Source organism: Phragmites australis, chromosome 6 (genome assembly GCF_958298935.1).
Source record: "Phragmites australis chromosome 6, lpPhrAust1.1, whole genome shotgun sequence".
In the NCBI taxonomy this organism is placed as follows: Eukaryota; Viridiplantae; Streptophyta; class Magnoliopsida; order Poales; family Poaceae; genus Phragmites; species Phragmites australis.
Window position 1 is genome coordinate 16680910 of NC_084926.1, and position 71434 is coordinate 16752343.

General features: G+C 43.1%; 4 protein-coding genes and 2 pseudogenes across 5 annotated transcripts; 5 read left to right on the forward strand and 1 right to left on the reverse strand.

Annotated features, from left to right (window-relative positions):
* The first annotated feature begins 7554 nt into the window (after positions 1 to 7554).
* LOC133923027 (monooxygenase 1-like) lies at positions 7555 to 10425 on the forward strand (annotated as a pseudogene).
* Positions 10426 to 12048: 1623 nt separating this feature from the next.
* LOC133921951 (monooxygenase 1-like) lies at positions 12049 to 14441 on the forward strand. The gene is made up of 6 exons (XM_062367071.1): positions 12049 to 12208; positions 12524 to 12670; positions 13011 to 13061; positions 13161 to 13326; positions 13432 to 13660; positions 13786 to 14441. The coding sequence occupies exons 1-6, from the start codon at positions 12132 to 12134 to the stop codon at positions 14292 to 14294; spliced, it is 1179 nt and encodes a 392-aa protein (XP_062223055.1). The 5' UTR covers positions 12049 to 12131; the 3' UTR covers positions 14295 to 14441.
* A 6164-nt stretch (positions 14442 to 20605) lies between these two features.
* LOC133923028 (monooxygenase 1-like) lies at positions 20606 to 21196 on the forward strand (annotated as a pseudogene).
* A 750-nt stretch (positions 21197 to 21946) lies between these two features.
* On the forward strand, positions 21947 to 23572 carry LOC133921953 (uncharacterized). 2 transcript variants are annotated; one of them, XM_062367074.1, is made up of 4 exons: positions 21947 to 22921; positions 23002 to 23073; positions 23188 to 23292; positions 23391 to 23572. In XM_062367074.1, exons 2-4 carry the CDS (start codon positions 23029 to 23031, stop codon positions 23487 to 23489), a joined length of 249 nt encoding a protein of 82 aa, XP_062223058.1. In that variant the 5' UTR covers positions 21947 to 22921; positions 23002 to 23028; the 3' UTR covers positions 23490 to 23572. The 2 variants fall into 2 exon arrangements, with proteins under 2 accessions (XP_062223058.1, XP_062223057.1); XM_062367073.1 differs by having other exon boundaries at positions 21947 to 22175.
* A 9026-nt stretch (positions 23573 to 32598) lies between these two features.
* Positions 32599 to 35852, forward strand: LOC133921955 (putative 12-oxophytodienoate reductase 8). The gene is made up of 5 exons (XM_062367075.1): positions 32599 to 32951; positions 33301 to 33572; positions 34168 to 34341; positions 34538 to 35093; positions 35654 to 35852. Exons 1-5 carry the CDS (start codon positions 32893 to 32895, stop codon positions 35835 to 35837), a joined length of 1245 nt encoding a protein of 414 aa, XP_062223059.1. The 5' UTR covers positions 32599 to 32892; the 3' UTR covers positions 35838 to 35852.
* Positions 35853 to 36132: 280 nt separating this feature from the next.
* LOC133921956 (probable serine/threonine-protein kinase At1g54610) lies at positions 36133 to 39576 on the reverse strand. Its single transcript, XM_062367076.1, has 7 exons — positions 38648 to 39576; positions 37970 to 38572; positions 37636 to 37863; positions 37427 to 37527; positions 37224 to 37326; positions 36741 to 37121; positions 36133 to 36635 (listed from the first exon to the last, which is right to left on the reverse strand). The coding sequence occupies exons 1-7, from the start codon at positions 39134 to 39136 to the stop codon at positions 36477 to 36479; spliced, it is 2064 nt and encodes a 687-aa protein (XP_062223060.1). The 5' UTR covers positions 39137 to 39576; the 3' UTR covers positions 36133 to 36476.
* Positions 39577 to 71434: the final 31858 nt, after the last annotated feature.

The window sequence follows — 71434 nt, forward strand, 5'->3', positions numbered from 1 at the left end:
CTTCTGCATCCACTCATCCCTCCATACCTTGGGGCCAGCGGATGAGAGGGTACTGTTCGGGGGAAATACCTAGCCTATAAACATTACTAAAGGGTCGTCATCAAGGGATCCCTTAAGCTCCGAATCCTCAGCTGGAAGTCCGGCTTTCAAAGACCGTAAACCCCTCCAGCCACTACCTCTCGAGATAGGAAAAGTTGTTGGTCTTCGGAAGGGATTATTGGGGGCCGTCTTTAAGGACCCCTGACGTCCTTGGCCCCATCGGCCTATGCCTATAAATCTTGGGTCCTTGAGGGCCTTTCGGGTCTCCGGGCTCCAAAGCCCCAGTCTCTCGGAGCCCCAATCCTCCGGAACCTGGGCAAGCTCTCCGAAGCCCGGGGAGTGGGTCATCAAGCCTTGGAGAAAAATCAGCCATAGGAGGCTCACGAGTCATCCTCTGCCTACAAGGAAGTGACTGATATTTCATGCCGGTGCAAGTGATGGCCATCCTGACATACCCAGTGCAAGTGGAGGTCATCCTAATATTCAGGACAGTGTGGCACCGTTTCGCAATTGATGATCGGCCGAGTATCGCACCCTCTGGGTCACCTACACCACTGTATTTGCCATAGTAGATAATATCTTCTAGTTAGGGGTAAATGTATTCTGCATGAACCTAGGTTACGTAATTCAACTAGCTCTAAGTCACTGTAGCATGAAGGTAACTTGGATCACTATCTCTTTAAGGGTATATTTGTATACTTACACTCCGAATGGCACTATAATTGCAGACCCATGGCCATCAAGTTAGGGACGAATCTCTTGGAGATAAACAAATCAGTATTCCTTCCTCTCCACTTCTTCTCCAAACTTGAGTCTCCTCTCTAGAGGAGGCTCTCGCCGTACTTATTCGTGGAAGATATTTTCTCGCACCAACAGAGAATACGCAGGACGTAGGGCTCTTATCCCATAGTAGGCTAAACCTGGATAACATCGTGTGTTCTTGGATTCATCAAGAGACACATGATACTCTTTTTCTCTCTCTCCTCTCCTCAAGGCTATCGGTCATCCCTAAGCTTGGGCTTCCTCATTAGAGGGGGCCCTTGCTGTATTCTTTCCAAGGCACATTTTCGTGCCCCTGACAACTCTTTACTTTTTCTTTGATTTTTCTCGAAATGTTTAATCCCGTTATCTCAAACTCTTTGGTAATGTCCATGTTTGCATGATGACACCAATTTGTGAGTTTTGATCTATAATGTTCTTCTAGGCAAATTTTCCATTACACCTATGTATCTATGAGCTCCAAGCAAAATTATGATGGCGCTTGGCTGGCCGACCGGTGCCAAATGACATTTCCAATTTTCCATCCCCAAGCTGATTGATGAGACTGAAAGATATGTTGCAACAACGCATGCCATTAGATAGCCCAACCAACACAGCAACACTACATCTGTTTGCTAGTCTTTGGTGGGGCAGCCTACCTATTGGCAGTGTTCACGGAGTTGTCGAAGGGCGAGTGGCTATCATTGGAACTCGTACCAGCAAGATCCCACGTGGTAGTGCTGGAAGGAAAGGAATGTTGTAGCAAAAATGGCTTTATTAGGCTATGATTGTGATTTTAGTGATTAATAATAACATAATCATTGGAACTAATGTGTTTGTCAAGAATATATGTTAGTAGGTCTCATGGATGCAATACATGAAGAAGCCACCACAGCTGAGATAAAGTTTAGTTGAATTGGAAGAAGTCCTAGGAAAATTCACTACACCAAAAGGTCCGGTGCTTGGAGGACTATACACACTGGAGTATTCTTGTCAGAAGAAGCCAAAGAAGTTTCTGTACACCAGAAGGTCCGGCGCTCGGAGTTGAAGACACCAGATGCTTACACTGGAGAATTTGTTGCAGAGAGGGTGCAACAGTGGAAGACCGAAGATTAACACGCTAGAAGATTCGGCGATGAAAATATGCACATCGAGGGATTCACTAGAGAATTTAACAGAATGTGTGAAAAATCCTAAAAAGATAGTGTTGTACACACCGGAAGGTTCGACGATGAAGATTTTGAATGCCAAAGCTTTTTGCACAGAGAAGTGTCACGGTCAAGCCCAGGTCAACACACTAGATAGTCCGGTGATGAAGTGAAGGTTACACCGGAACATCCGGTGTTAAGAAGAGTTAGTGAGTGGAGTTCCAATGGCTAGTTTGTGATGGTGTATACACCGAATGGTTCGGTGAGTACAAAATGTCTACACCGAACCATCCAGTGTTCATATTAAAGTTGAGCCATTGGAGCAACATCTAGTTAACAGTTTTGAAGCTATAAATATCCACCCAATCAGTCATTTGAAGCTACCTGAGTCCAGAGAACCTCATACACACCTAAGAAAACATCCAAACCATCTAAGTGCTTAAAGTGTTTATCCAAGATGATTAAGCACACCATTAGAGAGTGATTAGTATTTATAGGCCTAGAGAGAAGTGTTACTAGGTGATGCAACCTAAAGAATGGATCAAGGAATGATCCAACCGTATACCGAGAGGTACGCTGATGCCTTAGAGTCTTGGTGAATCACCGGTAACTTGTTGATCCTCTGACTTGGTGTGGAGCGACGGCAAGAATATTGTGCGGGGACACGGAGGCCCTTGTCTTTGTGACTAAAGCTCTGAAGTGAAGACGGCGTACATGTGATCAGAAGAGAGGTTAGTGGTGAGACCTCGCCTTGGTGGCTCATCATACTTGAGGTCTTGTCTTGGTGACTTGGTAGCTCAAGATTTGTGAGCGAAAGAGACTTAGCAACCGGGAGCATATCCTTTGTGGAGATCCAACGTGGACTAGGGGTGTCTTGTGTGCCACCGATACCACGGGATAATAATCCCTTGTGCTGAGTTTGTCTCTCTACCTTATTTACATTTCTGCATTTACATACTTGCAATTTACCTTGCTAGAGTAGGTTGCAATCCTCTTGAGCGGTAAAGTCGATACACTAGATAAACCTAAAGCGCATTTAGATAGACATTGAGATAAGTTTATCTTGTGAAGTTTTTGGAGCCATTAGTTTCTAAGTGTCCTATTCATCCCCCTCGTAGGACGTCACCGTTCCTCACAAATGCACCACACGAGTCAAAACGAGCTGGCATACCTTTTTCATATATAGTCAGCTGATACAAAAATAGGAAGCTACAATTACTCTTTACAATAAATCCCTCAATCCAAGTGATGTAATCTGGGAGCTAATCCTGGTAAGTACAGCTATACATGGAAAGGCATGATTATATCTAATACCAGCCCACACTCATATCTAGAGGATTCTGGATGTAAAGACTGGACCAAAAATCATGAAATAACTAGAGAGGCTGGCATTTAGTCATGATGTCCATGAATTGGTGAGATGAGGGTACATGAAGTACTCAAACCAGCCCAAGAGAGACTTTCTCGCAGACAAAGTGGATGTCGATTTTGATATGCTTCGTGCTCCAATGTTGGACCGGATTGGTAGACATGTAGATAGCACTAACATTGCCGCAATAGACAACAGTCGCAGAGGCAATCATGATGTCCAGCTCCTGAAGAAGTTGGCATAGCGAACAACACTCGATGACTGAATGTGCAACGGCCCGATATTTGGCTTCGACACTGGATCAAGACATGGTAGTCTAGTGTTTAGATGACCAAGAGATGATATTATCAGTTATCACCCATGTAGACATAGTAGCCAGACGTCTAACACCTTGAATATGGGCAGCCCGCCCAATCGGCATCCGAGTATGCCATGATGGAGGTGATTGGAGCAGTCCCAATGTGGAGGTCGATGTCAAGAGTGCCTTTCACATATCTGATTTTGTTTGATCAACGCAAGGTGAGGCTCTTATGGGTCATGCATAAAGAGACAAACCTATTGTATTGCATAAGCCAAGTCTGATCGAATTAGGGTCAAGTACTAAAGGGTGCCAGCCAAACTCTTGTAGTTGGATGGATCAGCAACCGGGGAACCTTCCTTGGTAGAAAGATTTGGTCAGGTGTCCACAGGAGTCAATGTGGAGTGGTACTCGGCCATGCCAGCACGCTGAAGCAGGTCCACCTCATACTGGTGCTATGAGAGGAAGATACTGGTGGTGGAGCGCTTGACGGAGATGTCGAGGAAGAAGTGGAAGTCACAAAGGTCAGTCACCGCGAACTCAGAGGAGAGCTGATGAGTGAGGCAGCAAGGAGCTTGATGAAGTGGTGAGGATGATATCATCGATGTAGAGCAGTAAGTAGGCCATGTTGTCTCCATCTTTGAGAACAAAGAGAGATGTGTCTGATGTAGATGGGATGAAGCCAAGTCGATGTACGTGGGTGGAAAATCATTGATACCAGGCGTGTGGCGCCTGCTTAAGACCATAAAGGGACTTATGCAGAAGACATACAAGGTTATGTGAAGAGGGGTTGACGAAACCTGACGGGTGCTGGCAATAGACAACCTCATCAAGATGGCCATTGAGGAACACACTCTTGACATTGAACTGGTGGATGGGCCAGGAGTGAGATGTCGCAATGCTGAGGACAATCCAAATGGCTGATGGTTTGACCACTGGGCTGAATGTCTCATCATAGTCAATGTCATGCCATTGTGAGTAGTCGTGCACCACTCAGCGCGCTTTGTGACGGACGAGAGTGCCGTCAGAATAGAACTTGTGCTTGAAGATTCATTTACTTGTCATATTGTTTGTGCCGATAGGACGAGTTATGAGCTTCCAAGTGTTGTTGTCGATGAGAGCTTGAAATTCTTCCGCCGTTGCAGCACACCAGTTGGGGTCTATTAGTGCACCTCGATAGTTCGTTGAGATTGGAGAAACCGAGGAGTGCACTGCAGATAGGTTCAGACGCTGAATTGGCTTCACGATCCCGGATACCGCACGGGTTTGCATGTGGTGGGTGCGTGGAGGCAGTCCAAGAACGTGTGTTGCTAGGGGCACCACGACTGCATTCGGGGGCGACACACGCGCTGCCGAGGGCAGTGTGGTTGCAGGACTAGTCATCACGCCCAGGGGCAACACGGACGCGGTGTTGGAACGAAAGGAGTGCACCGCACGAGCCAAAAGGGGATGGCATACCTTTTCATATATAGTCAGCTGATACAAAAATAGGAAGCTACAATTACGCTTTATAATAAATCCCTCAATCTGAGGGAGCTATACATGGAAAGGCATGATTATGTCTAATAGGTAGGCAGACCTCTCTCTTGAAAACACCAACTCCCTGCGCAACCACGGACCACTGTTGTTGAGTTTTGCTTAGCAGAAATGATTTGTATGCTGATGTTGGGCCTATCTGTCAATTGCTCTCTCTCTCCTTTTGTTTTAGACAGAATTGCTCTCGATGACATCGAACGCTATATCTAATCGTTTAGGATTCCAACCCTTGGGCATTCCATAATTGAATGTGGTGGTATCCATATAGGAGTCTATTATAAATCTAGGCCACTTCTTTCTATTACTTGCATGGTCTCCTAATGAATCTAGACCGTTATAATATGGGCCATATATATTGATGGTACATATTTTATCTTTTTTATTACAATTAACGTGATAATTTCTCAGCCTTGAGAGTGAATGAGGTGATTACTTTTAATTGTGTTATACTAATACGGAACTAGAGAGGTGGCTCGCGCAAATTTCATGGTCTAGAGTTGATATAGCTTTGACGTAACTAAAATCATCTCAACAATCTTCATATAATACATGATGATCTTTGCCTTTGTTGGTATCACTTGCCACAATGACCTTCTCACTCCACAATCTTACACCACACAAAAAATAACCCATGTTTTGATTTCTGGATTTCCTTAATGAATTCAATCAAGCGTAGCTCCTCGCCAACTTGCTATCGCGGTGCGCGCTTGAAGCCTGGTTCGCATGTCCTACATCTTCTTCAATGTCTCTTGTCGCTACCGGAGGTCGTGGCTCTGCAAGCTATATAATATGACAAATTGTATCTATATGCAAAAAAGAGTATTTGTATGTTTATAGGTGAACTACTTGAGCATCCAAAGACGGCAAAGCAATTCCTGCACCATACAAACTTGGAGGAATTGTAAAAGGGACATCTAGAAAAATTAAGATAAAGGATTTCTTCATTAAGAAGTTCACTTACAATTCAAGAAGATTTACATCAAAAGACCTTTGTTGCCCTATGAGGGCACCCGAGTTCCAAACTCGAAAGCATCTAAGAAACATATGGAAAGGAGAATAGCACAACAAAAGGAGGAGGGGATGAGATCTATCTCCTCAAGGAAGTCTGTGTTTTTTCTCTCCCCAAGGAGGCTCTTATCGGAAGCCCCGATATCACTGGAAGCATCTTCATGCCCCAAACCCGACCTGTTGCCATTCCTATCTTCGTCACGTCGTCCTTGACAAGGTAGGTCGAGGGTGAAGGTGGCCCCAAAGATACATCATCACCATTGGCTCCTTGCCCTAGAGTAGGATTCTCGAAGATAAGCTCCTCGAGTTCTTCTTCTCCTTCAACGCCTCCATCAAGCCACAAGTCCCACTAGCCGCCATACACGTTGTCGCTATCCGACCCTTCCAACAAGAATTGGTTGAAGGAAGGAATATCACTATTCGAAGAGGAAGACGTCTCATCATTAGACGAGATGATGATGATTTTTGGGATCGGAATAGGATGTAACATCAATAATTGGGAAATAAAGGAGCCTATGATCAGTAGGGGAGTTTGAAGGAAGAAGAAAGGTTTCTTGACTTAAATGAAGTCTAAGGGTTTATGAGATAATGTATGTGTCTCTCCATTTATAAAGACTTGCGAGTCATAGAAGTGCACCTCCTATAGAAAGATGTAACTGTCAGGCAACTAACGGCAAGTGCGACCCTTTGTTTCTCGGTGTCGTACATCAAGGTTGGTGAGTCAAGATTCTTGATTTCCAAATACTTCTGTTAAGGGTCAAATCATATCAACTCCCCTCAGAAGCCACGTACGTCTGATCTAAACACAATGGATAAGGATGGAAAGTCTAAGATCTTATCGGGATTTCCAATGCTATAACTCATGTTGGTGGAAGACTATTCCCAGGGAACTCGATCCGTGCAGTCAAAGAATTTCCCAACTAGGAGGAATGGGTCCCTAGAGGAGTTCCCAGTCAACATGAAGAACCAGCAACCCTCTTCTGAGCAGAGGTAGGGGGCTAGATGATGGGGATATATAATTGATATTGTATATTCCATATATTCCGTATATCTATAAAAGGTATGTGAGGATCGAATACATCTTATTCGATATGGGGCTAGTCGTGGTCGCCACGGAGTAAGATATGGAAAGAATAAACTTAGAAGCTACTCACCCCAGATATGGAAGCTATCCCCTATTCGAGAAGGATTCTTAGATCTATGGGAGTTTGACAATCCAAGTAGGACGCGATCGAAATATCCGAATAAGACCACACCCTGGGTTCCCCCAAATATATAAGGCGGAGAGAGGGACACGTCCAAGGCAACGCAAGTCAAATTGATCAAGCAATCATACAATCACAAACTGTACCTTCAGATCTCCAAAGCCATGGAGCCCTCAAGATTAGACTCAACACCCATCGAAGATCCACGGCAGAAGCAACCCCTAGTTGGCTAGGTCTTAAACCTTAGGCACATCAAAATTCGCCTAGTTCTTAGGATTAGACTCATCCACATCCACATTGTACTCTATGATCCAAGACTAATTAAGGAAAGACGGGATGTAAGGCTATTACCCAACTCGAGGGACTAAACCTGTATAAACTTTGTGTCTCTATTCATGGTACACTTCATTGACTCCGCAGGTATTCTTATTTTTAATATTGTAACAATAGACAATCAAGTATCAAATCCTTGGCAATAGATAATCTGGCAAAAAGACTGAAACCACTGCAATGAGAAAGAATCAGTGCATCATTTGTTTTCTGATTGTGTTGTGGCTCAGAAAATGTGGTCGGCTGTTTCTGAAATTTTAGATACATAGGTTTGTGGAAATTGTGAAGAACTAGCAGGTTTTTGGTTGACTTCCAAGAAGTAATCAGGGGACATGCATAACCACAGAGACATGTAAATCCCTCTCAGTCTCATATAAGACTTATTTTCATTCATTTATTCATCAACTATTTTTCATATTTTTCTATAACATTTTACTTTTCCTTAATGACATGCCAATGCTAAAGAATTTCCTCTCTCTGTCTCTCTATTTATTTTTCTTTTGACAGATCGACAAAGAGCATCTGTACTCTTTGGGTCATAGCAGATAAAAGGTACAGTAAAGTATTGGTGCTAGGCGTAGACATGCATCATGGTGCTGGATCTTTTGAAATCTATTGAAGTGCAAACTCTAAGGTGTGCACACATGCACATTACTTAACAAACACCCAGTGATTATATTTGTTGGAGCTCATTGATTCTGGACTTCAAGGTCAAATGCACCAACACCTACCTACTTATGAAGATGCTTGTAGCATCTTCCCGACAGTAACAACTAACAAGAGAGTAAAGGAGGAGACATGGAGGAGGCCCATGGCATCGTCATCGTCGGCGGTGGCATCTGCGGCCTTGCCACCGCTCCTGCTCTTCACCGGTGACATCCCTCGGTCATTTCCCCTTTTATTTTCCTCTATAGAGTAGTATTTCAGTTTCTTTGTTAGTTTTACAACATCGTGTGCCTAGTTTAACATACAGTTATGTCCAATCTCTACCTGAAAATGTTATGGCTTGGGCACATCTTGTAATGAAAATATTGTGCCGCAAATGTCTTATGTGATTTTTTTTTTCTGTTTTAGACTAAACCTTATGCCGTGATCTTCATTTGCGGTTGATTTCTGAAGTGTCTGTGAACAACAAAATAATCTGCTGCTGACTTGCATCCAGGAAAGGGATTGCTAGTCTTGTGTTGGAGAAGTCTGAGACTTTACGAGCAGATGTCGGGTCCATTGGTGTCCAGGCCAACGGATGGCGAGTTCTGGAGCAACTTGGAATTGCTGCAGAGCTCCGGGAGACTACCAAACTTGTTACCGCGTAAGTTTCTAGTTTTAGAAACTTTCTTCAGTTTACATTTCTATTGGCACTAGTATAAGAATATTAGTATGACATGAAAAGTTCTCTCTCAATAATTGTGTTGATTCTGACAACTCACCTTGGAAAATTGTTCTGATAATTTTATAGATGTTTGGGATTAGTAAGATGAAAACTTTTGCCATAAGTGTTTGCTTTGTGACTGGCATTTCAGGTATCACAACGTGTGGCAGCAAGAAAACAAGAGCACCCTGGTACCTGTCAGGGACTAAGTGTCACAAGCAATCTCATATATAACCAGAGCCCTGGTAATCCTGTGCAAAAAAGGCACTAAATAGAACAATCTTCTCTCCATCACGTGGCTAGGAAAAAGCTCCGATGGTTGAAAAGAAAGGATCTCATCGAGACATTGGCCAAGAACATACCTGCAGGGGCAATCCGCTTCAGTTGCCACATTGCAGCGGTCCATGCGGCGGATCCAGGTAACCATGGCGCCCTTCTTACAACAGTGGATGGTGGTATCATCCGGGCCAAGGTAATGCAGCCAGCAGCATCGATCTTACCAAGATCTCGTACTGATTCATTTATATTTATTGTTTTGGTCTGAAAGTCCGTGTTGATCACATCGTGCAGGTCCTGATCGGATGTGGTGGCTCAAACTCAGTAGTAGCAAATTATTTAGGCCTATCTGCGCCTAAATCAATCCCGCGACGTTTTTACGTGGATTTACAGGGTATATGCGTGGGCATCCATTCGGAACCCATTTTCTGCGCCTGAGAGGCAAAGATTTCTGCGTTGGGCGCTCGCCCATCACCGACAATTTAGTCAGTTTCTTTGTAGCCTTGCCCAATCCTTCCGCAGGTATATCTGAAGAACTAACCTTAATTTGCCTAACTTACTGGCCATGCTCAGATGAGTTATCTTCTCCCTGACCATGTTGTAACTGAGGAACCTTGTGATAACGCCTCCCTGATGCAGATATCAAGAAAGACGTGAGCTCCATGAAGGATTTCGTGCTAGCAAAACTGCAAGATCAATGCCCCGCCGAGATCATCGAAGTGGTCCAGAATTCAGACCCTGAGTCGCTGAACGTGATGGGCAACGTCTGGTACCGGCCCCCGTGGCCGGTCGCGCTCCGCAGCTTTCAGAAGGGCACTGTGACTGTTGCCGGCAACGCGGTGCATGTCATGGGAGCGTGCATCGGCCAGGGAGGCTCGGCGGGGCTGGAGGACGCCCCCGTGCTCGCCCGGTCGCTGTCACGGGCCGCCGGAGGCCGCCGTGAGCTGTGCGAGAAGATGATCGGTGCCACGATAGGGGAGTACGTCAGGGAGAGGAGGCTGAGGGTGGCGAGGCTGTCGTTGGAGTTTGTCGCGGTGGGAAGGAAATTTTACGAGACTCTTCATAGAAAGGTCTCCGTGAGACTCTGATTCACGCTGTTCCTTCTCGATTCAACAGTATGATTGAACATATTTAAAAGTAGTAGAGGACACATATCACATAGAGATAGGAGTCTTTTCGTGAGAACCTGCCTCATATAATTTCCTGGGGGCGCTGCTGCGAGCGAAGTCTCTTGTCACCAAGCTTGCCTGGGTGTCCATCCTGGCTCTTCTGGGCAATGAGTCACTTGGGCATGCCGACTACGATTGTGGTTGCCTCTAGCTGCTCCGACCGGGTCATCTCATCTCTCTATTAGATTATGTCAACCACATCAAGGGTTGGATTTTGTCTCTTTAGAATTTTCCAGTTTGTTTACTTTTCCCTTAGAAGTGGTAAAACTCTAGCCATCAACTTTAATTATCTATAGTAATATAAAAAACATCGTTGGTTATTTTCAATATGATGCTGCTAGTAGTTTACTCACTAAACTTCCTACTCAAGGAAGACCAACTCTAACAAGCAGCATGGACTGGCTGAAAGATACCTGGCCCTCAAGGGGAACAAGGGAAAAATAAGACGTGTGCTCATAGCTATGTAAATTGCCATCTAATCCACTATATATATGTCTATCAATTATAAAATATCCATTATATGTCTACAAGTTTTCACTATATACTTGGAAGCATAATTCCTTTTAACTATTTTAAGAGCTGGGAACTTTTTTTTTACCTCATGCTTGGATGGTTCTTAAAGCTTTCATTTGTTGTTTGTAGTTTGTCTTTCTTTTATTGATTTTTTCAGAAACCTTTATACATTTCTGATTGTATTCTTCAATACGATTTTCCTCTCACTGTGATGGCTGCTTGTGGCACATAGGGTTTAATGAAAAGAAAATAAAACTTGATCATAGGAAGAAGACATCCTCTGGCTTCGTCTTAAAAAGAGAGGAGTACCGAACACTGGTTGGCCAGAAAATCGCTAAAACCACACACAACCTGCGAGCACCCAAGTTCGAGTTTGATTGCCTCTCAATTGAAAGCTCTACATTAGAGATATCACTCTGTTCTCATAGTTTAATGAAGAGAAAATCTTAACAAGTCACAAGGATACAAAACATAATAAAGTTTAAGGAACAAAGAAAAGGACAACAGCCAGAGTACTCGTGAATCCCCTTTACATAAGTTTACTCATTCATGAATTATTTGTCATGTTTTTTCGCATGCCAATGTTAAAGAACTAGCTCTATTTTGTTTGGACAATTTGGCAAAGAAGTTATGCTATTCTTTGCGTCTTTGCAGATAAAAGCAATAATAAAGCATTGATGCAAGGTGTAGACAGCAGCCTGGTGCTAGGAACAGATTATAGCTTTTTAAAATGTATTGAAGGACTATTAAGATGGAAAGCAAATTCTATATCTATTCTACGAAAAATCCTCTCCATTTGATGACACGTGTCCACTTCCTCTCTTTCTTCTTCAGACTAGCCATTGAATCACGAGATGAGCAGCGTGAATGCTCGTAAGCATCTTTCTAGACAGGGTAGTATAAAAATTTGCTTCTGTTAAGATGTGCGCATTCGCAGAAACGGTGATTTTTCTATGGGCGCATTGACTGACTGGGACTTCAAGGTTCCCTGCACCAACATCTAATTTATGGACATTTATACCTTCTTCCCAGACGTACAACTATCCAGATAGTTTCATTGTATACCTTCTTCTATACATGTCCACAGAAGGAGAGTAAGGAAGGAAGACGAAATGGAGGAGGAGACCCATGGCATCGTCATCATCGGCGGTGGCATCTGCGGCCTTGCCACTGCTCTTGCTCTTCACCGGTGAGCGTACTTGTCCATTTCCCATTTTATTGTTCCTCTCTAGAGTTGCATCGTCGAAACACAACACTGCATTGCTATTTGTAGATTTCAGTTTCCGTGTCAAGTTCAGCATACGGTTGCATTGCTATTTGTAGATTTCAGTTTCCGTGTCAAGTTCAGCATATGGTTGCATCTAATCTTGACCTGGAGATGTCTTGTGTCATGATCTTTTTTTATCTGAACCTTACGCCATGATCTTTTCTTACTTGCGGCAAAGTTTGGATTTCTAAAGTATCTCTGAACAACAACAAAAATCTTATGCTGATTTGCATCTAGGAAAGGGATTGCTAGTCTTGTGTTGGAGAAGTCTGAGACTTTACGAGCTGATGGCGCGACCATTGGTATTCATGCCAACGGATGGCGAGTTCTGGACCAGCTTGGAGTTGCTGCAGAGCTAAGGGAGACTGCCAACCTTATTACTGCGTAAGCTTTTACAAATTTTCTTCAGTTCATAGTTTACTTTTACTTGAACTAGTATAAGAAAACTAGTATAACATTCAAATGAAAAAAAAATTCTTTCAGCTATTGTGCTGATTCTGATATCTTTCCCTCGAAAACGAAGTCAGATATCTTCAGATATTTGGGACAAGTAAGATGGAAACTTTTAGTGTGAAAATTGACAATTCATTTTCATTGAATAATAACTGATCCTCGGTAAGAACTTGTGTGCCAGAAGGATGCCTCAAATGTATAACAGAGAAAAAAATGATGTTTCTCAAATGAAATACTGTCGAAGAATATGTTATGTGACTGCCATTTTCAGGTATCACGACGCGTGGCTGCAAGGAAACAAGAGCAACCTGATACCCATCAGGTAGTACATGCCTTTCTGATATGCCAAGTACTGATGCAAACAAACTTAATATGACAAAGGCACTAAACAGGGCAATCTCGCCTCCATAAATTTGGCTAGGAATGAGTTCCGACGCGTGAATAGGAAGGATCTCATTGAGACACTGGCAAAGAACCTGCCCGTAGGGTCAATCCGCTTTGGCTGCCACATCGCAGCGATCCATGAAGATCCTGGCATCCATGGCGCCGTTCTTACTACAATGGATGGTAGTACCATTAGGGCCAAGGTGATGTGGCCACGTTCATCATACCAAATCCAAGACCTGCAATGAACGGATTTCTCTTATTCTGTATTCCTCTGTCTGAAACTTTGCGTTGATCTCGATGTGCAGGTCCTGATTGGATGTGATGGCACGAACTCAGTGGCAGCGAAGTATCTAGGACTGTCCGTGCCGAAGCCAATCCCTCGCACTGTCCTGCGTGGATTCACAAGATATCCGCATGGACATCCATTTGGGACAGAATTTCTGCGCCTAAGAGGCGAAAATTTCTTTCTTGGGCGCTTGCCAGTCACCGACGATCTAGTCCATTTCTTTGTAACCTGCCCCAACCCTTCCACAGGCATGATTATGATTTACGAAGCAAAATAGAACAGCTAGCCTCTGGAATTCAGAATTCCAGATAAGTAGCACGCACTTGGCCGAACTGAAGAACTAAGGTTCATTTCCAATGATACCTGATTCCAGGAATCACCAAAGACGTGGGCGCCATGAAGGATTTCGTGCTAGAGAAGCTGCAAGAATGCCCTGCCGAGATCACCGAGATGGTCCGCGCCTCCGACCCGGAGTCCCTGAACGTCGTGGCCAAGCTCTGGTACCGCCCCCCGTGGCAGGTCATGTTCGGCACCTTCCAGAAGGGCGCCGTGACGGTCGCCGGCGACGCCATGCACGCCATGGGCCCGTTCATCGGCCAGGGCGGGTCGGCGGGGCTGGAGGACGCCGTGGTGCTCGCCCGGTCGCTGGCGCGAGCCACCGTCGGCCGTGAGCCGTGCGACAAGAAGACGATCGGCGTGGCGATAGGGAAGTACGTCCGGGAGAGGAGACCGCGGGTGGCCATGCTGTCTCTCGAGTCCTACGTCGTGGGGACGCTGCTGCGCGCCAAATGGCATGTCACGAAGCTCGCCTGCGTGGCCGTCCTGGCTCTCGTAGGCAGCAGGTCGCTTAGGCATACCGACTATGACTGCGGTCGCCTCTAGCAATCTAGCATTTCCTTCTCTGGATGATATATAGCATCTCTCAGTTGTCATGTCATGTGGATTTTGGAATTAGTGTACTACCAAGGAAATTGCGCGACAATTCGCTGTACTTCTTCAAAAGAAAAAAAATGGGATTCATGGCATAAAATGTAGTACCATATCAGATCTCTATTTTAGATTCAGTGAGTTTAATGAACTATATAGAGTTAGAGGACGGGAGCGAGAAATGAAATCTTGAGAATCCGACGAAGGACAAAAGAGGTACGGGTGCTCACAGCTCAAAAAATCACCATCTAATCCATTACAAGTCTTTACAAGCCACAATGATACAACGCAAAGTTTAAGCATATAAGAAATGAAGAAATGGGCAGTAATCTGGGACCTACATGAACACAGATTCGTGCAAGTCTCCCTCAGATCAGACTAATTCAAACTTATTTATTCATTTATTCACCAATTGTTGCTCATATTTCGTCCCTTCACTCTTGCTCAACATGTCAGTGTTGAAGAACTTGCTCTACTTTTCTTTGGAAAAAAATTGACAACGACGGTCATGTGTATCGTTTGCGTCTTTTGCAGATAAAAGCCATTGCAAACTATTGGTGCCAAGCGAACACAACTAGACATGCATACAGGTGCTGGACAGAGATGGTAGCTTTCAGAAATGTATGCACGTTACTTAACAAAGACGTTTGGAGCTAATTGACTGGGCAATTCAGGGTTGAATTCAACTTATATGAAGATGCATGTAGCATCTTTCCAGCAGTAGAACTAACAGGGAGGGTGAACAACAAAAAGGAAGGAGATATGGAGGAGGCAGTCCATGACATCGTCATCGTCGGTGGTGGCATCTGCGGCCTTGCCACTGCTCTTGCTCTTCACCAGTGACCGCGCTGCTTGCTCATTTCATTGTTATTTTCTTCTCTTGCGTACTATTTTCTTATAGGAAGGAAGTGCAATTTCTAGTCTCTATACTAACAGGACGTCAAGACGTTAAGAATATATATAGTTGTTTTATAAATATAAAGTTATTTTATAAATATGAGCATTCGTGTTGAATCTAAGAAAATGAACTCGAGTAGATATATTTCACCATGAGAACTCTAACCAATTGAAATATACTCAGTATACAACATCACTTTGATATTTGTGAATTTCGGTTTATGTGTACACAAAATCTAACTTTACCTGGAAATACAAGGGCTTGGACGCCTCTTGTCATGGAATAATTGCGTCGCAAATGTGTATGTCATGATCTTCACTAGCGTCAAAGTTTTGATTTCTGACGTAGCTGTTTTTTTCTTCTTTCTTTTCGATAACGCTTTTCTGAAGTGGCTGTGAAAATAAAAAGAAAATCTGCTGCTGACTTGCATCCAGGAAAGGGATTGCTAGTCTTGTGCTGGAGAAGTCTGAGACTTTGCGAGCAGAGGCGCGGCCATTGGTGTTCATGGCGATGGATGACGAGATCTGGAGCAGCTTGGAGTTATTGCAGAGCTCCAGAGCTCCGAGAGTGTAATACCTCACCTTCAAAATTTATTTATAGTTTAATCTATCTGTGGGGAAGTCAGCATATACATAACATATTTTTTATATTTTTGTCTTACTTCGTGTAAACAAATTATCTTAAAGATGTTATGTTAAAAATGCGAAAGCTTATAAGTTAGCTTTAATCGATCTAAACTATTAAAATGATACTAAAGAGTGTCAAGTAATGTTTTGCTACTCTTACAAATTTTCCCTAGTCATACTATCAGAGTCAGTAATGTTTTGCTTTCTGACTCGTTTTCAGGTATCACATCGTGTGGCAGCAAGGGAACATGTGTACCTTGGTACCCGTCAGGTTTGTAGTACGTATCCTTCTGATATGCCTAGTGTTATTGCTATCCCAAAGGTATCAAACAAAGCAATAGTATCTATATGTAGGATAAAAAATGATGACTAAACGATATAAATATACATCTTATCAATTTCTTTTAAAACGGATGTTCTTCTCTTTTTATCACTCAATACACCTTAAAAATCCATAGCGGAAATAAAACCGGACAGAATCAAATTGCTAAGAAAGTATCTAGAAAAATGCATGGCTCTCGTGGATATATATGAATCCTAGATTCTATTGAAACTCATCTTACGAGTTATCGTAAAAAAAGATAGCAACTTGAGCAAAGAAACCTTCGAAGCAACGAAATGATCACCGGTAGAAGAATTTCTTCAAGTTCATGATCTAAATGCAAGGGAATTCAAGACCCACTTGTATGTGTATAATATATATATATATATATATATATATATATATAAATATATATGAATTTTATGCCTCTAGTAACAAGAAGAATAATTTTTTAAAGTAAAAAAATTTAACCCAAAAACCAAAATAAAAATCTCATCCAAAAAGAAAAACTTACGACAAAGCAATAGAGCCAATAGAAGGAAACTAGAATGAGATGAGCACGAGTATAAGAGGAAACATGCACTTCATTTCTTCAAGAAGTCAGTCCTATTTTATACAGATTACAAAATATTTTCCTCATAAAAAGCTCTCACCTATTACAAAGACTAAACTCTCATCTCTCCCTCTCTAAAAACTCAACCACACAACTCTCTAATGGTTGGCTCATACTCTTATAACAGTCCTACCCCTCTATTTATAGGCCTAGAGAGATTGCTTAGCTCTTAAGTTTCCTTATTCCCAAAATACGGCGGCAAGTGACCAGAAGAGAGGCTAGTAATGAGACATTGCCTTGGTGATTTGATGGCTTATCATGTTTGAGATCTTATCTTGGTGACTTGGTAGCTCAAGAGCCGTAATCGGAAGAGACTTGACGACTGAGAGCATATCGTTTGTGGAGCTCCAACATGGACTAGGGGTGGAATTCATGCCATCGATACTATGGGATAAAAATCCCTTATACCGAGTTTGTCTGTCTATCCTATTGATATTTTCGTATTTATATACTTGCAATTTACCTTGCTAGAGTAGGTTGCAATCCTCTTGAGCGGTAGAGTAGACACACTAGATAAACCTAAAGCACATTTAGATAGAAATTTAGATAGGTTTATCTTGTGAAGTTTTTGGAGCCAATTTGGTTTAGGTTTCTAAGTGTCCTAATTCACCCCCCCCCCCTCTTAGGACATCATCGTTCCTCACAACGGTCTTTCCTCTTCTTGAGCTCGGGGTAGTTCACCTTGAAATGGGTAGTGTCACCACACTTAAAGCAGGCCCGAGAACCATCCCTTCTCCGATCTCAGTGATTGTTGTAGAAGCAGGTGAACTTCTTCACAATTAGTGCAAGATCATCATCATCAAGCACATCCACTGCTCCTTCATGATAGAGACCAAGGAAGACAAAGCAAATCCACTCGATAAAGTATTAGCAAACAAAATAGCTCCTGTTTGATTGCCACCACTAAGTCTGGAAACCAACTTCATGTTCTGAGACAAGGGGTTTTCAAGACTTATCCAAGCCGCCTTGGCTATCTTGATGGACTTTAGCTTGCTAAAAAGTTCATCACAAGTCAATGTGTCATAACTAGATGACTCTTCAATGCTCGAGATCTTAACTTCTCATATGCTACGATCAAGAGTATGGAGGTGCTAAACCCTGTCAAACTCATTCTGACTCAGGATTGCAAACAAAATATTTATGGCATTGTTGTTGGCCTCATATTGTTCGATTTGAACCTGAGTCTTGTGAGCAACAGGAATCTTATAATTGGAATCAACTATTTTCCATATTGCACTTCCATAGCTTAGAAGATAAGCATCCATACATATCTTCCAATACGAAAAATCACGACAATCAAACGCAGAATCTTCCCACTTCTCTCTATTATCGCCTATGAATCACAAAGCCAGTTAAGGTCAACAAGTTATCAAACTAGCTCTAATATCAATTGTAGTTCCAAGAATGATAAGTAGAGGAGAGTGAATAGACACCTTACCAATTTCTTTCGAAATGGATGTCCTTCTTCTTTTTATCACCCGATGCACTTAAAAAACCAATAGTTGAAGAAAAACTAGAGAGAATCAAGTTGCTAAGGTAATATCTAGAAAAATACATGACTCTTGTGGATGTATATGAACCCTAGGTTCCATTGAAACTCATATCACGGATTATCATTATAAAAAATAGTAACTTGAGGAAACAAACCTTCGAAGCAAAGAAATGATCACAAGTGGAAGAATTTCTCCTAGTTCATGATCTATAGGTAAGGGAATTCAAGACCCAATTATATACAAATATATGTGAATTTTATGCCTCTAGCAACAAGAAGAACAATTTCCCAAGGTAGAAAAAATTTATCCCAAAAACCAAAACTAAAATCTTATCAAAAAAAAACTTGCAACAAAGCAACAGAGCTAATAGAAGGAAACTAGAAGGAGATGAACACGAGCATATGAGGAAATATGTACTTTATTTCTTCAAGAGGTCAGCTATATTTTAGATATATTATAAAGTATTTTTCTCGCAAAAAACTCTCACCTATTACAGAGGCTAAACTCTCCTCTCCCCCTCTCCAAAAACTCAACCACACAACTCTCTAATGGCTAGCTCATACTCTCACAATTACCCTACACCTCTATTTATAGGTTTAGCGAGGTTGCTTGATCCATAAATTTCCTTATTCCTAAAATACTCCTCGCTTATAATCGCCTCCTACATACCACTTGAACATTTTGGTCTATTTTCTGCTCCCTCCATCGCCTCGACGCTAGCTTCGTAATGATGCCACGTGCACGTCACCCTTCCACGGTTTTGAGGCCAAACCATGAAACTGTCTTGCACACTTCTCAAAGCGTGACTCATATGTGCTTGCTTTAACCTCAAGAAATCATCTCGATGTGAACACGTGTACTCCGTCTTACGATCTTGACTATTGGTAAGTCTCTCCCGTTTCTGATCTCTCAGGTAGCCTTTCCACTTGCGCTAGCATCCCCTTCACTTGACTTTGTTAACATGTCGTCTTCATTCATCCTTTCATACTTTGCTTGACCACCATGTGCACAACTAGGATCACCATTGACTCCATCCGGCCTCCTCGATTGTCTGGCACCAAGCACCTTGCTTGGCCCCGATCATCCCACCATCGGTCGGCAAGTTGCATTCATCACCTGCACAACAAAAGATAAGCACACATGCATCTCTAACTCCATCACATGTTAGTCAAAATCGAAATCCTCAGTTGATCAGCACATCTCAAACAAATCATAAATGCCCAATGATCCGGTGCACACTCCTCTTAAACGTCAAACCATCCGGCATGTGTAAACCATCAGACTAGGCAACTAGCAATCCTTTCAACAAGAAATGCTTCGGCGTGCTTTTCAACCCATCACCGAACCATCCAACGAGGTTAGTGCTACCAAATTACCATTTGCGTTTTCTCTCCAAGAAAAGATCCGGCGAAGAATCCAGCATTCAATCCTTTAGCGTCGGACCATCCAACGAGTCCAAGTATACCAGAGCCGATTTTGCAACCTCTCTGCAAGAAATACTCCAGCGTTCACAGTGCCCATCACCGGATCATCCAGTATGTACTTCAAATTTCGCCTTAGAGTTGAAATGCTCTGGCGTGTGTCCCATCAGAGCATGTACAATTTTCTTAAACCCAGAGACAAATACACTAACTCCATTTTGTTTGCAAATTTGGTTAGTCATGAACATCATTACAGTACATATATACGCCCATACAATTCAAAAACCGTCAAACCAAATCAACATTCATCACAAATAAACTAAATCATATTTCCACTTGGTTTCTCATTGTCTCCATCATTAGGCTACGAAGGACCTTCGATGCCTAAAAAGAAAGGATCTCGTCAAGACAATAGCCAAGAACAGGAGCAATCCACTTTGGCTGCCACATCGTAGCGATCCATGCAGATCCTCGCAGCCATGACGCTGTTCTTACAACCGTGGATGGTACAAGATTAAATTTTCACCAAAATTTAGGTGAAATATTACGAATTTCGGTAATTTCAGAGGAGAACGAAATATTTAATTTAGAATTTTATTTCATTGATATATAGGACCCATAAAATAGAGAATGAAAAATAACTAAAATTCCGTAAATTTTAATCTTTTCACGGTAAAAAAATTGTAAAACGAAATTAAAATCTCTAGATTGTACTACCATCAGAACCAAGGTGATGTGGCCATGGGCATCTCACCAACTCGAGATTACAACTTTTTTTATCACACGTGCAGCACCGAACTACGTTTCTTTTTCGTTGTCGGAAACTGACCGTACTGATCGCGACATGAGGGTCCTGATCGGATGCGATGGCTTAAACTCAATGGATGACTGCGATGTGGCAGCCGAAGCGGATGCGACTTTCCACGCCGAAACCAATCACTCGCGCGGTTCTTCGTGGATTCACAAGATATCCTCATGGACATCCTTTTGGGACCGAATATCTGTGCCTAAATTGCTACGTCGGGCGATTGCCGGTCGCTGACAATAATCTTGTCCATTTCTTTGTGACCAGGCCCAATCCTCCCACAGGCATACATGAACACGAAGATGACAGCTAGTGCCAGATTCTTACCCGACGAGACTGAAGAACTCAAGTTTGCACACCTGATCCAGGGATCACCAAAGACGTGGGCGCCCTGACGGATTTCGCGCTGGAGAAGCTGCGAGAGTTCCCTGCCGAGATCAACGAAACGGTCCACAATTGCGACGCCGATCGAGTCGCTGAAAGTCTGGTACCGGCCGCCGTGGCAGGTCGCGTTCGGCAGCTTCCAGAAGGGCAATGTGACGGACGCCATGCACGCCCATGGTCCCCGTTCATCGGCCTGGGCGGCTCGGCGGGGCTGGAGGACGCCGTCGTGCTCGCCCGGGCTCTGTCGCGGGAGGAGGTGATCGTTGCGGCGATAGGGAGAGGCGGCCGAGAGTAGGGAGGTAGTTCTTGAAGTCTTTAGGTTATCTCCAGCAGATACTCTAAAAATTCATCCTCTGTAGCACTATTACAATATCTCTTAATACTATTACAGTATTCTCTATTTTTTTTCATCTCCAGTAGTTACCCTATTTCCTACCTTCTATTACTCTCCTTCTCTTCCTAAACCCACAAGTCAATCTCTCTTAACAGTATTGCGGATCGGCAAAAACGTCTGCAACTTTGCCGGCTCAGTTTCTCTCACCGCAACCCTATTCATCCTGATATCGATCCCGCTGGAGTTGGTTGCGGCATGCTGCAAGCGGCAAAACAGTCGGCACAGTGCTTTACGGTAAGAAAGCCGATTCACCTGGACATGACCTTAGGCAGCCAGGCTTAGTCGAGTGGCGCGTTGAGCCGCTTAGATTCGAAGCCGCGGCATATACTGAGTCGAGTCTGGCCGCAACCACAGCTCGGTACCTCCAGCTCCGGACAGCTCAAAAACTTTTTCTTTTTGAAAAGTTTTTTCTCACGTTTTTTGAAAGTTTTCTAAAAAACTTTTTTGGCTTAAAAGTACTTTTAGAGGAAAGTTATCTCGAAAAAGTTATGGAGAATTTTTTTAAGAAAAGTTATCAAAAATAGTTTTTGAAAAAAGGTTATCAAGAAAAAATTATAAAAAATATTTTCTGTAGACTACGACTTACGTGGGCGATTTTTTTCAGAAAAGTTATCAAAAATAGTTTTTAAATAAGCTTTTACGTGGGTGATTGGTTGCAAGCGAGTTCGCCGCTAGTCGCACGCGAGTCCGTGAAACAAGAATTTCGTCGGTGTACCGGTAATACTCACTTTTGTTTTGCGCGGACGGTTCCTTTCCACGCCGGATCGTCCCGCTTGCTCATTCCGCCGCCGCCGCCGCCGCGCCTCTTTTCCCTCTCTCTCGGTCTTGTGGAGTGGAAATCCACCCATCCCAGACGTGGATTGGTTTTCTTCCTCCGCTGGTAAGTAATCCATCCCATCTTTGCTTGGATGGATAGATCCGTCCCCTTGTCAGACAAGAGTTGGTTTTTTCTCCCAATCAGATCCAAATCTCTCTCTCTCTCTCTCTCTCTCTCTCTCTCTCTCTCTCTCTCTCTCTCTCTCTCTCGTTCAATTTGTTGGGGATTGGTGTGCTGCATGGTGCCGTACGAAGCTTACCGCCCAAAATCGACATTAGCTGACACCATATGGCTTCTTATACCCAATTAAGGTGCGGGCTGGTGCAGTTTATTTCCCCCCAAAAAATTGGGGGTTCAATTCATGCCCCACGTCAAGTCCGCTCCTGTTGTTAGGTGCATATGTTGTTGCGCAGCGTGCTAATTCATCAATCTAGCTCATTAGTCCTCCGCGAGTCTTGACGCTGCTTCATATCCTATCTTGGATAAAAGAATGTTTTTTTCCAGCCCAGTTTATTAAGCACTGAAGCTTATCTGGTTACCTGATTCTAAAAATCGACTATTTCCCGTAAAAAAAAAAAAAAGCGACTATGTTGCTCAACGATGTTGCAGATGTTTCAAGTGAGATGTTTCGCCGTTATAGATGACAAGCGAACTACAAAACCATAGGAATCAACTACCTACATGGAACCAGAAAGGATTTGAAGAAGCGGCCCAACGTCATTTTTCTTCTCCTGGTTCTCCGTGACCATGAAATTTTAAATGACAGAGCCACGGAGGTCCATGGTTGTGTAATGGCGATGTGTGAATAAGTGTGTGAAAGATATCTGTTCTTGCCGCACTGAACTATGGGAGGACAATTTTGCCGCTAACCTGATCAATCATTTTGCAGTTGAGGTTTCCATATATTTCTCTGGAAATGCATCCCCCTCTGACTTTACACAGGCATCCTATGTGCGCCGAGGTACCTCACTAATATTTTCCTGGACTTGTTAAATATTTGCATCTGGATATGTGTATATTTAGACTGTTGTTTTAGCATTTTAGTAAAACTTACCATTGTGATTTGTTCTTCCAGATTATTGAAGAATTTCAGAAGTGCCATTTGGACCACCCTGTCAAGAAGTTTTTTGGAGAATGCACAGACCTTAAAATCAAGCTAGATCGCTGCTTCCGACAGGAGGTGAGTGCTTTTGTCTCCTTTATTCTGGACCATATTGTTTTTTTAATAAATTCTCTTCTACTAAATGCCACGTTAATGATTGTACTACTGAAATTCAGAAAGCCCTGAAGAGAAAGGCAAACTTTGAAGAGAGCAAGAAATTCAAAGAACAGCTGCAGGCTTACAAAAGGGAAATTGCAGAGAAAAACCAGGATTAAGAACTTGAAACAAAGGACGAGGATCTAAAAGGTGAATGCTCTTTATCTGCGACGGGATGTCCTCAATTTTGTGAAGGTTTCTTTGACGAGTGGTAGCCATGACTAAGCAACTGAAAAGTTTTTATTCTTGCTTGACTCTCAGATATGTTGCTTTTTTTTGGTTCATGCATGCTTTGTGTAATAGTGAACAAGTGAAGCTTTGTACCAGATATGGAAAGCTCACTCTTATTGCTTGATATAAGCAATTTTATTAGGAGTATAGCAGATCCTTTCACTGGTACCATTTATTTTACATTGCTACAGATAAACTGTATTAATAATTTTGTAGACCTGGTTGATGTGTTGGTTGTTAGATGTAAACGTACCACACTCAGATAACCAATCAATTTTCAGTTATGTAGAAATTATCATCCTTTCAGTACCAATTTATTCTGTGTTAGAACTGTCCTTGTGCGATCACTAATCAGGAGTAGAAGGTTTTGCTTGAGCTCATTAAGATTTTGAGAGAAGAAAACTCAGCTCCACAATATCCTCTGAAAGTCTGAAGTCCAGGAGCAGCAGCCACTGGCCACCATTTCCCAGCTTCCATACAACAAAGCTCTTGAAGTATATTCAGCTATACCTGCGAACAAGAATCCAAGATCACTTGAAGTACTCTGAAGAATTAATTATGAATACTTGAATAATAGACATAGATTAACATATCATTTTGACCTGTGTAATCTGGGAAGATGAGCCATGAGATGCAAGCATCTGGGGCAGTTAAGGTGGCCGGTGATTAGGGGATAGGGTTACTGTTCTGTTGCATCCTGGGCGGTTAGTTTTGTATGTACTTTGTAATTTTCAGGTTCTTTTATATTGTCGACCTCTTCCTATACAGTGTAGCAAGTGCTATTCCCATGTCAAAGTTCTAGCCATGCAAACAGCATTTGAACATCAAACGTAAGTGCTATTGGTTTGAGAGTAAGTGAATCAACTATTTGATGGATGGAGATTAACTTGTATTGTGAATTTGTGATCGCCTCATTCTCTGAGCATTTTTTTTTTCTTATCGCTATTGTCAATCCTGTATAGATGCCTCTTATTGCACAAGACCATGTTACTAGGAGATAAAAATTGGTAATCCGTCATTCTAAATTTTGACCACTGTGGAGACCATTAACCTCTTATTGCACAAGACCTTTCGAATATTATTAACATTGTATCGAAAATAGTACTATTAGATTATGATTGTGATTTTAGTGATTAATAACAACATAGTTAATGAGATTAACATGTTTATCAAAAATATATGTTAGTGGGTCTCGTAGATGCAATACATGAAGAAACCATCGTAGCCGAGATAAAGTTTGGTCGAATTGGAGAAGTTTCAAGAAGATTTAACTCACCGGATGGTCCGGTGCTGTGGATGTTGAGCTCATCAGAGCATATTTGACAAAAGGGGAGAGAAGCCTGAAGACCTCACCAGAGGGTCTGATGATTAGCAAGTGTGCTCACGGAGCAATTCTTTCATAGAAGGGTGTCATGCTGAAGAATGAAGGCTAAACCTCACCGAGTAGTTTGGTGATCAAAGCATGGCAACATCGGAGTGTTTTTGTCCAAACGGCAGAATGCAACAACCCACCGGATAGCCTGGTGATCAAAGGAAGACACACATCGGAGCATTACCACCAGAGAATGTTGCAGTCGTGGAAGATCGACGATCAACACGCCGGAAGGTCCGGTGATGAAGCAATGCTACACCGGATAATGAACAGTGCAAAGAGAGATAACGAAGTTTAAAGCATCGAATGGTCCGGTGATGGAGGCTGTGTACACCAGAGTATTATTTCCAGAGAAAGTTGCAGAGACTCGACTGGCTGAAGATAACTCACCGGATGGTCTGGTGATGAAGTAATGTGCACCGGAGAATACACTAGAGCAATTTACTCAGAGAAGAAGTTGGCTTAGATGGATAAGGGTATATTTACCGGAAAGTCTAGTGATGAAGAAGAAGTATACACCGGAGTGTCTGGTGTTCACAAGCTTGAATGGGGGTTCCAATGGCTAGTTTGTGAGAGTGTACTTATCGAATTATCCGATGTTAGTACTATTGCTCTCACCGGATCATCTAGTGCATTGTTATTAAGTCGATGACTAATCGTAGATTAATCGTGGATTAGTCATCTGGTCGGTTACTGGGCACCAACTAGAGCTAGTGACTCGATTTGTTGAGCTAGTCATCTGATCGGCCGACTAATCAGTGACTAATCACGATTAGCCGCCCATGCCTAGACGCTTGACTTGGATAGCGCCGAGAGGAGAGGAGGTGTGGGCAGCGGCAGGCGATAGGCGGTGGGAAGAGGCGGGCGCCGGGAGGAGAGGAGGCGCGGGCGGCGACAGGCGGCAGGAAGGGGCAGGTGTCAGGAGGAGAGGAGGCGTGGGCGGCCGCAGGTGGCGGGCGGTGGGAAGGGACGGGCGCTGGGATGAGAGGATTGCGCGGGCGGATGGAGCGCCTGTCGGGGGAGGAGGATGGAGGGCTCGCCATGGATGCTCCACTGCTGTAGAGAGAGAGAGAGAGAGAGAGAGAGAGAGAGACTGCTATAGGAGAGGGAGAGAGCTGTGTACTAGTATTTATTGTGTTGTGGGCTTCATGTAAGTAAAAGAAGCCCTAGTGCGCTGATCAGCTTTGACAGCGGGCTAGATAGTCTGGGTTATGGGACCGACTAGCCTTTCCTAGTCGCGACTAATCATGACTAATTCCGACTAGTCGGGATGTTGGTAGTGTGGCAACTCGACTCGACTCGACATTACGACTTAATACCTTGATCCAGTGTTAACAACTTTTTTGAGCTATTGGGTTAACAGCTAGTGCATAGGTTTGAGACTATAAAAACTCCTCCACTCAGTTATTTGAGGTTGCTGGAGTACAGAGAAGTTTATATACACATGAGAAGATATTCAAGCCACCAAAATACTTAAAGTGATCATTCAATGCGATTAAAACCTATTATTAGAGAGTGATTAGTACTTATAGGTCTAAAGAGTTTGTATGTGATTGCTGCCTAGAAAGTGGATCAAGGAGTGATCCAACCTTGTACCTCTTGGTACGTCGGCACCTTGGAGCCTTGGTGACTCGTCGGTAACTTGTTGATCCTCCGACTTGTTGTGGAGCGGCAGCAAGACACGTGTATGGGGACGCGAAGACTCTTGCTTTGGTGGCTCAAGTTCTGAAGTGATTACATTGGCAAAGGACCGGAAGAGAAGCTTGTGGTGAGACCTTGCCTTGGTGGCTTGGTGGCTCATTTGGGTTAAGATCTTGTCTTTGTGACTTGGTAGCTCAATAGCTGTCATCGGGTGCTGATCAATAGCATATCCTTTGTGGAGCTCCAATGTTGACTAAGGATAGTATTCATGCCATCGATATCACGGGATAAACATCACTGCGCTGAGTTTGCTCTCTCTACTTTATTTACGTTTTCGTATTTACATTCTTATAATTTACCTTCTTAGATAGGTTGCAAGTATTTTGATCGGTAGAGTAGACACAGATATAGGTTTATTTTGTGTTGTTTTTTAGTCGAAATAGTTCTAAGTGTCCTAATTTATCCTCCTCTTAATATGTCACCGATCCCTACAAACATTAATGTCTTAGTCGGGACTAAGAGATCAGTGTCTGATGCCGCTGATCCTAACTACTGTCTGACTGGAAGACTTAACTTTGACATAGAAATTGAAGGCTTGAGCTGATCTGTATCAATGTTGAGACCTTCTTTGCTACTGCTATTGCAGCATCAAGCCATGGACTGGAAGTCCTAAAACAAACCGTGGACTGGATGAGCTTGAGGATGTCTCCTTGGCCAACACTTTTTCAGGCATCTCATAACAGAGGTGGAAGATTTTTTGCAAGCCTCGCAGATATTCCATTCATGATTTCAGGTTAGTCTATGTGACCATGGCTTTTCCCCATTGGTCAGACTCTCGTAGGTGTTCAATGAAGGATGCATTCCATGTCACGACTGTAAAGCTCTATCTTCTCATTTTTTTAAAAAAACTTCTGCTGGCTGCTTAGATAATGGCTCAGCTGTGAATGAACGATCAGGTTTGGGGTTTAAGTGGCACGTGCGGATGTGGCCGTGCTTCGCGTCGCGATCGGCTGTCTGGAAGCCGAACCTTGAAGTGATCTCACAATCCGAATGAACAACAGCCAAGTGCATGCTCGTTGATCCAGTAGACGTGCGTCAAACGAAACAGCAACATCTATCGGTGAATCGGTCCATGGCATTGTTTTGCGTAGCGTGTTTGGCGATGTAATTAGGCTTTGGTCACCAGTGGTTTATTACGTCGTGTGTAACTAACCTGAGCTAGCCTCTGCTAAGTTCTTGCTTAATCACGCGTCTTGGAGACCGATTCGAATTCGGAGCAGCTCGTCGGGCGATAAATAAGTTCGACATCCATCGTCGTCGACGTCTCCACACTCGTTCTGTCCGTCCACCACTTTTCTCCCATCCCTCCCTGCGCTGCGCCGATCCGGTTCTCCGGCAAGAGCTTTGCTTCTTGCGCGGCGAAACCATGTGCAGCGTTGCTCCTTTCCTTCTTCCCGGCCTCGCTTGGCGTCGTCGCTCCTCGCGCCGCACTGCCGACGACGATGACGATCTACGTGGAGCCTCCTGCCGTGCTGCACGGGTATGACGACGACGCTGACATCGAGGAGTTGCTCCATGACATCTCCGCCGCCGTGCACAAGCCCACTCCCGCTAGCCTCACCCCCCTGCCGGTTGCCGCGGGAGCCGATGCCGATCTGCCGATGTCCTCCGTGGAGTTTCTTGCGCTGTCGTCTCAGCAAGACGCTGACGCCGACTTCGAGGCCTTGCTTCCTGGTATCTGGAGCGTTCAGGTTCCGGTCACCGGACTTCTCCCGACCCCGTGGCCGCTCATGACGCCACCCCGACGACGCCCGTAGCGTTGCTTGGAGCGCCGCGCAGTTACGGAGACGATGCCCCCGAGGGCGCCGGCGCCACCATCAAGACGTCTTCCAAGAAGCAGCCGGAGACGTGCGAGCCGTACGACGCCGACATCGACGACCTCCTCCGGGCCTTGGAGAAGGACCCCGCGGAGCAGCCCTCGGCGGGCTACCTCTGGACGACACAGGCAGGGGAGATGACCATGGCCACGCGCACCGAGCTTGTCGCGTGGATGACTGGATGCACGACTTCTCCGAGTGCTACGACCTCGTCCCCGGCACGCTCCAACGCGCCGTCTGCTACGTCGACCGCTTCCTATCGTTGAAGAAGATCGGCAGCGCCCACGATCTCCGCCTCCTCGGCGCCGCGGCCAAGTACGAGGACATGAGCACCACTGCGATGCTCGACGTCGCCCGGCATGCCGGGTCCACCCGGTGCAAGGTGGCCGCCGCTGAGCGCGAGCTGTTTGCCGCGCTCGGCTACCGCCTGAGCGGCCCCACCGCCTACATGTTCCGTTGACCAGTTCACGAGGCACAGCGAAGAAGGCGGCGAGGGCTCGGAGCCGGAGGTGAGGTCCCTAGCGCACCACTGGCCGACATGGCGCTGCTGGACTACAGGTGCTTGGGGTTCCTGCCGGCCACGGTGGCGGCGTCCGTGCTCGTCGTGGCTAGAATCACTATTACAAAAGCTATTTGTTGACATACTTAGGTTTCATTTCTATAGATTGTTTATATAATAAATAATCTACTTCCTCTATTTCGTAATGTTTATCCACACCCACCATTACGTACAAACCAAGAAATACTGAAATCGAGTGAAAAATACACTGAGATAACCATACTATCCCTAATCAAAGCAAAGATGAGAGCAATTAGCTCACTAACGTTAGAGTAAATGCATGCATGCACTCAAGAGTATAGCAGTAAAATATACCATAAAGCATTATTGGTTACCGCAATGGATAAACAATTTGAGACAGATACTCCTGAGGCCCAGTTGTGGATCGTCTGTGGAATTTATTTTTATAGGCGGTTTTTTATGTGAACTGTACGTGAAAATAGCTCTATTTTTACAGACAGTTCCTTATATGAACCGCTGTAAAAATGAGAATTTTTATAAATAATTCTTTATGTGAACCGGCTGTGAAAATAAGATCCATTATCATATGCGATTCACATAATGTATAGTCTGAAAAAGTTAGTTTTTACAAAGGGTTCGTTATGTGAATCACCTATGATAATCTATCCATAAATAATACCTCGCAGTGATGAGCTTTATTCAGATAGAGAGCTCATTGTCTGAATAGCAGAGCTTAAAGACAACCACGGATTTTGAAAATTGAGGGAGAATGTTTTGTTTTTGAATTTTTTGGAGGAGCCATCTAAGATAAGGATATGTCATATCTAACTAGTATCTTTTTAAAATTTAGATTTAGATTTAAGGCTTAATTAGAGTTTAGATGTGATATAGAGATGCTCATGATTCTAGCCATTTAGATCATCAAATTAGCTAAAATTATGATCAATATTGATTTAATTGTTTAGATTCACATGATTCTAGCATCATATTTAAAAAATGTAGCTATATTGAAGTTTTTTAGCCTTAGAAGGTTTTTATCATGAATAGGAATTTTTTTAGATAGATCTGGATATAGAGGGAGAGTATGAATCACATTATTTTGAGCCATAAATTTGCGTCAATATATATTTAATTGCGTAGACATATTATAATCATAACAATCCCTTTTTCCCCTTTTTAAAAAGTCTTTTTATTCTAATTTTTTAATTAATTAATTAACTTATCTATTTTTTAGTTTAAGTTAAAGATGGACAGCGCATGGATGTACGATATGTCAAGACATGGAGAAATATACATCAAAGGAATCTCTATTTTTATTAAAGCCACCGAGAAAGATGCTTTGACTAAAAAGATAAAAAAAATAATGTCCATATTCTCACTGTAAGAACCAGAAATTATAGGTGAAATCAAGTATAATCAAATCACACTTGGTCTTGAGAGATTTTGTCGAGGATTACATATATTGGTCAAATCACGGCGAACAACGTACAAACGAACCAAACGATGACATCGCTACTGATCAAGTGGATGGTGATGATGAGGGAGTCAAATGCGACATTGATGTTATGGTGAATAATGATATTGATTTTGATCTGAATGAAATGTTGCGTCATGCAGAATTGCATGTTTTAAGGAACATGAGAGGTTTAGATATTTCGAGGCGTTACAGAAGGTATTGAAGGAACTTTTGTATGAGAAATCGAATGGCTGTGATAAAAAGTTTACGATATTGCATTTGGTGCTTAAACTTATAAGGTTGAAGGTCAGCAATGAATGGTCCAACAAGAGTTTCTCGGATCTGTTGAGTCTCTTGGTAAACATGCTTTCGAAGTCTAACTTCTTGCCCACCATCACTTATCAGGTGAAAAAGCTTATCTAACTGTTGTCACTGGATGTGCAAAAAATACACACGTATTCGAACCACTGTATCCTTTGCCGTAAAGAGTATGAAGCCATGGATAGATGTCTAGTATACAATACGAGTCAGTACAAGAGGAATGATAATTGTGAGGACGAAGATGCGAAGAAGAAGAGAAAAGTCCTGCCATGGTGATGTGATACCTGCTAGTGATCTCCCGTTTGTAGCGTTTGTACTTGAACCTTAGAGACTCTAAACTGATACGTTGGCATTTCAATAAGCATAAGAGGGCATTATGAGTGGGGATGAAAGAATACTTGTGTTAAATATTTGACTTGTGATGTAAAAATATAGTACTTATGAATACTATTGTATTTGTGTTAAATATTAGATTTATGTTGATTCAAATACTGTTAAAATCTGTGATGTTGAAATCTATCTTAAAAATATGTTGAAATCTGAAGAGGATAAAATATATACTTATTATTAATTTTTAAATGAAATACATACTATAGACGGGTTCTTATGTCACCTGTTTGTGAAAATCTCTCTATCTATCTATAGGAGCCGTCTATGGTATTGATTTTTCACAAGCGATTATTTAAGTGAGTCACAAACAAAAATAGATTTTCCCAAACGATTTATTTAAGGAACCATCCGTGGTATTAGTTTTTTATAACAGTTACTTAAGTTAACCGCCTATAAAAATAGATTTTTACAGACAACTTATTTTATACAAGTAGAAATCGTTCATTTTCACGTACGTTCCATCGTAAATGGTTATGCTAAACAACTTTAAAAATCAATTATGAATCACCTTAAAAAATAATTTCTGTAATAATGGATGGACTCCCCGCTGTCGTGGAGCAAAGAGCTTGAGGTGACAGGTTACACGATGGAGGACCTGACCGGGTGCATGGACGCGATCTACGACATGCACGAGCTGGATGGCGTGTGGCCAGGATGCGCCCAGATGATGGCGAACTGCGTGCACAGCTATTCGTTGCCTCCTCGCTGATGGACACGCACGAAAACGTTGAACACTGCTGCGAGCTAGCTAGATTTTGGTAGAGCCTAGCTATGTAGCAGGTAGCAGTGTTTCGATTTTGTAATGTTCGTATGTACATCTGGAAATGAATGCCAGCTGATTATTAGAACTCAGTTTTGTCCAATGACAAACACGGACCCAGTGAGCATGGACTCTCTCTTTTTTTCTCTTCTACCTCCACCTTCTCTTCTACTTCCACCTTCTCTTCTACTCCTATACCTCTAGTTTTTAATGGAGTTTCAACTTATAGGGGAGGTAGAGCTCCCCAGCCCCTTTAGATCTGTCATAATTTTGTTGTTATAAATGATTAGTGTTACTTTTTGATTCATATGTCAATGTAATCTACGAGACAATCTAATCTATACTCATATGTAATTCATCAGCTGTAACAGATCTGAACGATCTATATCGTCCACCTAAATTGATCAAATAATCATCTTACAAAGTTAGATTGTGTTTCTCTTTCCAAAAATATATTTAATATCTTATTATTTATCTTTTATACATAGACATTCAATATTTATATTTCATATATTTTAAAAATATATTTAATCTTCTATTATTTAGCTTTCATACTTTTTATATTACTATATATATTAAATTGATTTCACGTGACGCACGTGTGCAATACTAGTTTGGTAATAATTCATGGGCTGAAAAAGCTTCATGTGCAGACTGCAGTCTAGTGCTATGGCAGGAGTAGTAAGTGGTTCATGAACTTGCTCTCCGGCAAGGTTTGTTCCTACCGCATCTCAGCAAATTTGCTATAGGAAGCCATAGCCACTACCGCACTAATCTCGATGCTATAAGCACTCCACACAACCATTCCTGCGCCTACAACGTTGCCGCTGTCGATGCTGATGCCATCATCTCTACTCTTCTTCTCCAATAAAATACAAGAGAGGCATCGGAATTCAGAGGGCAAGAGACAGTACCGCCACAGCGCCAAGGAACTTGTAAACGTATCGCCAATCCATGGCAGAAATTCCCCTCCTGACTCCCTACACCATGGGGAGGTTCCACCTCTCACACAGGTCCGTCCACCATCATCATCAGTCCATCACCTGTCTTTGCAGCAACAATCGCTTCGCTTCTTTCTTTAGCTAGCTGTTCATGTTCTTGGCTGCCAGAATTCAAGGATCCCATGGATCAATAGACTAGGTTAATCGTTTTTTTTTTCTTTCTACATAAGGATTCTTCCTTCGTAGGCGCCTATTGTCGCAGCCGCGTTAGAGTGAACGCATGCAAGGTGTTCGATGAATTGCCTCGCAGCCTGGGAAACGGCTGCCTAGTGCCTAGCTAGGGAAATCTTGATGTCTGGAAACCATATCTGTGTATGCAAATTATGCAGTTTGGCTTTCTGTTCGTCTTGATCGATGTCAGGGTTGTCCACGCGCCACTCACCAGATCAAGGTGCTACAACAACCTTCCTCGAGAACACGTCGCGCTGTACTACTCCCAGAGGGCCTCGAATGGCGGCCTCCTTGTCGCTGAATCCACTGGGGTCTCGGAGACCGCTCAGGGGTACCCCAACACGCCAGGTATATGGACCAAGGAACAGGTGGCGGCTTGGAAGCCGGTCGTGGAAGCCGTGCATCGCAAGGGCGGAGTTTTCTTCTGCCAAATCTGGCACGTAGGGAGGGCGTCTATCTATGGTACTACTATCACAGAGCTGCCATTCCTCTCAATCGGATATTTGCAATGACTTTGCAAGTTAATATGTGCTTCACAATGGATTATGCATATTTTTGAAACGTAACCGGCACTGCTGATTATATATTAAAAAGAGGAAAAGCCCGACAGGCTAAAGTACTGAAGGACAATGGATTATGCATATGATGTTCTCTAAGATCTTTGATCTTAAAATGTTAGTTATTGCATTCATATCGGATTTATACAGAGCATGGTATCATAGTATACTTGTATCTAGGCCAAATACTTGATTTTGTCGGACAGGCTGCTAGATTATGTTGATTCATCATGTTTTAGAATCTGCAGTGTTATGATGGCTACAGAGTCAAGTCTGGACGCGATTGATGGTATTTTAGTAAGAGTAGCATGTCTTGTTGTACTCTAAGAACTTGTCTTAAACTGAAGCACTACAGTACTTCAACACATCATATTTGTAACGTTCTTCTGTCAAGCTAAACTCAGCAGTGGTTTCATTTTCACATATTCTTACATGCTGGAATGTTGTATTTCATGTAGTTCTGTGGTTCCTCTGATAGCTACTTCCAATATCCATTGCAGATTATCAGCCCGATGGACAAGCACCAATTTCTTGTACGGACAAGCAGATCACAACTGTGGTTCTCAAAGATGGAAGTGTGGAGGAATTCTCTGCCCCAAGGAGGCTTAGAGAAGATGAAATCCCTCAAATCGTCAATGATTTTCGGCTTGCTGCTAGGAATTGTATTGAAGCAGGTACTTCCCCCTTTTTTACCCTTTGATTTGCATAGCTAAACCATACCATTTTTCACCTTCATGATTACGAGGATTTATCAGAGTTGAAAATTTGAAATCCACTGCACATTCAGTTACCCATTATTTACCTTTCTAGTCAAAGTAATTAAACCATTCAGCATAGCATTTATAATTCGGTTACTTCAATGAATTTTAGGCTTTGATGGAGTCGAAATCCACTGTGCATTTGGCTACCTAATTGAACAGTTCATGAAAGACAGCGTCAACGACAGAACTGACAAGTACGGTGGAAGCATGGAAAACCGTTGTCGCTTTGCTCTAGAGGTAATCCAAGCAACCACCGATGAGATCGGACCAGACAGAATCGGTGTCCGTCTCTCGCCATACTCAAACTGCCTGGACTGTTGGGACTCGGACCCGGATGCACTTGGCCTGTACATGATCCAAGCCATGAACAAGCTGGGCGTCCTCTACTGCAGCATGGTTGAGCCTGAGGTGGTCAAAGTGGACGGCAAGGTGCAAATCCCTTACAAGCTGTTGCATTTCAGGAAGGCGTTTGCTGGTACTTTCATTGTTGCCGGAGGATACAACAGGGAAGAAGGCAACAGAGCAGTGTCTGAGGGTTACACGGACCTGGTGGCATATGGCAAATGGTTTCTGGCAAACCCAGACTTGCCAAAGCGGTTTGAGCTGAATGCGCCTTTGAACAAGTACGACAGATCGACGTTTTACACTCCTGATCCGGTTGTCGGGTACACCGATTACCCTTCCCTCAATCTTTCTTCTGTGTGATTCCCTGAGGAAAAATTGGTGCTATATAGAACTTGCTCTTGACATGGATTCTCAATCAAATCAAATTGTTGAACTGGCAGGATAGTATGAACTCCTCAGTCGCCACTAATGAACTTCCGTAAAACTTGTGCGGTTCTTCTTTTTTTGGAGATTTTTAGACCACTTTATAATAGGTTTCAGTGCTCACTGAACATATCACACATCATCACTTGTGGGGTAAATGAAAATTCTAGATGCTGTATTAGATGTACACAGGCACAGGGCCGAATGTTCTGTCTAGAATTATAGCGAAAGAAATTATGTGTAACTTTCATTATCTTAAGCCTTCTATTATTAACTAGCAAGAAACACCCCTGCTGTTCATGTCACAATGACCATGAAATATGCAGCTATACCAAGGCATATACACTTAGTAAACCAGACCATCAAATGATCCAAGCATAGATATAGCCACAGAACACATCAACCCAACATTAGCCAATCTCTTCATTATAACCCCTCACACACTGTACTCTGCTAGTGCTTGTCATGGCAGGCCTGCACCTGAGACTAACGGACCCAGCTCACGGCGCCGGCATCGCCTCGCCGTGGTTCTGGCGTGCGGCTGCCGGCCAGGTTGGGCCATTGGGATGAGAGACCGGGTGCCAGTTCCGGCCGTGGCTGTGCTGCCAGCGGCGGTGCGTCGACGTTGGCGAGGATCCTAACTGCGGCGCGCGCTGCCCATTCCGGTGGCTGTGCTGCTTCGGCTCCTGCGTGGACGTGATGACAAGCGCTCTCCGCAGCGGCGCCTGCGGCCGCCGCCGCCCGCTGCGGACCGGCTGTCTCTATATATGGGCTCTGCGGCGCACCCCGCGCGGCCGTCATTGCAGTATCTGATCACGCTCAGCATTACGCCATTCCTTGCATTTCAACTACTTTTCTACACGTTTGGCGCATATGGAGTTTGGAGTTTGTTGTTATGAACAAGTTGCAACACCACTTGTTGCAATTATCAGAAAAATCCAGAGTTGCAAACTAAGTTGTTAGAGTGTCTAATTGCAACAAGTTGATCGGATACTCACACATTTTCTTTTTTTGGGGGGATCTTTACAATCTGCCTCGTGCACAGGTCTCTTTTCCCTGTCAGGCTTTTCAAGCCTCTCTACCACAGCTATTATACACATGGATTAAGGAGAGCCCAACTCTTAGCAACCCCGAATGCTGCGAGACGCTGCCTTCATGTGTTCTTTCATCGATGATCTCGCCTCTGTTCCATGGAGATCTCCCTGTGCATCGAGCTGAGGCGCCAAAGCTCTGGGCTGAGACCATGACCGCCATGGCTGCCAACTTGATGCCATTTTTTATCAGTAATGGTGCCTGATCGTCTTCTCCTTCTCGACTCGCGCCTTGCGTACCGCCTGCTGGATCTGCTTCTCGTGCTCCCTGAGCATGTCCTCCATGTTCCCGCCGGGCGGCATCAGCGGCCCAGAGTAGTGGATCCTCTTGTTCCTCCCGCCGAAACCCTACAAAGAATTTGCAATGCACATGCAGCCACATTAGCACTGCCTGAACTCTCGAGAATCACAATGCTGCTGCAGCACCAAGGATCTGACTGATATGATACTCACAGCTGATGTGTCCCTCATGCCGAGGTCTTTCTTGTGGGTGGAGCCGGGCCGGTCCATGGCGTTCGCCGGCTCGGCAACGTCGAGCCGGTTGTACCTGGAGTTGGCGTTCCTGGCGGCCGACGAGCTCGGGTGCAGGTCGGTGCCCCGGGACTGCGCGTAGGACCGCTGCGAGGTGAGTTGCGACACCCTGACGGAGCTGGACGTGCGCGGGACCGCCCGCTGGTCGTTCTTGTACCACGTCGACCCGAAGCCGGCGGTTTGCATCGTCACCGGCCCGCGCCCGGCTACGGCCGGCGGCTCGATGCGGAAGCCCGGCACGCTGTCCTCCTGCGAGCTGTAGTGGTGGCTGGTGCTCTTTGGATTGGCGCGCGCCTGCCTCCTCTGAAAGGAAACCAAAGTTAACAAAAGAATTGCAGGTTTCAGACAACACTTTGATCTGCCCGGTGCAGCATCAGAAACTGAGGAGCATGGACAAGTGCGTACCTGGTAGTCTGCAATGGCGTCCTGAGCCGGCGCGGCCTTGCCGTCGTCTCTCCCTGGTTTGACGGATATGGAGCCCTTGCCTCCGATGGCCGTCGTGTTTTGCCTACGAGATTTAAAACAAGGTGATGGGTAAGCAAGAAGGAAACCAATAACAGAATAGGCGCATCGCCATTGCAGTCATTTGACAGTTTGCAGGACGATACCGAGTTGCCTCCTGGCCGCGGAGCTTGGCGTCGTACTCCTTGCTGGGCGGGTACTTGGGCAGGCTAGCCGGGTCACACGCCAGCGGCTTGGTCCTGAAGAACTGATGAGAGATGCAATGTAGCAATGTGTCAGTGGCTGCAATTCTGCAAAAGCAGAGGAAGAAGTGTAGACACCATGGCCTCGGGCTCTCCGTTTGCTGGTTTCTTACCTCGCTGTCGAGAGCGGAGGCTGCCGTGCCGCGGGCCGACGGTTCGATGGCGAGCAACGTGTCGAGGAGCGCCAGGGCAGTGGGAGAGAAGTCCTTGAACGTCTCGGCGATCTTGCGTCTGTACGGCCGCTGCGGCTTGAAGAGCGTCACGTCCGGCAGCTTCGCCTTCGCCCAGTAGTCCTCCGATGGTGACCCGCAGAGCTTGAAGATCTTGTGCAGCTGCTCGATCTGCATGAACAAACATCGGTAGAGCGCTGTGAGGGAGAGAATTCAGATGGCATTTAGTGGTAAAGCACGATCATTCATTTCATGCTAAGAAGAGAAGCGCAAGAACCTCGGTCTGCCCGGGCATTATGGGCTTGCTGGCGAGCAGCTCGGCTAGGATGCATCCGGTGCTCCACAGGTCTACGGCGACGCCGTACTCGGTGGCGCCGAGCAGGAGCTCCGGCGGGCGGTACCAGAGCGTGACGACGCGGCTGGTCATGGGCTGCCTGCGGTCGGGGTCGAAGAAAGTGGCGAGCCCGAAGTCGGCGATCCGGAGCACGCCGTTGTCGTCGATGAGCAGGTTGGATCCCTTGATGTCCCTGTGCAGGACGCCGCGGGCGTGGCAGTGGCGCAGGCCCTCGAGGATCTGGCCCATGAAGCACTTGACCTGCGGCTCCGTGAAGCGCTGCCCTGGGAGCGCGGCGAGGCCGGCGAGGTCGTGCTCCATGTACTCGAAGACGAGGTAGAGGCTGTGCGAGAGGCGGGAGGTGACGATGCCCTCGAGCTTGATCACGTTGGGGTGGTCGAGCCGCCGGAGGATGTGGATCTCCCGCGCCATGAACCGCACGCTCTCCGGGTCCATGTTGACGAACCGCACCCGCTTCAGTGCCACGATCTTGCCGCTCTCCAGGTCCCGCGCCTTGTACACGTTGCTGTACGTGCCCTGCCCGATCTGCACATGACGGAATCCTGTAAGAACCCGATGAATCATGAGAGGAATGTGCAGAGGTCACTGAGAAAAGATTACCTTGTCCAGTCGCTCGAAGGTGTCGGCTCGACGGGGCAGCCAGCCTTCCACGACCTCTCCGGCGACCGACGTGAGCCAGGAGGGCCAGCCCGCGATGACGTGCTCGCCGGAGAATCCCTGCGGCATGCTGGAGATCACCTGCGTGCTGTGGTCCACGGCAGCGTTGCTGCCGATGTCGACCGTGGCCCGCCGGTGGTGCGTGGGCGCCCCGGCGGTGCTGTACGACTTGCTGAGGGACGTGATGACGACGACCGGAGGCGCGGTCTTCTCCATCTCCTTCGCAGGCGCGGGCGCGGCCCCGCAATTAGCCGCCTTGGCCTTGGCGTTCGACTCCGTCCTGGCGATGACGGCGTGCACGACGGCAGCGTCCTCCTCCTTGGCGGCGAGCGTGATAAGCTGCTTGAGGGACTGGCTCGGCGCCTTCTGCAGCTGCCCCTCGGCGGCGTGCGGCGCCTCCACGACGCCCTCCTTGGAGCAGAGGCCGCCCATCACCAACGGCCGGCCGTCCTCCCGCCTAATTAAGCAAAGATCCAAGGACGTCGACGCTTGCACGAACGCTTGAAAGGGGAATCGCAGGAGGAAGAGGCCGGCGAGGGAAGCTTAGCTAGGAGGCTGCTGGGCCCGACAAGAAGCGGGAGAGACGTTGGTCATGGAGCGCGGGGAGAGGTGGAGGGGGCATGGCGGTTGCTGCGCGACGCGGGTCGGGGGGTTGCAACCGCCGGAATGGAGGGCGAGCGGGTATCCGGCGGGGGGCGGGGCGGACAGCTGCGCGCGCGCGAGGGCAAGGAAACCAAAGGGGGCGAAAACAAAAGGGGGCCTCGGGGACGACGAGCCGTTGCGAATAAACGACGGGAGGAAAGCGGCGGTTGGCGCGATTCGCGCTAGGCCGGTGAGGCCAGGGGGTCGGTGAGACGGGGCGGGGCGGGGTGAGGTGGGGGAGTGGCGCGCACGACCGGAGGTGGGGGACGTGCGCCCCAATCAGAGCAGACCTTGGGCGAGGAGGAGACGCTGCACTGCATGCGTTGGAGGGATACCGCTGGACGATTCGCGCCGGCCACGCGGAGCCTCCCATCGTTTGGCTGACGTGGCGTAGCGTTGGCGGCAGTTGGGTTCTGATAAGGGTCACCCGGATGAAATCAACCAAAGAACCATCAAAATTCATTAGCTTTGGATATGTGTTGGGATTAAGTCCACAGGCGAGGGCTGATTCTTCTCCGGCGAGCTTTCAGGGTTGGTTTGATTTGTACGATTATAACGGTTGAAAGGATGGAATGACTCGAGAGATGAATTGAACTATTAAATATTTACTTTTACTAAATTTTAGAATAAGTAGTAATCTTAGTCTAGATCAATTAAAATATGACTATATGATCAAACCAGATCAAACCAGATAGAAGCACGAAAAATAAACAAGCTAAAACACAAAGTAAATATGGAAAGAAAAACTTGTAGAAAGTACTATACTCAAATGTGAACATAGGAAAGTAAGAAGATGAACGAGAGAATATCAGTTTTTTTCGAGGTATCAAGGAGTTATCACTTCCTACTAGTACTTATTGGAGCATCCATAAAGGATATCGTTCCTCCTTAAATCACAAAGTCTCAAGTTCTCATTCATAATTGCCACTTCTCCATCTTCGAATTGGAGGGAATCAAAACAAGCACATAACTCTTTTCAAAGCTCCCACAGGAACTCCAAGAGCTCATCGAGACACCTCTAATCACCAAAAACTGGTTAGATGTTGTTAACCTCCAAGAGTAACAAGCTAATAGTTTCACTTGACCAAGATCAAACCTAGACTCCAGCTAGATGCACACTTGCTACTCTTGAAGCACTAATGAACTCCTTAACCTTCAATTAAGGACTTGGAAATTAACTCAAGTGCTCTCCCTTACTTCTTGATGACACGCATAGTGTATGAACTCCTCTGGGTTACAAGAGAGATAAATAAAACCAAGTGAGTGGGGTATTTGTAGGCTAGAGATCTAAATTTAGCTGTTGCCTAACCATTCACTTTTTCTGTTAACACCGAATAATCCGGTGATTACCATCTCACTCACACCGGACAATCTGGTGAGTACAAACTCCAGAGATAACTGTGTCAACTGTCATTAGCTGTTGATCCTCTGATGTACTCATCCGGTGACCACTAAAGTGACACCAGACAATCCGGTCAGAAGAACTAGGCCAAAACACTCGTTACAAACCTCTCTGTAAGAATTAGTTCAGCGATGTCATCTTTGCCTACACCGAACCATCCGATGAGTGAAGCCTCTTCTGAACCTCTCTACAACATTGCTCTGGTGCATTTATCTGGTGAGCACAACGTAAACACCGGACTATCTGATGAGTAGAGTTTCATTTTTCTGCACTTAAAATTTGCCTGCAAGAAATAGTCTAGTGATCCTCTCTTTTCATCATTGGATAATCCGGTGAGGTCAAATTCATTTTTCCTTGGAAATTTTGCTTATGCTAAAAAAAATCTGGTTCACTCACCACTCTAACACCGGACCATCCGGTGAAACACTTCGAAAACTTTTGAACACGTGTCAGTGAAAAAAGCTTCCGATGATTTCACTAGTTAGACACCGGATCATTTTGTGCACTAAGTTCTCTTCTGTTCTGAACCAAAAGAGAAACTTCGGTGAGAATTCTTTTCAAGTCACCAGACTATCTTGTGAGGTATATTTGTTGTTGAGTTCGTCTAATTCAATCCTCTTTGACCTCTAACTTCTTGACGACTCAACCAAGAGCTTCTATAAGCTACCTAGTGCTAGAAATTCACAAGTATGCATCAAACAAGTCTAAACTCACTAGATCAAGCTACTACTATTAGCCCCTCTTGATAGTATGATCAAAAAGACTAAGAAATACGACCTATACTACTCTAAGTGTCATTCATCACCTTTATGACACTTAGAACTAGAAGATCCTTAATTTTTATATACATATCTTTTAATCGTCCATATAATCAACTTAGGAACCAAGCATACCCAATCATCATTATGAACCAATTTTTTTATACCCTTCAAAACACACTTGTTAGTCACAATGATTCGGTGTCATTAATCACTGAAACACATACCACTTACCTAGGGTCCTAAATGCTATAACCTCCCTCTTTTTGTGATTGATGACAACACAAAAGAGAATAAAGAGATATAAATTGAAGTGCACCCTCTCATACTAGGAAATTGACAGCATATATCAATTAAGCAATAGAAAGCCTAGCACTATAATAATCTATCATGCTAGAAGAATAAGAATTAAACAAGTATGAAATTAAACACAATGTGATGACAATAGAAACACATCAAGAGAGAGAACCAAATAGTCTGTCATTATATCAAAAACCATAAGATCCAACAAGTCGAACCTAATTACCCAAACTCCTAAACTCCCACTGAAACAAAAGCTCTCTACACATTCATGCTAAGACTCTCTCTCTCCCAACTCCCTCTATCATTAGCCTCTCTCCCCCTTTGGCATCTAAGCACTAAAAAGAGAACCCTACTAAGCATCCGGGACCGAAGGAGACGAAGGAGCCGACATTGTCGCTCATCAAAAGCTGACTAAACAAAAGAAGATGGCTCGACTGAGTGGTGCTGGTCAGGGATGGTTGGCTTTGGAGAGTCTTTGAAGTTGAGAGGTCCAGTGGTCAGAGGAGACGTCGACGAAGGAAGCAGTAGCCTCTAAGAAGTCCCGACAGGTAGAGAGAAGACTCCGGTGGTGAAAAGTGCTGAAAGAGGGAAGCCTAACGCCGGAGTACTCAATAGACCACCAACACTGCCTGGGAGGGAACTCGGGGCTAGAGTTGGTGCTAGAGATGCAGCTAGCAACTGAAGACCTGTAGGCTGGAGTAGGAATAAGAACATCCGAGTGTTGTTCTCTCTGTCTATCTGAAGCATTGTAAATATGGCTTGCTACTGCTGCTGGAGTGACTACATGAGCACAGTCTGTTTCTCCTGCTGGCGAAGCATATCAGCCTGAAGCTTTGCCTACATCTCTGCCTGAGTTGCCATCTGCTAAAAAAGGAGTGTTATCTCTGACGACGGTGTAGCAGGAGTTACTAAAGAAGTCATCTCAGGTGCTGAAGAGAGTGGAATTCTAGTCCGCGGGACAGCCTGAGAAGAACCTCCTGTCTCGGTGTCGTGTGGTCTAGCGACTAGTGGAAAGTAGTCCCTGTCATCTGAGTCACTATCGTTGTCCACATCAAAGATGTATTGTGGTAGCTCTGCCTCGGCCTATGCTAGGGCCTAATCCTCAGCTGCTGCTTTTCTCGCTCTCCCCAACCGGAATCTACTCCTGAGCGTGAACCATGGCACATTGACCATGACGTCTGTCTGTGGGAGCACTAGGGATATACTCCTGGAACTAAGTAGGGGAGTCCTCGTAGGTCTCAAGAAACTTGGGATACCTGATCACATGAGTAAACAAATGTGAAATAAAGTGAGCATATGGCTGCTGTCTGGCCAGATGCATCCCCTCTACTATGACATCCTTAATCTCACAAAGAATAAGTTTCACGATATCAAATCGCTAGTGACTGAGGATAGAGAGGATCAACCACTGCTGCAAATTGGTGGTTGCCTCTCCATAGCCGATCCTCGGTAGCAAACTACATCTCAGGGCCAAGTGGATGACCTTCGCCTCAGGTGTCAACATGTCTAGCAGTCTCAGCGATCCTATAGCGAACGACTGCCTAAACAGTGGTTGGATCTCCTCATCAGCGGGGAAAGACACTACAAGCTAAAGGACAACGAGGGGGCTCGATGTTCAGATGAACAACCTCGTGAAGAAACCTGGAACTCGCCTAAACCCCCAGAGCCTCAAGTATCATGTTCCTATACAATCTGATATGCTCTCCCTAGAACATGAACTCGATGAAGTTACTCTCTGGTGCAATCCACACTGTGGCGTAGAAGAGTCTGACCCACTCCACAACATATTTGTCCACACCTGTGAGCAGAGCTGTAAGACCCAGGATGGTATCAAAGTGCCGCCTCACGTCCACTCTCCCTGTAGCCAACTACATTTAGTGCCAGTTGAACGTCATGTGCTGGCTCAACTTGACCTTCTTCCTGAGATAAGAGTGGAAAAAGCTCTCCCGCAGAATGGTGTAGAACTTGTGATCTACCCCCTCATTTCTGAACAGGGAAAACCACTCATCAATCATCACAAAGCTTAGTTTCTTGATCTTTGGCGACTTGTAAGAGGTCAAGTCACGCAATCGAATTTCTCCCTAAGGCTAAGGCTGAGGATGAGGATGCTCTATCTACTCTATCTCAAACTGCTCCTCCTCCTCCTCCTTTGCCACTGGCTCCTTATGAGCCCTCTTTCGGCTGCCTGACTGACCGGAAGGCGTCGATCCCAACCCTATGGCAAGGTGAGTGCGGGTGGACCGACATGGAGGAGAAGCGACGTCTCTGATCTCAAAACCTCACTGAGCGTCTGCTACATCTGCTCTGCAATGACACAATCAATCTCTTTCTGGGCCTTTGACTTCTTCTTGTTTGGCTGCTCAACGGTCTTGCCCTTGCCCTTATCACTGCGCTCATGACCCATCTGACAGGTAGAAAGATGAAAACGGATGAGAGAGTGCTTTGGGTTTTAAGGGTTTGATATGAATTTACATGAAATTTAACCCAAGCATGAAAATGATACGAGAATTTGACGAACATGCTATGGATTCATGTTTGTGATAGCAGACACTGATCAATTTCAGAGACCTTGACTTGAATTTGAACAAATTGATCAAATTAGGTAAGAATTTGAGGCAAATTGGCTCAGATTTGAAAGAATTTTGTAATTGAAGCACAAAATTTCATCAACAAGCCCTAAATACAAGAGATTATATCTGAATTGCACCAAATTTATCAAGAATTTGCTCAAATTTTGAATAAATTTGCATGAATTTGGGCAAGTTTGCTTCAATTTGCATTTAGGGTTTGCGAAAATTGATAAATCCGGCCGAATTTAAGCTCACCACAAAGAATTAAAGAGAGGATGACCGGTGGTGAGGGAGGAGCACGTCGGCAGGCGACCTGGGCAGTGGTGGCAGCTCTACGGCACGAGGCGGTGGTGGCTCAGCTATAGCGGCAATGCAGAGCGGTGGTGGTGCAATGGCGGTGCTGAGGTGGAGCAAGGAGGCGGCAAGTTGGCTAGACGGGCGGGCGTACGGGTGGCGCAGTGAGATCAAAAATAGAGAGAGAGAGAGGCCGGCAGGGACACTCTTACATGACAAGTGGGACCTGAGCAAATTTCAAATATCAAAAGGTCCGATGACGCCAACAGAGAACATTGGACGGAACACCAGACGAATTTTTGCAGAGAGCATTTTCAACCACAGCTGAAACCACCTTCATTCACCGGATGCTCCGGTGATAGAGCATTGAGCACCGGATAACATCACCAGACAATCTCTCAGGGGATTTTTAAAAACTGCATACCAGATTGTTCGCTGATTTTGATCTGTTCACCGGACAAAAACGCCGAACCTTTTTGCAAGATGAACTGAGCTGACTAGCTGGATCACTGAACACCAAAAGATCCGGTGGGGACAAAGAAAGGAGCACCGAACTATCTGATGAGAAGAGGAAGATTCCGCAGAAATAAAATCTCTCACTAAGTCTAAACTTTAAACAAACAAACAGCATAAACACATATTTGGACTAGATTGAGTGAAGACCTTACACTCTCAAACACTCATTTGCAAATATGTGCCAAAAGGCTATAGCATACATAATTTTTCAATATGCAATAAGAACCAAATAAAAAAAGGAGGGAGAAAACTCCAAGAGAATGTATGAACCATATTCCCGATGAACTTAAAGATTGAAACTTCAAATTCGCTAGGACATGACTCGATAGGTATTAAGCACTTACGCATATTTAATCATACTTTTAGAGGTGTATGTTAACATCAAGAGCAAACAACAATCTCAAAGAGTGATATCCTCTTTTGTGATATCTCTACTGCCAATGGACATGCAATGCATAACAAGTGCATGAAAGTAAACATGAGTACATGCTATATGACATGTGAATGCATAACATAAAATAAATCTATCTTGTCATACTGCATCCCTCCTCAAGCTTCTTCATGGTAAACCTAACAACATGCCTTGAGTGAAACTAGCGGGCCACCAACTCAAGCAAAACTTATGTTCACTACTATCTTGAGAAGGTTATACAAGCACCTATTATTAAATGTATATATATGACAAGGCATCACATGACGTTTGAAGCATCTATCACGTTCAGCTCACTTTGCAACCTATAAAATGTGGCTTCATCTAGAGGTTTTGTGAAGATATCTGCCAATTGATCTTCCAACCTACACTACTAAGAGAAATATCATTTTTAGCCACATGATCTCTAAGGAAGTGATGACGGATATCAATGTGCTTTGTGCGAAGTGTTGAATGGGATTGTTCGCAATCTTTACAGCACTCTCATTGTCACAAAAGAGTAGAACCTTCTCTAGACAAACACCTAAGTCTAACAAGGTTTGTTTCATATAGAGGATTTGAGCACAATATGCTCTGATGGCTATGTATTCGGCTTATGCGGTGGACAAGGCTAAGAAGTTTTGCTTTTTAGAAGACCATGAGACTAGGGATCACCTAGTAAGTAGCACCCACCTGAAGTACTCTTACGATCTACACGGTACCCGACAAAGTCCGAATCTGAGTAACCCAAGAGTAGGAAACTAGCACATTTGGGGTACCATAAGCCTATGCTAGGTGAATACTTTAGGTATCTAGGGATCCTCTTAACTGTGCTAAGATGTAATTCCTTAGGATTAGCTTGAAAGCGAGTGCACATGCATACACTAAACATATTATCAGGCCTAGATGCTATAAGGTAAAGAATTGACACAATCATAGAACGATAAAGTTTTTGGTCAACCAGTTTACCCGTTTCATCCAAGTTGAGATCTCTATTAGTAGGCATGGGGGTTTTGATTGGCGTGCAATCATCTATCTTGAACTTCTTTAGGATGTCTCTCGTGTACTTCTCTTGATGGATGAATGTCTCATCCTTCAATTGCTTGATTTGAAAACAAAGGAAGTAGTTGAACTCGCTAATCATTGACATCTCGAACTCCCTAGACATCATATCATCAAATTTCATGCAAAACACTTTGTTAGTCGCACCAAATATTATATTATCAATATAAATTTGACATAAAAAGAGTTCATTATCGATGATTTTGGTGAACAATGTAGTGTCCACCCTCCCGATCTTGAATCCTTGGTTGATGAGGAAGTCACGTAGGTATTCATACTAAGCTCTTAGGGCTTACTTGAGTTCATAAAGAGTCTTGTGTAACCTATAAATATGATTAGGACATTTAGGATCTTCGAAACTGAGGGTTGTTCAATATAGACAAGTTTATTAATGAAGCCATTTAAGAATGCATTTTTTACATCCATTTGATAAAGCCTAATGTTATAATGTGAAGAAAATATAAGAAAGATACAGATGGCTTCAAGCCTTACCACGGGAGTGAATGTTTCGCCAAAATCCAAAGCTTCAACTTGTGCAAAGCCTTGCATGACTAGTCTTGTCTTGTTATGTACCACAACACCATGTTCATCTTGTTTGTTGCAGAAGACCCATTTGGTTCCAATCATATTCTTGTCTTGAGGTCTTTATTCAAGTATTCATACTTCATTGCAGGTGAAGTTGTTGAGTTCTTCTTGCATAGCAATCACCTAATCTGGATCTTTAAGAGTCTCATCTACATGTGTGGGTTTCAAACAAGAGACAAACGAGTAATGTTCACAAAATGAAGCATGTTGACGAGAGCGAGTTCTTACTTCCTTATATGGACTCCCAATGATCAAGTTAATTGGGTGATACTAAAAAATGTGTGTTTTCTTCACTTGTGGTTCTTGAGGTCTGCCATGTGGTTGTCCAACATCTTGAGCTTGAGTTTTCTATTGAGAAATATGGACATCTTGTGATGAAAGTAGTTGATCATTCTTTTCATCATTCTAATCAACTTGGGGCGCCATGGAGGTGTGCGGAGTGGAAGTAGAAGGTATATCTTCATCCTCCTCCTTAGGCTTGATATCCCCAATCACCATATTCTTCATCACATCTCTAAAGGGTTCATCACCTATATCATCACAAGAAATACCTTCACCTTAGAAGCCATTAGATTCATCAAACTCCACATCATAAGTTTCTTCAACAAAGCCGGTGGTATTGTTGAATATTCGATATGCTTTAGAGTTTGATGTATAACCGACAAGAAAACCAATATCACAATATTTTTCAAACTTATCGAGGTGTTCTCTTTTCTTGTAGATAAAGCACTTACACCAAAACACCCAGAAATAGCAAATATTAGGTTTTCTCCCAATGAGAAGTTTGTATGGCATCTTCTTCAAAAGCCGATGAAGATACACTCAGTTCGATGCATGACATGTCGTATTGATTGCTTCTGCCCAAAACTTTTCCTATGTACCATACTCATCCAACTTGCTCGTACAAGAGTGATCAAGGCCTTATTCTTCCTCTCCACCACGCCATCTTGTTGAGGTTGTAGGTTGAGGAAAGCTCATGTTTGATGCCTCTATCATCACAATAATCTTCAATTCAAGTGTTCTTTAATTTCGTGTCATTGTCACTCCGAATCTTCATAATTTTGGTTTCGAACTCATTTTGAGCCCTTTTTTAAAACTTCTTGAAGATCCCAACAGTCTTGCTCTTATCATCTAAAAAAAATCCAAGTGTATCTCGAATAATCATCAATAATGATAAGACAATAGAGATTACCACTAAGACTTTTGTAGCTAGTTGGTCCAATGAGGTCTATGTGTAGAAGCTCCAAGGTTCTTGATGTAGACATCATTGAATTGTATGTAGACATCATTGACTTGCATGGATGCGAACTTGCAACTTGCTTTCCCACTTTGCAAGAACTACACTACTTGTCCTTCTCAAATACTATATCCTTCAAACCAACCACCATTCCATTCTCGAATGCCTTCTTGAGTTGGCTCATTCCAATGTGTGCAAGTCCACGATGACAAAGCTAACCCATAGATGTCTTGGTGAAGAGGCATGTTATCAAGCTAGCTTCATTAGAGGAAAAATCCACAAGTTAGATATGTCCATGTCTAAAACCTTTAAAGATTAGATCATTATGCTTTTTACTAGTTATGATAATATCAACATCACTAAATAAACATGTGAAGCCTAAATCACATAGTTGAGCTACGAAAAGCAAATTAAAACTAAGAGACTCTACTAAAAGCACATTAGAAATAGAGAGATCATTGGAGATTGCCACCTTACCCAAACCTATCACATATTCCTTAGAATTATCACCAAAAGTGACTTTTTATGATCACTCACTTAATCTTCTAGAGAGATGAACATCTTTATATTGCTGGTCATATGTTATGTGCATCTATTATCAAGCATCCAATGCTTTCCGCTGGCTTTGTAGTTCACCTACACATATAGGATCAAGCTTTTTATTTAGGTACCCAACCAAGTTTAATACCTTTCACGTGACACACAAGAGCTTTATACACCAAAAGTTGCCAATAAAGCTTGTCCTTAGTTTGAGTTCCAACGAATTTAGCTATGACATTTCCACTTTTAAGCTTATGCAATAAAGAAATGATGATCATTGAAAGTGAACTTGTATTTAGGAGGAAAAGTAGGAAGAGGTTTAGTAGGAATTGGACACGCCATTGTGTAGTGGTTGGTGACCTCACAATGTTAGCAATATGAATCAACTTTCTTGATGAAACATTTCTTGATCTTCCATGAGTTGGTGATGTTCTCCACCAGGTTTAGAAAGCATCCAAGACTTCTCTTATTGTAGTACATGACATTCTTCATGAGGATTTCCTTGTGCTTGTACTTCCCTTTAGTCAACCAGGCCACACACAAATTGAGATTTGCAATCTCATTCATAAGCTTTTGCTCCCTTGCATAGTCAGTCTTAGAAGATGATATAGTATCACATGAAGAAGAGTATACGATATCAAGAAGATCATCATAAGAAGTAGATGCATGGACCTTAACAATATCAATAGTAGGCAATTCATTCATGCTAGAATCAATAGCATCATAAGCTAAGTCAAGTTCTTGATATTTGCGTTCCAGTCAATATACTCAAGTTTTAGCTTCTTATTGCTCTCTTTAAGAGACCTGCTAGATACAACTACTTCATCATATTTTTTTAAGCACATCATTGTATTTAGCAAATAACTCAACATAACTAGAGCTAAGCTTAGAATTATCATTTTCGAGAGACTTGATTTTAGCTTTTTGCTTCTTGATGATGGAAGCATAGTCATTCATGAGCTTAAATAGATCATTAGGAAAAAGACCATCATCATCACCACTCACCTTGTTGTTACCTTTTGCCATGAGTCATATAAATGGTGGAGGTAGCGGCGGATCATTATAGGTTATGGCGAGGTCCACAAAGTCCTTGTTTTTATCATCGCTTGAATCTTCACTTGAGCTTTTGCCAGAGACCCATTCACCAACAATATAAGCCTTGCGGCCTCCACATTTCTTATTGAACAACTTTTTCTTCTTCTTCTTGTTTTGACCCTTTCACTTGTGCTTGTCCTCATCCTCATTTGCATCTATTCTCTAGCTCTTGTTTTTGTTTCTCTTAACAGGATGAGGGCAATCATATGGCATGTAGCCATATTCACCATAATTGTAGCACTTTTTCTTGTCTATGCCACCGAATTTATCGAATTTTTTGGAGTGAAATTTATTATTCTTGGACCATAGTTGTAGCCCTTCTTGCTCAACTTAGATATCATCCTTGTGGTTCTTCTCATGAGGAGAGAAAGCTCGGTGTTGGAGTCATCATCATCATCTTCATCGACATCTTCATCGCTTTCACTTATTGATAGAATCTTCACCTTCTTCTTTGTCTTGTCAATCATTTTGGCCTTGAGAGCAAGATTCTTTTCAGAGGAGGATTCTTCTTGATCGCCAAACAAGAACATCTCATAAGCACGAACCTTGCACATGGCATCAGTGATGGTAATATCATTGATATCTTTCTCATGAAGAAGAGAGATGATAATATTGTATTGCGGCTTAGGAAGCACCATCAAGATCGTACGAATAATATCTCATTGAGACAATTGAGTGAGTTCAAGAGAATTGATTTCTTCAACAAGCATATTAATACGAGAATACATATCATTGCATAACTTATTGGGAAGCATCTTAAATTGATTAAGTTGTTCATTTGCACATGATATCTTTTCTCCCGGATTTTTAGAGAACCCTCATGAATTTCACAAAGACCGGTCCAAATATCATGAGCTGATTTCTTACTCCTTACTCTAGAAAACACTTCTTTAATAATTCCCTCAAAAATAGTATTTTTAGTCTTAGCATTCCATCTAATTTGTTATTTGTTAAATGGTTGATCAAACCCAATAGAAGCAGCTAGCCAAACTTTGAGAGAAATAGTCTCAAAATAGCTCGTCATGTGAATTTTCCAATAGAAGAAGTTCTTTCCCTCAAATATTGGCATGTTGTTTCCATTCTTGGGGCGGGGGGGGGGGCATTGCTCTAGGATTTTAAGTCCATCAAGAGCACAAGGCTTTGATACCAACTTAAAGGATCGAATTATTCAAGAGGGGTGAATTGGCTATTAAAAAATTAATCCTACTGAATTTTAGAATAAGTAGCAACCTTAGCCTAAATGAATTAAAATATGACTACACGATAAAACTAGACGGAAGCACGAAAAATAAGCAAGCTAGAACACAAAGTAAATGCGGAAAGAAAAACTTGCAAGAAGTAAAATCACTACTGTAGAAACTCTTAATACTGCCAGCTTTAAAAACCCCTTCACTAGTAGTTTTGGAGCCGACAGTAGGCAATGGGCAGTGATAGTCCCCGACACTACTGGCTAAAGATTTCAGCTAATAGTGAAAGGGGTTATCACTGCTGGCTGAACCTTCAAAAGTAGTGTCGGGGACTATCACTGCCCATTGCCTACTGTCGGCTCCAAAACTAGTAGTGAAGGGGTTTTTAAAGCTGGCAGTATTAAGAGTTTCTATAGTAGTGATTTTACTTCTTGCAAGTTTTTCTTTCCGCATTTACTTTAGCCAGCAGTGATTGCTGATCCCTGATTCAACATGTTTGTGATCGAAAAAAGCAAAAATAATATTTTTTTTTTACGACAAGAGGCACCGATTGACTACTGCTCAGCCACCCTCGACTAGAAGCTCGAGTACTAATTACTGCTCACTCGCTATTTTTTCACGCAAATTCTAGGACTTGAACTCATGACCTTGATCAGAAACTCCGTGCGCATGACCTCTCTAACCATCTCACCTCTCATTCATTCTTGAGTATAATAGCAAAATCAATCATTTTGGCATCTTCTCATTGAATGTTTGAATGACTATTTGCACATCTAAATGATCCTAAATGAAAAGGTTGTACATTTCGTCGAGTTCTACAATATTAATGTAAAGTTTGTCTATATTTGATTCCGTATAAAAAAGTTTGTGTCCAATTCGTGCAGTATTCAGTAAAACAGCTATAACTTTTGCATATGAAGTCCGATTTTGATGTTCGACCTCTACTTTCGAAGCTAATGACGAGGTGCATCCGAGAAAAATACATATCTTTAGAATTGTACCTGAATTCACCCTTAAAAATACTTGGAAGATCCTCGATAGAACCTCTAAAGTTTTTGGACGAAAACTGACCTTCTCTAATTTGCCTGATAATTCTTAGAGACATAGTGTTATATCTGAAAGTTAGTGTTGTGTAGACGTTTCATCAATATGAGTTACCAAACTCGTAATAAAAATATTATAATTTGTAGTTTTTAACTTTGTGACGTTGTGTGTGACTTTTTCAATGATTCCTACTAGTTTTACACTAGATCTAAGTCAAAAGTTTGTGGTTAAGTATGTGACTTCCTTTGTATTAGTTTTAGACATTTATTTGTGCATATATATTGCATAAAATAAAAAATGATCAACTACAAAGTTGCATATCTCGTCAAGAGCTATAATTTCATATAAAGTTTGTCTTCATCCGACTTTGTATCAAAAACTTATGATTGTTTTAAGATTAGCTGTCATCGACCATGGCTGAAATTTTGTTGAGATTATTTGGGCATTTAAATGACCTCAAATTAAAAAGTTTCAACTACAAAGTTGTAGATCTCGTTGAGCAATACAATTTTTATGTAAAGTTTTTCCCCATCCGACTTCGTATAAAAAGTTATTAATTTTTTAAGGTATGCTGTCATCATTATCACTATCGGCTCGTCACACGAGCTGGTAGTGATACCTATCATCACTGTTGGTTTATAACACGAACCAGCAGTGATACTTGATGAACTATCACTATCAGTTTGTGGCTAGAATCAGCAGTGATAGTTCAGGTATCACTGTCGGTCAGTGCCCTTACCCGACAGTGAAGCATCACTACCGGCTCAAGCCTTCAGCCGGCAGTAATATCCTTCATCACTGTCAGTTCATAAGCCACATTGGTTGATTCTTCCCGCGTGGCTTTTGAACCGACAGTGATGTCCCATCACTATCGGCCTATTAGGTACTGACAGTGATGGTCCAACATATATGGTCGGTTCAGTAGTAGTGAATGCTCAAATGTAAATACAGAAAACTAAGTAGATGGACAAGAGAACACCAATTTTTTTCCGATGTATCAAGGAGTTGGCACTCCCCTTAGTCCTTGTTGGAGCATCCACAAATGATATCGCTCATTCTTGAGTCACGAAGTCTCAAGTTCTCACTCATGATTGCCACTTCTCCATCTCCGGATTGGTAGGCATCAAACCAACCACATAGCTCTTCCCGGAGCTCCCATAAGAACTCCAAGAGCTCATCGAGACACCTCCAATAATCAAAGACCGAATAGGTGTTACCAACCACAAAGAGTAACAAGCCAAGAACTTCACTTGACCAAGATCAAGCCTAGACTATAGGTAGATACACACTCACTACTCTTGAAGCACTAATAAAGTCCTTAACCTTCAATTAGGTACTTGGAAATCAACTCAAGTACTCTCCCTTGCTTCTTGATGACACACATAGTGTATGAACTCCTCTAGGTTGCAACAGAGACAAATAAAACCAAGTGAGGGGGTGTTTATAGGCTAGATATCCAAATTTAGCCGTTGTCTAACCACTCACTTTTTCTATTAACACCGAATAATCCGGTGAGTACCATCTCACTCACACTAGATAATCCGGTGAATAGAAACTCCAGAGATAACTGTGCCAACTGTCATTAGCCGTTGATCCTCCGGTGTACTCATCCAGTGACCACTGAAGTGACACCGAACAATCGGATCAGAAGAACCAGACCAAAACACTTGTTGCAAACCTCTCTGCAAGAATTAGTTTGGTGATGTCATCTTTACCTACACCGGACCATCCAGTGAATGAAGTCTCTTCTGAACCTCTCTACAACATTGTTCCTATGTATTTGTCTGGTAAGCACAATGTAAACACCAGACTATCCGGTGAGTAGAACTTCATTTTTCTGCACTTGAAATTTGCCTCTGCAAGAAATAGTCCGGTGATCCCCTCTTTCTATCACTGGATAATACGGTGAGGTCACATTCATTTTCCCTTGGAAATTTTGCTTCTGCTGAAAAGAATCTGGTTCACTCACCACTCTAACACCGGACCATCCGGTGAAACACTTCAAAAACTTTTGAAATGTGTCACAAAAAAAGCATCTGGTGATTTCACTAGTTTGACACCGAATCATCATATGCACTAAGTTCTTTTCTGTTTTGAACCAAAAGAAAAAACTTCGGTGTGAATTCTTTTCAAGTCACCGGACTATCCGATGAGGTATATTTGTTACTGAGCTCGTCCAATTCAGCCTTTTTGAGTTCTAACTTCTTGACAACTCAACCAAAGGCTTCTATGAGCTACCTAGTGCTACAAATTTATAAGTGTGCATCAAACCAAGTCTAGATTCACTAGATCAAGCTACTACTTTTAGCCCCTCTTTATAGTACAGTCAAAAAGACTAAGAAAGAAGACTTATACTACTCTAAGTGTCATTCATCTTCTTTGTGACACTTAGAACTAGAAGATCCTTAATCTTGATGCACATGTCCTTTGATCGTCCATATAATCAACTTAGGAACCAAGAATACCTAATCATCATTGTGAACTAAAATTTTTGATACCCTTCAAAACATACTTATTAGTCACAGTGATACGATTATCATTAATCATCAAAACAGTTACCACTTACCTAGAGGCCTAGATGCTACAACGGTGAGGCGGCATAGCGCTGTTGGCCATGGATTAGAAGGGGACGGTGAATGGTTGTGAGAGCGACGACAAAGAGTGGCCAGGAGGCGGTGAAAGGTGATGGCGGATCCAGTGATGATAGCGCTAGAGATGTGCAAGGAAAGAAGGGCGGTGACGTGTGGGTGGGTAGGAGGTCGCAGCGGCTTGGGAGGGGGTAATGGTTTTCTCAAGGTATGGGAATATCATAAATGTGAGAAGTATTAGAGAAATCATGTGTATACGATAACATAAAATCGGCAAAAATCCAAAAATAGATAACATACGCATCATATATTGCAAAAATAGATGATATGTTGTTGTATTTACAAATTTAGCATATGTATTTGATACCTCATTTACCGAAAACGTGATTTCGACATCTCAGGTGACAAATACAGCACTGTGCATCATATTCGGTACATGAGGTGCCAAATACGATGCACAATACCGTATTTGGCACCTCACATATCGAATATAGCCTCTGTCGTTCGCCATGCTTGTGAAAAGAAGGAAATTAGGAAGAAGCCGTTGTGTGCCTCCGTTGTACGCTCGCATTAAAGTTCAAATTTTTTATTTAACTTACTATTTTAATTGGGAGTAAAAATAGTCTAAGTTTTTAAACATTTTCATAAGAAAACTAGAGCTCACTATCAACCCATTTAATTGGTATGGTCCACAAATTATGAACAAATATTTAATTAAAATTATCCAAATAAGCCAACTTTATAAAATCTAGCAATTTTTAATGCCTAAAATAAATTCTTAAAAATCATGAAAAAATCACTAATATTCTTGTCATGTGATTTACTAATTTATAAAAATATTTTAAACCATAGGTTATTTGGTGAAAAAGTGAGTTCCTTTGAAATGCTCCATTTATATGTCTTTTTATCATTTCATGTGATATCCTCTTTTTAATTCAATTTGAATACAAAAATCAACATGCACAAAACCTTGTTGTCAAATTAATATTAAGCCTTTATAATGCTCCATTTATATGCATTTTTATCATTTTTTGTGATATTCTCTTTTTAATTCAATTTGAATAAAAAATTCAAACATGCACGAAACCTTGGTTCTTAGATTAATTCAAACATGCCCCATATATTCTGTTGCCCGCACCAAGCTGAAACTCCAGGCAACCTCTCATATTAAAATTAAGCCTCTTCTTGGTATTCTTTGTGCTTCATTTCTTCCTTGATCCTCTCTTCTTACTTTGAGAGATGGTATCCCTATTCGCATGCTCCTTATCTAGTTGTTTAAATTTTAGATATATCATTTATCATATTTAATTGATAAATATTAAAACTTGTTGTATCACTGCCTGTTTTGAAAAGATACATGTAAATATATATTTATAATTCCTAGGTTTTATGTTTCTTAAGTGTCTGATTTTATCATCTTAGTAGTAGTTGTTAACCTACTATGCATCACATGAGAAGAATATTAATGATTTTTTGATTTTTTGGGTTCTATGTATCAATATGAATGTATGCCTTTATTTTTATTCAAATTGAATTAAAAGAGAATCTCACATTAAATGATAAAAATGCATATAAATGGAGCATTATACAGAACTCACTTTTTCACCAAATAACCTATAGTTGAAAATATTTTTATAAATTAGTACATCATATGAGAAAATATTGGTGATTTTTTCTATATTGTTTGGAATTTATTTGAGGCATCAAAAATTTCTAGAATTTATAAAATTACGCTTATCTGGAGAATTTTAATTAAATATTGGCTTAGGATTTTTAGATCAAACTAATTAAAATGGGTTGCTAGTGAGCTCTAGTTTGCTCATAAAAATGTTTAGAATTTTTGGACTATTTTTGTACTTCTAAATAAAGTAGAGAGTTAAATAAAAAACTTAAAGGCACACATCCAGTTTCTAGCTTCTTACTTTAGGGCACAGCAACGGGAGGCTATATTCGACATTTAAGATGACGAATATGGTACTATTCACCATATTCAGTACTTGATGTACAAAATACGTTGCACTGTGCTGTATTTAGCATCTCAGGGGCTGAAAATTGCCGAGTCCATGGTTTTTCGGTGCCTCGCGTGTCAAAATTGGATTTTTGGTACGCGATGTGCCGAATACACATGCTAAATTTACAAATATGTCAATATGTTATTTATTTTAATAAATATAGTGATATATGTTGTCTATTTTTGGATCCCATAAATCAGAAGGTCTTTTTAGGAAAATTTGCATTTGAAAGTTTTCGGCATGATCACCAATTTATGATTTTGTATATTATCAGTGCAACGTGAATGTAATTAACTGTGAAAACATAATTTCAGATATGTCTCTGTCGGCAAGACAACCATGGCTCATCAAACGATCAGGCAAAAAAGCAAAACGTGGATACATCTTCCTAGCATGCATCCCAGTTTTTTTTATTATAAATAGCATGCATCCCGGATCAGCCCTGCGGCCGATGCAGAGGGCCGTCGGCCGCGCCGCTGCCATCAGGGCCCCATTTCGGTGGGTCCAGCTGCATGGCTCTTTCATGTCCACCCACAGCCTGGGCGACTCCAGGTACGTCAAACTCGCCTATCGCCATCGCGGCCGCCGTCCAGCTTGACGGGGTTGCTCGCGGTAAGCTGTAACCCGCCTGGCCGCCTCCACCGCCGCGGCGCGGACGTCAGCCAGGTCCGCGCTCGCGCTAGCCGGCCGGGGCAGCCAGTCGGCCGAGACGTGGCCGCCATCTCGGCAGAGTCGATGCTGCCAAGCCCTAGTTCCCACTTCCCAGACACATGTTGCTTCCAGAAAAAAACGTTAGGTTCTTAGGGCTTGGCAGAAGCAAGAAGCTCCGCTCGGTGCCTACAGGATGCCATCGAGATTATATTCGGAGGTGATCTCGCGCGCGGTACGGTTCTTGTGAGGGTCAGGCGTGCATGCATGCATTAAAATGCTACGTACGTCTTCATGTGGCAATTGATCTATACGTACGTTGCGATGGTTTCCAATTTTTTCCTTTACTTTTTACGGATAGAAAAGCTATATATTGTAGTGTTAGCGTACTGCTTGTTACTCTCTTCAGTTATAAATATATATCGTTTTGAACAAGATAGGCTCTTTAATGTATAACTTTAATTATTATTTTTTGGAAAGAATGGTAAGAGTATTGTGAAAAAAAAATTATAGAAGAACATAATTGATCAAATTTATGAGGAAAATTGGATCTGAAAACCTCATAACCCCGAGACGACAATACGACCACAACTCCATAAACGACACTCACATACGAAGAATAAATCCGGCAACAGACAGGACCAACCCAACTTAACTCAACTCGTGTGAAACCAACAAAGCAACTATCACCCTCACTACTCAGTCGGCGGAGCCCTACTCCCACACCGCACCTCACTATCATAAAAGTCGGCAGCACGTCGCTTCGGAGGAGCGTGTATTTGACCAAAACTCTGTCAAGAAGCGCCAAATTAAAGGAAGAGACATTACGTAGCAAGGACGTAGGGGTGAAACCTACAGAAGAAGTGGACGAAGAACTACCCTGAACAAACACAACAACGCAATACACGACTCAACCAACAAATAGTTACACCCAACCTAACTCAACTCGCGCACCAAACCAATAACGTGAGCAACAAGCTGGCGGAGCCCTGCTACCATGCCAGCAGCAACTTGGTTGGTGGAGCCCTACTCCCACGCCAAACCAAACCCTCAGACAGTAAGCAGACACGTCGCTTCAAAGGAGTGCGCCTTAGGTAGCAACTGATATTGGGAAACGCCGCATGAACTGGAAACGTCTCCGCACCAAACGAAGGCATAGTCGCCAACATACAAAAGGAGCTGGAGGCCCCGATGGCTCGGTACATCCCAAACAGAAGAACCAGGAGCTGCCAACGAGTGCAGGAGGGCTTCTGGAGACGATACAGTTAGGAAGATAGCGATGTCAACGCCGGAGATGACGCATTTAGGAAGATAGCAATGTCAATGCTGTTGATGCCCGATCGGAAATCAGGGCAAGGTTTTCACCTAGATATGCCCATAGGGCGGGAGAGTCACTACAATATCACCTGCATGGAGGAAATGGCATCTATGGGCGTAATTGACATTGACACCAGCCAAAAGCCGAGCTAAGCTTTTGCTCACAACTCCCCACCTTCAAGCACCTGCACTGAAGGAGCGACGACCAACACCTCATGCACGCACCACCCACCAAGACAGCCACTGGGCTCCCTACAGGACAGACCTAGTGGGAGAGACAGATCGGCAAGGGGAGGAGCCCAATAGCTCCGGGACATTGCAAGAGCAAACCGCGGCTAGCCTCCACCACCTAGCACGACACTGGTGGTCATAGCACAACACTGGCAGCCGTGAAGCCACTACAACAAACCTTCGAGGCGGCAGCAACACACGACCCTGGGCACCCATCCCCTGGCATCGTAGATCTGAGCGGCGCGGAGACTGACCTGCTCAGATCAGGGACGGAAAGGGAGACTGACCACTATTTTCTATTCTAATATATTTATTTATAAAATTTATTGAATTTATGATATTATGAAAATATTTTTCAAAATAAATTTACGTATATGATTTTTAAGTTTTTAAAATAAAGTTCTAAAAGTTTAATCGAATATTTTTGGCACAACTTACGCTATCCTAAATGATAATTGACTAGTTGAGAGGACGAGACGATGTTGCTGTGCCTGTGGTGACTGACGTCTCGTCACACCTGTTGGTGACTGAGTCCATATTGAAACAGAGGAAAGAATTGGTTGTCAAAAAGAGGAACCAAAGAGATAGTGGTATGCGACAGTAAGCTGACGTTGAGCGTGCGATGACAGTGTGAGAGAAGGAAGGACACACAGATTCTATATTTTTTTGGTTGGGATGATATCTGTTTTCAGGAAGGGTCTGCGTGCTGGGGAACGAGATCCCATTTCAACAGAGGGTAATAGTCTGCGCAAATTTCAAAGAGGTTTTTTTTAGAACGCGCCTGGCCACGTATTTCATTAAGAGGAAAAGCAATACAGATGACCGCTAGGTCTCTACAATACTAATCTGTGGGACCGATATTACAAAACATTATACTATACGGAAAAACTCTTGACGACCTAATTAAGACAGAACAAACGTAACATCTAACACTGAAGGAAATACGACAACGGCCTATTGCCGGCCTGAACCCAATAACTGCCCTCCTCCTGAATCTTCCTTGTGAGATGGACTGCCTGCATTGACACCCGATTGAAGACCCGTTGATTCCTTTCCTTCCACAGCAGCCAGCTTCCTAAAATTGACAGAGAATCGAATCCCTTCCTGAAATCCTTAGGAACCTGCTTCCTCGACGGTAGCAACCAGTCCACCATCGCCATATCCGTGGTGAGCAGAAGGTCAGAAGGGCGTAACAAGCCAAACCATACCTCACGGCCGTACACACATCCAAAGAGCATATGCTCAATGGTTTCAGACGCTTGCGAGTAGAGGGCGCACGATCCATTGTTCTGCAGATTATGGCGCCGTAGCCGGCCTGAGGTCCAGCACTTGGCATGCAACTCTAGCCAGAAAAAGAACTTGCAGCGCTCAGGGGCCTTCACCTTCCACAGCTCCTTGTCGCCCGGGATACCTGTCTGTCAATGGAAGAACGCCTGGTATGCCGATGAAGATGAGTTCTACTATGTTAGACGATCAGCGCCAGATAAATGTCTTCCACCCCGACCCTGAGCTGGATGTTGTCAAACCCAGTGCGTTTCAAAGAAATTCAATTCCATTCAAAGAATCTCAAGTTTCAGAGAGTTTAATTTTACTCAAATTTATCCAAGTTTCAGTGATGTATCATGCATCGCAATTTCAGAGAGAATAATTATGCAAATTTCATGGATATGGACTCAGTTGGAACAGGATCCTGCTCTGTAGACTTTCTCCTTATTCATATATGTGCATTGGCATCCCCATGATTATCCCTCGTCTATTCGAAGATCCATATCGTGATATAGTTTAGTATATATATTATATACTCCGTAATCAGTAACTCCAGCAGGCCATGTCGTATCTTACATTGATCCGGCCCTTCAGATGTCGGCAAACATGCATGGTTCCTTTTAGCATCACCATATATGTTCGTTACAACTCAGTAACAGCAAATGCAGCTACCCATCCATATATCCATCCACCGATCAGAATCACCTATGATTGGCTGGGTCCCGGACTCATACATGATCATTCTGCAATTAAAATCAGAGCCAGATAGCTCAGGACCTAGAAGTGCCGACTAGTCCTTCCCTTTCGCTACCCCTGCAGCAGGCCAATAAAATGAATGAATGCATGAATGATTGGGATTTATCCACGTAGCTCGATCGATCATCCGTTTGCTGGATGCGTTGTCACGTCGCCAAATGATTGGGTTCGGATCTAGTGCTAGCAAACAAGCAGAGGACGAACGTACGGACGGCTGTACCTCTCACCTTTTTCTGGATCCATGCATTTGCAGCGGAGATGCCTGAATCTATAGAGCTCTTTGCTGTTCCCTGTCAGACAGTCCCTTCTTCCCTGTTGCCTCTGGCCCGGCCGGCAGGCCGCCGCATAGACACAGTGCAATGGTATTCAGTCCATCACTTGGTCAAATAGATCAAGGCCAAGCTCATTCTACCCGTCCGCTTCGATCTTGCTGTGCTGGCCACAAAATCCAGGGTCTAATCACCTAAACTACAAGACCAAATTCATCAGTTTCCTCCCATAAACTTGCTTTTTACTGTAGTCTACTTTGAAATTTTGACGTAGACTTGTTCCTCATCTAGCTTGGGCGGAGCCCCAATGTTACCTCTCTCCGGTGCTGGCCGCTGGTACCATATGTCACCACTCGTTTTCTGCTATGAGATTTTTTCATGTGTACTTTTTTCCAATTCTCTTTCTTCTCTATCTTCCTTTTCATGCACTAGCAGCTGCACACTTGTTTCATACACATGAAATCAATTTAGGATATAGCAATTCGAAGAAATAAAAGAATATAGCATAATAAAAGAGATATTTGCATACACGATGATTGAATCTAGGGGGTCGTGCGACACGGAGGTGGATGGTGTTGAGGAGATAGTTGTCATCGATCAATGAAGGTGGCTAGTGTTGATGAGGTGGGTGCAAACAGATAAGCAAAGGTAGGTGACACCCATCCTCGAAGGTGATCAGCGCATGGCTGGAGTTGAGGTTGTTGCCTGTCAATCTGTGTACACGGTAGTAGGGATCAGAGACTTTAGTTGGATTTTGATAATAGACTAAGAGAATGAAAAATAGCACAATTGTTGAAAATTTTGTCGTAGTTTTGAAAGAGAGGAAGAAAAAACACACCATTGATTAGCCTTGGCTATTCATTATGTGATGATCCTTTATCTTGATTTAAGTTTTGGAAATAGAGTGATGGAAGGAAATAGATTACGCTACAACTAAGGAAGACAATCAAAGACGACACGTGAGGAGTAGGGAAGGGGTGAGGAGATAGGGGACTAACTTTAATTATTTACTGTTTGATCGTATAAGATGCACGGTGAAAATTGTTCGGGTCTGCACAATGTAATACCCCAAATATCAAGGAAAATGAAAATGCAAATATTGAAGAAAAAAATGTTGACCCAATGGACCCACGAGAGGGCAAAAGTTTGACTTTTTGATCTGTTGCTCGAATGGACAATAGAATATCGTGGATGTGTAGAGCTCGTCGAGACGACTCCGTTTGACAATGCATACATTACGTTTGGACACCGGATGAGGTCGTGGTGAGCCCAATAAATTTAGACCATTGGATGGTAAAAGGAAAAAATAGCAACCGACTGAGTTGTAAGACCGACTCAGCCTCATCCATCTCGATCGGATAAGGCCAGCCCTAGCTCCACGCCACCGGTGCTCGCCCCATCGTGTCGCCTATAGTCGCTCTCTGTCGCGATGTCGCCAAGCTTCCTACTGTTGCTGATGCTCCACACCGTTCGCGCCTGAGCCGTCGGTCGTCACCTCGTCGCCGCGTGCTGTAACCCACCATCGGCCACCACTATTGACTGGCTCTTGAACCTGATGCCTTGTGCGGTGCAGCCATACCTTACTCCTGTTGTTTCGTTAGGATGGAATCTTTTTGGGAGATGTTTGGGTAGGTTTGTGCTTTGGAAGGTTGTCTTTGTCAGGAACAAGAATTAGCTTTCCATAAAGCGATACTTTGGGTGTTTGGCTGCTAGAACGCAAATACATATCCTAAGTATGGTTTGTATGGTGGAGTTCATCTCGAAGTTCAAGCGGTGAGATTAGGGTTATGTTCAAGAGCTAGTGGATACCCCTCTATTTATGGGAGTGTTATGAAAGATGATGACCTTGTTGAGGCGAGCCTCTGTGGTTTGGTATTGTCCAAGAGGGTGTATGCTTTCTAGGGACCCGAAGAGGAGTGTTGTCTGTCGGCGCTCAGTCTGTTGGATGTGAGCCGAGGTTGTAAATGTGGTTTTCTAAATTGGCTTCGTAAAGCAACTATGCTTGAGTTACAATGATAGAGTTGAGCTTGCAGAAGGCACGTCCTCATTCCTCTGTATTGTCTTTTCACAGTGGTCATCGTGTTAGTTAGATTAACCTACATCCCTCCCGCTTTTTGTGGAGTTTGTGTTGTGGATGTGATGTTAGTTTGAAGAGGTCATGGTGTGGTTGATGATTGTATGGCAGGCATGCGAGCGTGAGCAAGATGAGCAATTCTCTAGTATATTAGTCAAGCGAGTTTCTAGATGTGACGACCAGCACAATCTAGTAATTGGTCTGGCTGTCGCTAGAAGGAGGTTTTCCAGCATTTGGGTTGGAGTGTGAAAGTCTAAGTTTGCGCCATGAAGAATGAGCTATTGGGTATTTGAAGCTTTTGAGTTGGGCAAGTGGTTGCAGACTCTCGGTCGTCCCTTGTAGACTCGATGATGCACCGATGTAAGAGTGACCAGTTGAAGGTTCATGCCTTAAGGTTGCATCCAACTCTTGAGCAGGTCTAACCCCACTCTTGCTTTGGATTTAACAGAGTTAATGGAAGAAGTGAAGTGTCGGTGTCCCCTTAGTTTGAAACCAGAAAAGGTTTTAAGCTTATCCTTCCTCTGAAGGTGTTGAGGTTGAGGCAAAGAAAGTTGTTCGTTCTTATCAGGGTTTTGACCGGAGTTTGTTGTATTAGCCGAGGAATGTTTTTGGTGTAATTGCATCCATCGAAGAGGGTGTTCCTAGTCAGCTAATGCCTTAGTTTTAGAGTTTGTCGAAGAGCCTCTTGACTTGTTGGTATAATATCAATATAGGTGTCGTGGGTTTTTGGATTCATTTCCTCTTTTAAGAGTGTGAAGGAAGAGGGATGACATGGTCATCTTCTTTAGGAGGTCAGAAGGTGGGTAGCAAGCTAAAAGGTGCATTTGTGTCCTGGTATATCGATGTGAAGATCGGTAGCTTGGAGCAAGTTTGTTGTGGGTTAAAGAGAAGGCAGGAGGCCACTACGAGCTTTGTGGCAGTTTGTGGTAGCTGTCAGGAGCTAAAGGCCAAGCTTAAGTGGTTCAAAGGTTTGTTGTCGTCGTTGGAGGTTCCAAAGTGGAATTAGAAGAATTTTCTTGGTAGTCTATGTGGTTGGCTTATCTTGCTCACCTTGAGGGAGAGACACCTTTTGGGTTGTGGTAGATGGGCTTGCTAAATTCATGCTTTTCTTACCATTGGAGATGACTAGTTTGACATAGACCTTGGTTCCCTTGTTGTCAAGCAGCGGCAAGGCTGCATGCCAAAATCTATTGTCCCTGATAGAGATGCCAGGTTTATTTCCAAGTTTAGAGAGAGTTTGCAGAGTGTTATAGGCTCGACAATTAGCCTTAGCATGGCCTTTCACCTACAGACAAATGGATAGTCAGAATGCACAGTTTTGTAGGAACGAGAATGACGACTAGAGGGGGAGGTTTGAATAGGTGTCTCAACCAATTTCTTTTGAAATGAATGTCCTTCTCCTATTTTATCACCCAACACACCTCAAAACATAGAATGGAAGCAAGGAACCAAGAGAAACAAATCACAGCGTGAGACTCTTGATGGAATCATGACTCTTATGGATGTATATGAATACTAGGTTCCATTAAAACACATTCCAAGAATCATAGCTACAAAAGATTACAACTTGAGGAAGAACCACTTAGAACCAAGAATCAAGTCGTAGGGTGAAGAAGTTCTTCAAGTTGATAGATCTAGAGGCAAAGAGATTCAAGACCATTCTCAAACTGAATTATATGCCTCTAGGAGTACGAGAACAACTTCGAGAAGATGGAGAAATCAACTCTTAACCAAAAACAAAAATTTGCATCGAAAACCAAAAAACTTGCAGCAAAACAAGGGAGCCACTAGAAGAATACTAGAAGAAGATGAATACAAGCATAAAGAGCAACATGATCTTCATTTCTTGCAGAGGACATCCCTCTTTTTGGCAGATTACAAAAGTATTTTGCTCTCAAAAGCTCTCACCTGATACAAAGGCTAAGCACCCCTCTCACCCTTCTAAAACCCTAGCTTACAACTCTCAAATGGCTGCCTCTCCCCTCTCCTGTAGCCTTACCACTCTATTTATAGGTCTAAGAAGGTTACTCAGTCCTTAAGTTTACTTGTTCCGAAAATACCCCTCTCTTCTAATGCACTCCTACCTACCACCGGGGTATTTTGGTCCACCCTTTGCTCCGTTCACTGAACAGCCATGACATCTTCATGACTTAGCTTCGCCTTATCTCAAACTTCATGATGATGTAGTGTGCACTCCATCCTTCCACAGTTTTGAGGCTAAATCGCGAAACCGTCTTACACGCTTCTCAAAGCGTGACTCGCCGCCTCTTGCTTACACCTTAAGCAAGCATCCGGATGTCAACACATATACTCTATCTTACGATCTTGACGATAAGTCTCGCCCACTTCTAATCCCTCAGTCGTCTTGTCACTTGCACCGACATTCTTTTCACTTGACTTTATCAACATGTCATATTCATCCATCTTCTCACGCTCCACTTGCCCTCCATGTGTACTACAAGGATCACCCTTGACTTCGTCCGGCCTCTTCGATCATTCGGCACCAAGCACCCTGCTTAGCTCCGATCATCTTGCCATTGTTCACCAAATTACAACCATCACCTACACATCATAAGACAAGAAAACACATATCTTAAACTCCATAGATAAGCACAAGGTTCAGTTAGCCATCATCAAAATCCTTATTAAAACACATCACACAGAAAACATGAACATCGGATGATCCAGTGTTATCATAAGTACAAACACTGGATCATCCAGTGTGTGCATCTCTCTAATGCTCTGAAAACCTCCTAGAAAACCCTGCTTTGCAACCTCTCTGGAACAAATAGTCTGGTGTAACCTCCGATGTACACTCTGCTCATCACCAGACCATCCGGTGTGTGGAACAGCATTAGACGTGCTTTGCAACCTTTCTAGAACAAATGGTCTGGTGAAGCATCTGGTGTTCACATTGCTCATTACCGGACCATTCGGTGTACACTTTAATTTTTTTCTTCTGCACTAAAATGCTCCGGTGTTCACAATGTCCCATCACCGGATCATCTAGCATGTACAAAATTGTCAGCGTCGGACCATCCGGTGAGGCAAATTTTCCTGGACTCAGAGATAGAATTGCCAACTCCATTTTCTCTACAATTTGGTTAGTCATGATCATAATTGTAATACATAAATATGCTCATGCAATCCCAAAATCATCAAACCAAATCAACAACTTTGTAAATCACTCATCACATATAGACCAAGGCACATTTCAAATTGGTTTCTCAAGTTTCGAAGGTTATGTTGTGTGCTTGTGTGTTATCTTGGAGAGGCGGTTGGGAGGAGCTTTGGGCATTGGTCGAATTTGTCTATAATAATGGATTCCATGCAAGTATTCGGATAGCACCGTTTGAAGCATTGTCTGGAAGAAGGTGCGTGTCACCACCATGTTGGGAATTAGTCGGAGTGAAGGCACTTTTAGGTGTGGATTAGGTTCAGCAAACGAGCAAGAAGATGGTGGAGATACATTAGATTTTGTTGGTTGCTCAGAGTCGATAGAAGAGCTATACATATGGGAGAAGACGAGATTTAGATATTGCGGTTGGTGACCATGTTCTTATTAGGATGTCACCAACTAAGGGCAATGTAAGGTTTTGCAAAAAGAGGAAGGTTAGCCCGAGACATCTTGGTCCTTTCTCAGTTGTTGCTGGTGTTACGATTTTGGCCTACTTGTTGGAGCTACCGGAATCTATGAAGGGAGTTCACAATGTTTTCCATGTGCCTATGTTGCGCAAGCATCTCCGTGATACTAAGCATAAGTTTGATTTGAAGCCTATAGTAGTAGAATGAGATCTTACAGTGGAATGTCGAAGCCCTATGCGAGTGCAGCCATGCCCTGCAGCTGCTGTTGTGCCGCTCTATCGTGTGCTGCCACGTCATGTCGTGGTGCTGTTGCTATGGCCCAGCTGACTGGAACAGCAAGGAAGAGGAAGGAAGAAGGAAGAAGGATCAAGGGAAGAGAGGAAGAAGAAGGGGAAAAGATGAGGAAAATTTTGGTGGATTTCATCAAATTCTCCACCAATTTGTGATCTCCATTACAAGGGTATTCCCTAAGCACTCTTTAGATGATTGTTGTGTTGGGGTTGAAGAAAAAACGTCACTGGATGTGGGATAAATAGTTTGTTCTGCGTGCAGCAGCTGTCTCGGTGGTTTTGGTGATCAAAATGATTTTTCCTGCAGAACTCAACAACTAGGAAGTTGTATCTAGCGTTGAATAGTAGATCCTCTGATTATTTCATAATTTTTAGCCGTGTGGTTATCGCTTGTGGAAGTGGACTGTTGTAGCGTGTCAATGTTCTGAACAACAATGATTCAAGCTTGAATTCGATGGTCTTAAAGGCCGATCTGGCTTTTCTCATTATGGATAAAGTTGTAGATTAGGTTTTATCTTTCTGTGAGCACAAATTTTTTCTATTTTTAGCTTTTTGTGGTTTGCGAGATATGGTTCATTGAATTCCGTTGTTCTAGTGTTTGTCAAATCTCAGTGATCAGTCGTGCAATGCAGTTTAACCTATAAAGATGGCAGAAGTAAAATACGGCATAATAACAAAAGTGGTAGATCATTTTATATAGTTTCTAGAAATTTATTTATTCTCTATCATAGCCCTAGTGGATTAAAAGATGCAAAAAAAGATAAATAGTGTAGCTATCATTGAATGTATTTGTCATTGTTATGCGATTTCTCATGTGCCGAGGTTTGGAGCGTAGGACCATGTTTAGTATGTTGGTATGTGTTGTATGTGCTACTATGGTACTGAGGGTGCTTGCTTGAGCAGGTGGTGTAGCTTGTGGACGTGCTTAGAGTTTTTCGTTGCCGTTTGATAAAGGCAAGTGAATATAGCGGATGACCATGCTTTAACTTGTTATTCGGTTACCTCTATCTTTTAATTGTTGTACTTACTAATGATTTATCAAATTAAAATGTGAACATGTTACTTACTTTCCGCATTCTGAAGATTGAATGTTTTCCCTAGATTATGAGGTAATGGAAGGGGACATGTCTTATTTCTCGCAGTTGTTCATATTCCTTGTATGCGAAGCATGAAGTATATACTTACATTGGAAGTTGTGTCTTTCGGTGATGCATGAGCTTGTTGCTTAATATTTACTTTTCAGAAGTTTACTTGAATCTTGAAATAAGAAGTGATGGAAGTGAGATACATCACTTTGCAATTGTTCCTAATCATAGTGTGCAATTCTAGAAGTATTATGCATGTCTTGGAAGTTATGTTGTTAGCTATGCATGAATCATATCATAAACATAGTATCTTGCATTAGAAGTTTTATCGTCATCTTATGGCTACGACCGTATCGGTACAGCGTCATACGTTGTCCGTAAATGGGTATGGTGCACACCCTTATGTTATCCGAGGAAGAGTAAGGGTGAGAAAGAGCATGTCATATGCATACATATGCATTCATATGGATATCTTTACTTTAATCACTCTGATGTCATTCTTATATTGCAAGGAAATCTTTAATACCATTTTGGATGATATTGATATGGTGAATCATGTCTGGTGAATGATAGTATGTGGTTGTTGCTATTTTGGCAGGTTTAATTATGTTTTTCAGGTATGGTTAACATGTTCAACGCATTATTATTGTTAAAGATGAATGTTTAATCAACTGTAGCTAAATAGCTTGTTAAAGCAATTCACTTGCTAAGATTTTCGAATCTCACTCTTGCTATCTTTGCAGGTGCGCCTTGAGTTGATGGCGAGCATGCGGGATGAGTAGCTGCATGTCGTTTGCACAAACACCTTCATCTTTTGGTTTATCTATCATGATATCTTTTTAGCGAATTTTAGACGCTTTTGTTGTATGGTTCACTCGTCGTTGTACTTTATCATGTTCAAGGCTTGTTCCTTGTTTGTTAGGATGTTTATTGTTACTAGTATTATGATATTTGGTTATCTCTATATGGTACTTGGTCAGTTATACCTCTAGTTTCAGGGGAGGTGATGTCGAAATTTTCTTATTCAGCGAGTTCGTAGGTAGGTTAGTAGCGCTCCGGGCTTGTGGAGGTCCCCGGATTGAAGGCGTATCTAGCCCCTAAGTGTGGTTTTAGTAATTAATAATAATACCTATGGACTAATGATTTTATTGAGAATTATTAGTATGTTATTTCTATATGTGATACATGAAAGATTGAGCATGAATTCATTGAGGAATATCATGAGATCAAAATATGTACATCGGGGTCATTGAACTCTTAGTGATGCTCCTGTGATGAATAAGAAGCTAGAGAGAAAGAGACCTCGAAGTTTGAGGATGTTCTTAAGAATATTGACAATGAGTATGAAGACTAAAGTTACTAGTAAAGATCAAGTAACTAAAGGTATATAAAATTATCAATTGAGTTTTATGGACTAACCCATATACTATGTGCTTAAGAGTAAGTTACGGTTAGGTTCCATATGAAGGCAAATATTGAATTGAGATATTTAATATGTCGAGTTGGAAGAGCAAGATCCAGACAAGCTTAATGGATAACTTGTGTGCTTGATGCTTGTGGTTCATACCTAGATGGTGAACCGGATGAAGATTGTATAAAAAGAAAAGTCTTCCATACTTGGTGCATGTGAAGCAATCAGGTGAACTTCATCAAGATTTTGAAAGATTAGGAGAGGATCGAGATGGGAAGTGAGGATGAACATCATCATCAAGCTCAAGTGAAGAGTTGATGACAAGTCTAGAAGAAACATCGGGATTCGGATGATGTGTTCATCAAGTCCAATAGGATAGCTAGCTCAAGGCAAAGGTATAACATGTAGGGTATTTTTTTTACCAGTCAATGGTGATTAGAGAAGAGAAATAACCAGATTGATAGGATAAATGTCATATTATTAAGAGAGGTCGAGACGATTACTTGAGTTTTTACCATGTATTGAGAAGCTCAATCTTGCATATGCATACTCTTTTTCGTAGGATGTAATTGTTTGCAAATGGGTTTTGCAAATAGCCCAAGTCCATATTCCTACTCCATGTGGGATGTCACTAAGTTTGCAAAGATGTTTTGCAAGTTGTCATATTGAATGCTTTAACTCTTGGTCGTATGGAACCTTTAGTTTGCAAATTTGTTTTGCAAAATATTAAGGTTCATGCAGTTTTCATTATGGTGGATCTTTGGATATGTTTTAGGTTTGATCAAATGTGTTTTAGATCAAGCAATCAATCGAGATGTGTATCCTTCTGAATAAGCTTTCTATAGAGTTCAAGATCACCTAAATTGAACATCAGGTTCAAAAGTTATCGTCATTTCTCTTAGTGTTAGCTGTGTTGATCTGGGAGTGGTGGTCTAACCACCAATTTTGTTGGTCTGATCGCTGGAGCAGACACAGAAACTTTATTTTCCTAGACAGGTTGGTGGTCTGATTGCCAAGGTGACCAGTTTGACCACTGGAGCTTACAGAGAATTTTCATCTCTCTAGAACGAGTGGCAGTCTAATCACCAAGGTGGCCGATCTGATCATTGGAGTTTGCAGAGAACCTCCATTTTCATAGAGAGGGTGGAGGTTTGACCGCCAAGATGGCCGATCTGACTGTCAGAGGCATGAAAAGGTTGTAAAGGCTAGTTTTAGAGTTGTTGGTCCAGTGACAATCTGAACGGTAGTTGTACTACGATCTGACTGCTAGATGCGCAGACAAGTCAGCTTTTGGTATAACGGCTAGTTTTGGTGGTGTGGCCTATATATACCTCTTGTCCAGCAATTTGGAGGAACTCTCCTGCCCCTATTGAGCATCCATAAGCAAAGTGAAGTTCTCCCCCACACATTTGTGCATGTGTTGCACATAGAGAGGGTGGTGAGGCAAGAATCAAGTGCATTTGTATTAGAGATTGAGCTTTAGACACTTGGTGAGAGTCGAGTTCGTCTTGGCTTGTTACTCTTGGCGTTTCCCAACACCTAGACGATGAGGTG

Bases quoted from the DNA above. Each gene is read 5' to 3' on its own strand.
- LOC133921953 (XM_062367074.1), top strand. From the start codon at position 23,029: ATGCATCCCCCTCTGACTTTACACAGGCATCCTATGTGCGCCGAG. The intron at 23,074-23,187 runs GTACCTCACTAA...TTGTTCTTCCAG, and splicing joins GGCATCCTATGTGCGCCGAG to ATTATTGAAGAATTTCAGAA. The intron at 23,293-23,390 runs GTGAGTGCTTTT...ACTGAAATTCAG, and splicing joins ATCGCTGCTTCCGACAGGAG to AAAGCCCTGAAGAGAAAGGC.
- LOC133921951 (XM_062367071.1), top strand. From the start codon at position 12,132: ATGGAGGAGGAGACCCATGGCATCGTCATCATCGGCGGTGGCATCTGC. The intron at 12,671-13,010 runs GTAAGCTTTTAC...TGCCATTTTCAG, and splicing joins ACTGCCAACCTTATTACTGC to GTATCACGACGCGTGGCTGC. The intron at 13,062-13,160 runs GTAGTACATGCC...AAATTTGGCTAG, and splicing joins AGCAACCTGATACCCATCAG to GAATGAGTTCCGACGCGTGA.
- LOC133921956 (XM_062367076.1), bottom strand. From the start codon at position 39,136: ATGGGCGGCCTCTGCTCCAAGGAGGGCGTCGTGGAGGCGCCGCACGCC. The intron at 38,573-38,647 runs GTAATCTTTTCT...CGTCATGTGCAG, and splicing joins CCTTCGAGCGACTGGACAAG to ATCGGGCAGGGCACGTACAG. The intron at 37,528-37,635 runs GTAAGAAACCAG...ATCTCTCATCAG, and splicing joins CCTCCGCTCTCGACAGCGAG to TTCTTCAGGACCAAGCCGCT.
- LOC133921955 (XM_062367075.1), top strand. From the start codon at position 32,893: ATGGCAGAAATTCCCCTCCTGACTCCCTACACCATGGGGAGGTTCCAC. The intron at 32,952-33,300 runs GTCCGTCCACCA...GATCGATGTCAG, and splicing joins AGGTTCCACCTCTCACACAG to GGTTGTCCACGCGCCACTCA. The intron at 35,094-35,653 runs GTACACCGATTA...GTACTCTGCTAG, and splicing joins ACTCCTGATCCGGTTGTCGG to TGCTTGTCATGGCAGGCCTG.